Source organism: Coenobita brevimanus, chromosome 95 (assembly GCF_032717465.1).
Source record: "Coenobita brevimanus isolate Jiangsu-jjx chromosome 95, ASM3271746v2, whole genome shotgun sequence".
NCBI lineage: Eukaryota > Metazoa > Arthropoda > Malacostraca > Decapoda > Coenobitidae > Coenobita > Coenobita brevimanus.
The window spans coordinates 28,677,768-28,745,906 of record NC_137048.1 but is presented as its reverse complement, the minus strand read 5'-3'; the positions used below and the strand labels follow the sequence as shown (position 1 = coordinate 28,745,906).

At 42.8% G+C, this 68,139-nt stretch overlaps 3 protein-coding genes and 1 non-coding gene across 4 annotated transcripts in view; 1 reads left to right on the top strand and 3 right to left on the bottom strand.

The window, feature by feature from the left end:
* Window positions 1-12,763: 12,763 nt before the first annotated feature.
* Window positions 12,764-21,478, top strand: LOC145413270 (G-protein coupled receptor moody-like). The gene is made up of 6 exons (XM_080282999.1): window positions 12,764-12,896; window positions 16,542-16,696; window positions 17,626-17,729; window positions 18,838-18,958; window positions 20,405-20,557; window positions 20,825-21,478. The coding sequence occupies exons 1-6, from the start codon at window positions 12,764-12,766 to the stop codon at window positions 21,275-21,277; spliced, it is 1,119 nt and encodes a 372-aa protein (XP_080139125.1). The 3' UTR covers window positions 21,278-21,478.
* LOC145413306 (5S ribosomal RNA) lies at window positions 16,343-16,461 on the bottom strand. Its single transcript, XR_013899705.1, has one exon. It is a non-coding gene; the product is annotated as a 5S ribosomal RNA (ribosomal RNA).
* A 29,284-nt stretch (window positions 21,479-50,762) lies between the features above and the next one.
* On the bottom strand, window positions 50,763-63,668 carry LOC145413269 (uncharacterized). The gene is made up of 3 exons (XM_080282998.1): window positions 63,601-63,668; window positions 57,562-59,047; window positions 50,763-50,996 (listed from the first exon to the last, which is right to left on the bottom strand). The coding sequence occupies exons 1-3, from the start codon at window positions 63,666-63,668 to the stop codon at window positions 50,763-50,765; spliced, it is 1,788 nt and encodes a 595-aa protein (XP_080139124.1).
* A 3,917-nt stretch (window positions 63,669-67,585) lies between these two features.
* The window catches only part of LOC145413268 (uncharacterized), a 9,802-nt gene continuing 9,248 nt past the window's right edge, over window positions 67,586-68,139 (bottom strand). The window contains exon 11 of the mRNA XM_080282997.1: window positions 67,586-67,771. Within this exon, the coding sequence (XP_080139123.1) occupies window positions 67,586-67,771 (186 nt within the window). The remainder of the gene's footprint in view (window positions 67,772-68,139) is intronic.

Here is a 68,139-nt window from a genome sequence, read left to right as displayed (position 1 = left end):
CCTCTTCTCTGCTTCCTTCTTATTCCAGATTTCTCCTGTTGCTCTCTTTTCTCTTCCCCCTTCCTTTCCTTTTCTCTTTTCTTCTTTCTTTCTCTTCCCTTTTCCTGTCGTCTTTTCTTCCCTACCCCTTTCCTCTTTTTTCGACTTTCCTTTCTTTCTCTTTCATTTTCTTCCCCTCTTCTGTTTTTTCCCATTCCATTCAGCTCTTTCTCTCCCTCCCCTGCTCTTCTCACTCCTTCCTGCCCTCCTCTCCACCCCTTTCCCCTCACCCTTTCCATCCCTTCACCTCTTTCCCTCCCTTTCCCCTTCCCCCTCCTTTCCTTCTCCTCCTTCCCTCCATACCTCTCTCCAGTTCTCCCTCTTTTGCCTTTGCCTATCACTCATCCTCTCTTTCCTCCCCCCTGTCCTTCACTTCCTACCCCTCGTCTCCCTTTCCCTCTCTTCTCCCTTCTCACTCCCTTTTCTTTCCTCGGTCCTTCCATTCATCTTCTTACGTTATCTCTTCCTCACCGTTTTCCATTTTTCTCTCCCTCTTACCCTTCCTCTCTTTTCATTTGCCCCTCCCTCTCTTCTCCCCATCTTTTTCTCTTCTCCATCCTCATCCCTTTTCCCCCTCTTCTTCTCACCCTATTCCTTACTCTTCTTCACTTTCCCTCTCATTCTTACTCTTCCTTTTCATCCCATTTTATTCACCTCTCTTCCTTTCTCTCCTTCCCCCAACGTCTCTCATTTTTCTTTCTACCTCCCTCCTCTCCCTCTCTCTTTCCCTCCTCCTTCTTCTCTCCTTTCCCTCCCTCTCCCCGCATCTCCTCCTCCTCCTCCCATAACTTCTCTCATTTTCCTTTCTACCTCCCATCTCTCCCTCTCTCTTTCCCTCCTTCTCCTTCTCTCCCTTTCCTCCCTCTCCCTCCTTTTTCTCTCCCTCCCCCCTATCTCCATCACTCACACCTATCTCTCCCCCACACACACCCTTCACCCTCTTAGTGATGGGGAAGAAGCGTGTCGGGGAAAGGATATTGAAGATTTTTTTTCCCTCTGTGTTATCTACTCCTTATCGTCTGCTTATTTTCTCTCTCTCTCTCTCTCTCTCTCTCTCTCTCTCTCTCTCTCTCTCTCACTTCCTACTCATATTTTCTCATTCTCGATTTTTCTTCTCTCACTTCCTTTCTTCCTCTCTCATTTTCTTTCCCTCTCTCGTTTTCCTCCCTCTTCTATTTTTTCTCCCTTTTGCATTTTTCCCCGTCTTTCACTTTCTCTCCTTCTTCCACTTTCTCTCTCTCTCTCTCTCTCTCTCATTTTTTCTCCCTTTCTCTCAGTCTCTCACTTTTTCTCAAATACTCATTCCCTCTTCCACTTTCTTCCTTTCTCATTTTCCCTCCTTCTCCTCCCTCTCCCACTCTCTCTCATTTTCCCTCTTTCACTCTCTCCCTCTTTCTCCCCCTCTCTCACTTTCTCTCCCTCTCTCACTTTCTCTCCCCTCCGTTTTACCGATAATTGGCACCCAGAGTATCCCGTTACTACTCCTCCTCCTCCTCCTCTTCTTCTTCTCTTCCTCTTCTTCCTCCTCCTCTCTTCTTCCTGCCTCATTCGTCTCTCTTTTCTCCCTCTCCCTCTTCTACGTTCCTCTTCCTCTGTTTTCCCTCTTCTCCTCTTCCTCTTCGTCCTCTTCTTCTTCAATAACTCCTCTTCTCTTCTCCCTGCCACCCCACTTTGCTTCTTTGTCTCCCTTCCCTCCATCTTCCTCTTCTTTCTTCCCTGCTGCCGTCTCTCCATTCTCTTCCACTTCTTTCCTCTCCTTCCCTCTTCTACTTCACTCTGTCTTCCTCTCCACAGCCCTGCCTCTTATCCATCTTCTTTCTTCCCTTTCTTCTCTTCCTCTTCTTCTCTCTGTCCCTGTTTCCTCCCTCCTCTTCTCTCTTCCTTTCCTCCGTCTTTTCTTCCTCACTGTTTCTCCAAGTAACTGTTACAATCCATGTACTGATAAATTTATGGAACATTTCCTCTTCTTCCTCCTCCTCCTTCTCCTCCTCCTCCTCCTTTTTTCTTCTCTTCCTTCTCCTCTGCTTCTTTTTCCATCTCTTCCTTCTCCTTTCCTCTCTCCCTTTCTCTTAACTCATCCTCTCCATCTTTCCTTTTTCCAAGCCCCGCCTCTCTCTCTCTCTCTCTCTCCCTCTCTCTCTCTCTCTCTCTCTCTCTCTCTCTCTCTCTCTCTCTCTCTCTCTCTCTCTCTCTCTCTCTCTCTCTCTCATTGGAGCTAATTAGAGGGAGAGAAGTGGAAGTAGAGAGAGATTAGAGACCAAGGAGGGTTTTAGGCGAACACATATCAACCCTTAGATTCTTTAAGTCAACTGCATTACCCTCTCTCTCATCTGTGACTGGCCAATTAGGAAGAGGAGGCTTGAAGGGAGGGAGGGAGTGAAGGAGAGATGGAGAGACAAAGAGAAAAGGAAACCAAGATTCAGAGAGACAGAAATATGGATAGGTAGATAAACATATAAACGGATGGAGAGAGAGAGAGAGAGAGAGAGAGAGAGAGAGAGACAGAGAGACAGACAGACAGACAGACAAACAGACAGACAGACAGACAGACAGACAAAGACAGAGAGAGAGTTTTCTTATGACCCTTTGGAATTTTTTATGAGGACTGTGCATGCAATATTATACGAATATATCTGGATATTATAGGAAGTATAATCATTATAAAAGATCTTTTATTTAAGATTAAATGTACAGTATATACGTATTTCTAGACGGCGCATATGTTTTACTATTATTTCTCCCTCGCACACTCATTTTCTCCTTTCCTTTCATCTCCTCAGAGCTCTGCCGCACAAAGGCGTCTGTTCCTGTTCTTTAGTCCACACTGGCGTTACTTAAACAAAGAAAAAATAATAATATAAAGAAAACGGGACGGAAAAGAAGCGAAAAACAAACTAGCCCAAGAGATAATGGTCATGATGAGAGGAGAGGTTTGGATGAGCGCGTATCAACTACACGAGGATTATAATTAATTTTCGTCAGGCTCAATCTTCGAATTAACTACACATAACCATTGTGGTCCATACATACATACGTATATATATATATATATATATATATATATATAGATAGATAGATAGATAGATAGATAGAGAGAGAGAGAGAGAGAGAGAGATAACTACAAAGCGTATCTGTCAATATGGAGATACAAGTAGTGGTACAGCAGTGTCCACATACCAGGAGCTGATTAGCGTAATAACACACATCAGTGGGACTCACACTGCCATTACGCTCCCCCTTTTCTACACTCATTTGACAGCAATGAGCCATATATGGAAATTCGCCCCGCTGTGTGGGATTACCGGGAGCAAAATTGCACGATACAAAACTCTAAAAACATATAAGTAGTGAGCGTTATTCCTCTGTAATTACTGGCCCAGTGTGCAGGGTTAGTATTTCTTCATATAATTCATAATAGTATTTTGTTTTGTTTTTCTTATTCTGTAGTACTTGACACTCTTTCTTAACCTAGTGCACAATTAATTAATGTTGAATATTTAACTCCTTAGTGAAATAAAATAATCGACCCGTAGAAGCAGCAAAAGAAAAGCAAAAACACATCATTGTTTGTTTCCATTGTGGAGAACTGGGCCATTCCTACAGGCTGAATAATAAGCCACGGTGCCATGAAATTCGATGAACTTCTGATTTGAGGTAAGAAAGAGTTTCCTTGGACACAAATCAAATTTAACCTTCAGTACGACTACAATTGGCCGTCAGCTGAGTGTTAGGGACTTTTGTCAAATTAAAAAAAAAAATAAGAATATTGTAAAGATATTAATTTCTTCAGTCCCCGTTATTTATTTGTTCCCTCCAGACGATTACATTCAGCTTAAAACGAATTTCCTACAGTTCTTTCACCTTAACTTGGTCCAGATTTTCATCCTTTTGCAAGCTTACTTCATGGAGTTCAATGGCAAAAAAAGACAGTTGTACATCCTTTCCACAGCACTTCTTCGTGACTAGCATCATATTCTAGTGCTAATCTACTGTCACAACGCAGTATTCAAGATGGGGAGAGCAATTTTAGGCCAAGTCAGAGTAAACAGGGGATAGTAATGAGAAGGTTAATGAAGGCTATCTAACCCATCCTGTCTGTAACGCCTCTCCTCAGCTGAATAAAATCGTCTGTCGGTTCAAGAATAACATAACAGAGACGTCGTAGAAGCAAAAGGGTTGTAGGAGTGATGGAATTTAAGACATGCAGGGAATAAGTGGTTACATGTATTCTTTCTGCCACATCACAAGGAAGCCGAAGTAAAAGAAAGAAAGAAAAGATGGAAAGAAGTTAGAACGAAAGAAAGGAGGGAAGGACGATAGATGAAAATAAGCAATGGAGGGAAGGAAGGAAGACAGATCGAAAGAAAGGAGGGAAGGAAGGAAGGAAGTTAGGTAGATAGAAAGGAAGGAAGGAAGGAAAGAAGGAGGGAAGGAAGGAAGGAAGAAAGAAAGATAGATAGACAGATAGATAGATAGATAGAAAGAAAGAAAGGAAGGAAGGAAGATAGATCGAAAAAAAAGGAAGGAGAGAAGGGAGATAGAAATATAGCAAAGAAGGAAGGAAGATAGAAAGTTAAGAAGAAAGAAAATGAAAAATAAAAAAGACAGAGAAAGAAAACTGAAAGGAAGAAAGAAGAAAGAGAGAGAGGGAAAGAGGGAAGAAAAGAAAAGCGAAATAACTTTAAAGAACGGATGAAACGGAATAGGATATGTGCCCCTAATATAACCTAATTTTCATGACTACGATTACACATATTTATATCATATTCTTGCAACATCAAAGCCATTATATTCAATTTAAGAAAGCCCTCTCATACTGAAGGGGTTAAGGAATGATATATCTAATCTCTTCAGCTCGAAAAATCCTCCCATGATATTAAAAAAAATTTGTATATATTAAAAAAATATATATATTAAAAGTAAAAAAATCGGAGTGAAATAGTTGATGTACGTTTGTCTTGAATGGAAAGAGGAAGACAAGAATATATGGGGGAACTCTCTCTCTCTCTCTCGCTCTCTCTCTCTCTCTCATTTTTCCCTCCTTTCTTCCTCTCGCTTCATTTTTCCTCCCGACTCCCGTGCCCTGCCCTGGGGTGAAGGATAACTAGGTGTTGTTGTCAAAATATTCTCTCCATTTTCTCCTTCCCTCCCTCTCGCTCTCTTTTCTCTCCCCTTTCTTTCTTTCCTCTCTCTCTTTTCTCTCCTCTTTCTCTCCTTCCTGTTTTCTCTGTTTTCTCCCTCCTTCTTCCTTTTTTCCTCTCCCCGTTTGTTCCTTCCTTCCTTCCTTTTCATCTTTTTTTCCTGTTTTTGTCGAAGTGCTCTATTCATTACCCACCTCCCCCCTTCTCTCTCTCTCTCTCTCTCCCTCTCTCTCTCTCTCTGATCTCCCCTATTCCCTCTCTCTCTTTTATTCCTACCTTCCTCTCCTCGTCCTGCCTCCCCTCCTCTCTTTTTTCTCTCTCTTTCCTCTTTTCCAACCTTCTGCTTCAACCCTATCCCCCATTGCTAATCTCTTTTCAATACCCTTTCTACCTTTTATCCTAATTTACTCAATCTGTATTATTAATCTGATATCCACAGAGAAACAGATAGATAAAGAGATAGATAGGTTTTCATATTCTTAATCTGATATCTACAGAGTGAGAGAGAGAGAGAGAGAGAGAGAAGAGAAGGGAAGACAAATGAAGGGCACCGAAAAGAGAGAAAGTGAGAAAAAGAGAGAGAAAGGGAGGTGTACACTCATCAATCCAACACCACATCCTCTAATGCTGCTCTTTTCAACAACCTCATTTTACGCTTTGTTTAACTACTTCCAAGGCTAAGTTGATTTGAACGTCTACTGGGCTGGGGAGGTAGATGAGAGAGAGAGAGAGAGAGAGAGAGAGAGAGAGAGAGAGAGAGAGTGTGTGTGATTTGAACGTCTACTAGGCTGGGGAGGTAGATGAGAGAGAGAGAGAGATTTGAACGTCTACTAGGCTGGGGAGGTAGATGAGAGAGAGAGAGAGAGAGAGAGAGAGAGAGGTTCAAAATTTACCACACACCTATTTCATATAAGCAAAATCTACTATATTATCATCTCTCTCTCTCTCTCTCTCTCTCTCTCTCTCTCTCTCTCACTTTCCTCGCCCGTTACCTCCTGATTGTAAAATAGATTAGTATGATTCGAGGAGCAATTTCCGATCATCAAATAGTGCTGAGGAAAACGGATCTCTCTCTGTCTCTGTCGGTCTGTCTGTCTCTGTCTCTGTCTCTCTGTCTGTCTGTCTGTCTGTCTGTCTGTCTCTCTCTCTCTCTCTCTCTCTCTCTCTCTCTCTCTCTCGTCGCGTGCACAAGCCAGCAAAGGAAAACCCTCGTGAACAGATTGACGATGTGTTGTGCTATCGACTACGAGCTTTTGGCGTGAGGACGATTGGCGGACGAAAGAGTACGAGACAGACCGATGGACGAACGGAGAGGCCTTGTGTGTGTGCAGCTTGATTTATGAGAGAGAGAGAGAGAGAGAGAGAGAGAGAGAGAGAGAGAGAGAGAGGATATTGGTTCACTGGAAGATGAAGTGAAGGCAACGTGTGTGTGTGTGTGTGTGTGTGTGTGTGTGTGTGTGTGTGTGTGTGTGTGTGTCGGGGAAGGGGGGATGGTGAGTGTGGTGTGTGTTCCTGTAACTTAGTGTGTGCAGTAGAGGGTGTGAGTGGTAGGAAGTTCTTGCAATATGGCGCCACCACCTGCCAGTGCCACAGCCAGCCTAACACAGCCAATCCACAAACTTCACACCCACACACCCACACCCGCACACACACACACACACACACACACACACACACACACACACACACACACGCACGCACACACACTCCGTATCTGTATATATATCCCTATCCAAACAGCAATTCTCACCTCCACTCTCCATTCTGTATCCTCACAGAAACTCTCCTTGTCATCCACTCTCCACTCCTTATTCTCATCCATATAGCCATTCTCAACACACACACTCTCCCTCCCGTATCCTAAGTAGCTCTCCCCACTATCCACTCTCCATTCCACATTCCCATCCGTGTACTAACTCTCATTGCATCCACTCATCCACTCCATACCTCTATCCATATAATCTCTCATCCACACAGTTCCTGGATATTCTTTTCCTGATATTCTCACTCGCGGATGTCGATAAGGAATTCGATACCTTCTTCCTCTGTCGATTAGCTGGGTTGGATCCACACATGCTTTATTTTTCTACTTTATTTAATTTAATTTAACACATCTGATCCTGTAACTTGTTATCATTATTTTTCAGGTATTATTTGTTATGTTAATTTAATAACATCTCATCCTGTTATGTAATTTTGTTTTGTTCTCTCTCTCTCTCTCTTCTCTCTCTCTCTGTGTTTCAATCCCTTTAATCCTCTTCCATCTTACGTCTCCCTCAGCTCCCTGTCTGCTTCTTCCTCCTCCTCTTCCTCCTCCTCCTCCTCCTCCTGCTCCTGCTCCTGCTCCTGCTCCTGCTCCACCTCCTCCTCCTCCTCCTCCTCCTCCTCCTCCCTTTGGTACTTCCCTATTCTCCTCCTCCAGTTCATTTTCCTATTTGTTCTAAACATTTTCTTTCTCTTAGTTGCATGCAACTTGACTCTCTCTCTCTCTCTCTCTCTCTCTCTCCTTACCTGACCCTTCACATCCCAGATCTGGTAGAACAATTGGACCAAGCCTTTGACGCAACCTACGCACGCACACACACACACACACACACACACACACACACACACACACACACACACACACACACACACATACACACATACACACACACACGCACACACTAACGATCCTTGTGTAGTTAACGATGGATCAGTCCTTGAACGAGATATCAAAGGTTGTTATCGTAGACCAACTGATGTGGGGGAGAGGCCGTGCTCTGAGGATGGCTGTGGGGGTGGAGATAGATGGATAGATAGATAATAGACAGATATATAGACAGAGAAAGAGAGAGATAAAGAGAAAGAAAGAAAGATAAGAGGAAAGACAATTAGACATATACACATCTATCTATCTATATACCTAGGCTGCTTCCCCCAAGGAAAGGGAGGTAGCCGAGACAGGACGACACACTCCCCATTTACTCATCCACTCAAATACATTCATTCGCATCTTAGCCCCAAAGGGGCTGTTGAGAGGTTAGTATATAGATATGGACAGATAGATAGATAGATAGATAGACAGACAAAGAGATAAGTAGGTAGATAAGTAAACTGATATTAAGAGAAACAGGGACACAGAAAGAGACACAGGCAGGCAGTTAGGCAGGTAAATCCCATACTCAAATAGACAGGAGGTAGGTAGGTAGGTAGACAGGGAGGTAGGTAGGGAGGTAGTAGGTAGGCAAGTAGGTAGGTAGGTAGGTTGGTAGGTATGGAGGAAGGGAGGGAGGGAGATAGGTGCATGGGAAGGTAAGTAGGTAGGGAGGGAGGGAGGTAAAGAGTAGGTAGATTAGAGAAAAAGGCAGGTTGGAAGCTGGTAATGGAGTGGACAGAGCTGTGGACTGGTATCTGTGTGGTCGCGAGTTCGATCCTAGCTACTTCAAGGCACTGTTGGTGGAATAAGAGACTTACTGTTTTCACTGCTCTTCCATTAACCCCACCAATACACCCTAAAATAAATAAATAAATAAATAAAACCACAACACCAACCCAGAATGCAACACCCCTAACGTAATACAGGTGGTGGATATAAAGGCTCAAATTTCAGGTGATGTGTGAGGCTGCAGGTAACTAGCCATCAGTTGGTGTGTCGTAGGTGAATTAATGGACCTCAGGAAAGGGCTACCTATCCTATGACCAAAATTGGATGCCAGAAGAAAGAGGAACAGACTGATAGAATGAGCTAGATAGAAGAAAGAGACAGATAGGATATGGTATAATCTTTTCATTTTAACTTGGTCCAAAATTGCGACCTCTCTATCTTGAATGCTGAGCTGTGGCAAGAGATGAACCCTAGAGTACGATGCTAGTCACGAAAAAGTGCTATGGAAAGGAGGCAGAGCCCTAGCGTTATCCCATTCTGCCATTCAGCCACGTGAAATAAGACATAAAAGGACATGAGTCTTGGCCAGGTTAAGGTGAAAGTACCATAGAAGAGAGAGAGAGAGAGAGAGAGAGAGAGAGAGAGAGAGAGAGAGAGAGAGTGGACGAGATAGATAGCGTGGGGGATTTTTCTTCTCCCCCTGGTTACAACATTTCTTATCTCTTTCTGATTCAGAGGTTCATAACGTTCTGCTTTATTAACTCAATTTTTCTCGTGTATCGCTGTTTGTAATATGTCTGTGCGTGCTATCGATCTGTCTATTTGTTGATCTGTCTGTCTGTCTGTTTCTTTGTCTCTGTCTGTCTACCTGTCTATCTACCTGCCTACCTGTCTGTCAATCTGTCTATCTTCCTGTGGATCACGCTGTCTATGTCTGTCTGTCTGTTTCTTTGTCTCTGTCTGTCTACCTGTCTATCTACCTACCTACCTGTCTGTCAATCTGTCTATCTTCCTGTGGATCACGCTGTCTATGTCTGTCTGTCTGTCTGTCTTGCAATCTTTCTCCTAATCATCTCTATCTGGCTTCCTGTCTGGGTGTTGTTTTCTCAAAATTATCAGCCCTCATAGTATCTTCATCACAACATCATCATCACCACAGCATCATCACAGCATCAGCATCAACATCAGTATCATCAACATATCATCACCACATCATCATCAACACAGCATCATCAGCATATCATCATCAACACAGCATCATCAGCACAGTATCATCACCACATCATCATCAGCACAGCATCATCAATACACCATCATTAGCACAGCAGTAACACAGCACCCAACACAACATATTATAATCATCAGCAGCATCCACTTCTTTCCAAGCATCTCTTTCTCATCATCTCCACTCCCTCTCCCCCTCCCATTCCTCCATCCCTACCTGTCCCTTTCCTCCCCCCCCACCACACACCCTCTCTCACTCTCTCTCCCCCACTATATTCTGACACAGGATGGAAGGCGTCACTGCTCCTACAGGGGGGGAGGGGGATATGGAGGCCCAGTACGTGCCCCTTCCACTACCACTGCTTCTATTAGTTTGCCAGAGACGCACTACCGCAAGGACGCAAGTGCAGCTCGACTCAAGGACGCGGTTTTTAAAGAGGTGGGAGATGAAGGGGTAAAGTAAGGGATGAACGTGGTGTAGGTGGTGTAAATGAAGCTGGTGTATGATAAGGGTGCGGTGTATGATAAGGGTGTGGTGTATGATAAGGGTGTAGGGTATAATAAGGATGGTGTTGATGATATGACGTAGATGATATAGATAAAGGTAGTGCAAGTGGCGCAAGTGGTACAAATGCAGCTGATGTAAGTGGTGCAAAGGCCTGGTACTACATAACAAGTCAGTCCAGCCCCTTAGCAATGAAAGGGCCCAGAAGTGAATGGAGGAGGGAAGGATCAAAGTCACTCCCCTGGCCCCAGAATTAACAGAGTCCCCCGAATAGAAGGATTATCTCTGAGTGTTGTAATGGCCTCCTCGCTGTCCGTTTGATTGTTAGTGGGAGTTGCTGTGGGGGTGTGCATCACTTGAAGAAAAAAATGGGGGCACTGAATTTCGATGAGAGAGAGAGAGAGAGAGAGAGAGAGAGAGAGAGAGAAGAAATCACCACAAATTTATCTAAAACTCATCTTAACAATTTTCAGACGATTTTTCAACTATTTGGAAAGGACTTGAAAATGTAGGAATTGCCTGTAACTTCAATAATAACTTCGGACTCTGCAACTTACAATAATATCGTAAATATGACTAGACAGCCCGCATCATCTATCGTAACCTGGATCGGGATACACAAACGTGCTTACGATCAATCCTCTGTCGTAAGTCTGGGATGGAGAGCGAGAGGCTAAAGAGAAGAATGTGTGTGAGCTAGGTGGAGGGGGGGTTGAGGGAGGGGGAGACTGAGGATGAGATGGAGAGATGGAATGGAGAGGTATATGAGACAAGGGGGTGTAAGGGGGGAGGGCAGCGAAATAGAGGGGGACAGGGCGACACGGGGGCGATTTGTTTTCGGCCACCCCATACGGGATTTAGGTGTCTGGCTGTTGATAGATAGAAGTCTGATGCTGATTTGCAGGAAAGATAAGGTGGCTGTCGAATCTTCCCCTTCTTCTAGCCTCATATACAGATCTTACTTATGAGAGGAATATTACTGCAAGTTACGACTGTTTTCTGCAGGAGGATCAGGAGTGCAGAATCTTCCCTTGTCTAGTTCTTCCTGTTAAGAAACATCTAAAATTACGAAAGGGAATCGATCTTAAATATACTTGAGAATTCCATTCCTGTGTAATATCGTCTTTAAGTAGCAAGAAAAAGCAATAATGATAATAATGATGATAATAATAATAATAATAATAATAATAATAATAATAATAATGACAAAACTACAATTCTGAAATTGCTGAAGCAATATTCAAAAACTCCACATTCCAGATGAAAATGTTTTTATCACTGTAGACCTGATATTAAGGGACTTTTGGTACGACTAAAAATTTTTACGGATTTTGACCGGTGACTTTGAGATCCAAGTCAAGGTCATTCATACTATGTAAATCATTTTTACTCATGAACCACTACGTTTCCACCGAGTTTGGTCAAAATCGGCCACATGCTTTCCGATTTAGCACTTTCAGGCATGAGGCGGCCATTTTCATTTTCCTCAATATCTCAAAATGTATTTCTGGATCTCAGTGTTAATACCCAGGTGCACATGTTGACGACTACATTCTGGAACATTTGCAAAGCAATTGATTCAGTAGTTTTTGCTGTGCAGGAGAACTAAAATGGAAAAAATAACATAGAGGGCGCCAGTGAGGCGCTAGTACTAGGAAAAATTTATTTGTGCAGAAAGAAGACAGAAAGCTAGATACATCACCCCTGAAAATTTCGTCTCTATATCTAACGGTCTTGGAATGTCAGCCAGATCTTCCTCCCCCCACCCCAAAGAAAAAATAATGATAATACCTACAACATTCAATAAGAACTCCATAGAATATCGAGTTCTTAATAATAATAATAATAATAATAATAATAACAATAACAAACAGCACAGAATCATTGAAGAAACCAACCCCTTAAATCCGAACACTTGTTAGTCGTTTTATTTGGTTTCCTGCGGACGATTTTATTTAACCAAGGATGGATTGTTAGTAATCGAGGAGTTAATGCAGGCTAGATCTAACCCCTCGAAAAATCGACCCTAAGCTTAATTAAATCGTCTGGGGGCAACAAAAAAGAAAGGAAAAAAAAAGGGGAGAGAGAGAGAGAGAGAGAGATAATAAGCGAAAGAAAAAATAAGTCACAAATTTCAGGGCAAATACATATAACGAATTTATCCGATAGTCCTTAATCTTATGCGAGGGAAATCCGGAATGGCACGATAGCGCTTATCAAACAGAATTCAGTTTGAAAACACTGCGCCATAGGGATTCGTATTCTCGTCTGTTAAGGAAGCTCCCTATCGCCTCTTCCTTAGCGATTTATTTTTGGCTATGGTTGGTTAATATCCTTGTGTGTGTTATTTATGCAGAATATAACCATGTGGGAAGGATGATTTTATTCAGCTGAGAGAGAGAGAGAGAGAGAGAGAGAGAGAGAGATTTACCCATTTTGTACTCTCTCCCTATCACAGGCCACAGGACTTCCCAACACAGGGTAAAGATGACGGTCCCTCCAGCTTCTACACCAACATCACCATCACTATCACCATCACCACCAGGGACCCCGTACAGCTCTGAACACCTGGGTTTTACCGCGGCTGCTGTGTTCATGATCGCCATTGTGGGAACATTCGGTAAGCATAGTGTTCAGTCCGATGGCGTAGTTTATTATATATATATATATATATATATATATATATATATATATATATATATATATATATATATATGAGAGCGGGGGTATAAGTTGAGGGTGAGGGCATCGAAATGGCAGGGTACAGGGCGACATAGAGGCGATTTGTTTGTAGCCATCCCTTACTAGCTTAAGGCGCCTGGTTGTAGATAGATAGATTTTTTCTCTGTTTATTATTTCGTTACTACCAAATGATTGTGATTTTTTTTTTTTTTTTTTTTACAGAAGATGACCAGAGGAACGAAAAATATATTAAATAAAGAAAAAATTCTATACACCATATTACAGATCGAAGATGTCTAGTAGTGAAAGGGTTGATGAAGGCTACATCTAACACCCTCAGTTCCAAATGTCTAAAATTGAATTCTGTAAAAAGCATCTGGAAAATCATCTGTCGGTGGCCATAATAAAATATAAAACACGTCATCAAGTGAACCAGTTAACTACAAGAAGGTCCAAATCAAGCTGAAGGCAGTATATCTTCCCAGTAAACATAGAACATAAAAATAAACACATACTATTAAATATATATATAATAATGGATCGTTGTCTATCCAAATGAGGGTTTATCCAGTTACTCCTCCTAGACACATGGACTGATTTGGATTAAACTTTGCAGGAACACTCCCTTGGGGCCCCAGATTTTGCATAAAGTTTGTGGTTTCAAAGTTACGAAAAAATACTTTATTTGCGAAATTAATATCGTTACTCCTCAATATTTTGTTTTCTGTAACGGAGCCAACGGAGCCAAAACCATTTTCAGAGAGCATTACCACTAATAGTTTATTCATACATATTTAGTTTATTTAGTTTATCATACATAGTTAGTTTATTCATACATATTTAGTTTATTTCAAAGTTCCGAAAAATAAACAAAAGGCGAAGGACCAAACGAGCCAAGGCGACCCTTTCACGAATCTGTGTAAAGAAGCTATCTATCTATTTATCTGTCAAACTATCGGTCAAGCAGTCAGTCTATCTGTCCATATATTTGTCTGTCTGTCTATCAGTCTATCTAACTATCTGTCTGTCCGTCTCTATAAAAAAAAAAAATAGATGCGTTAATCCCGTAAGAGGTGGGCCACAAACGAACAGCCTCCATGCCACCCTGTCCTTTACCATCTAATAATAATAATAATAATAATAATAATGCAATAATAATCAACTCCCGTGTACCTTCTTATCGTAAAAAAAAAAAAAATGTTGAAAATCTTTATAAACACTTCTCCAGAGTCCAGCCTCATGAAAAATCCTAATTCTTACAATCACGATTCTCTATATCAGTCAAAAAATCTCTATCAATTAAGCCTCGCCAGGAGTAATTTTCCTTGTAATTTTCAAGCTGTTTTTCACTCTGGCTTGATTTTGAAGTGTTTGGAACTTTTATTTGAAGCATTATAAGATGTTCTCAGCAACTTCTTCTTAATGATTTAGCCTCCATAATACACCTTTCTCTTTTACCTTATGTGAATATTTTTAGTACTGAAAACAAATGAGAAAATCAAAAGTTATAATCTGCAGAATAAATCGCTGTGGAAGAGGTGTTACGGATCCCGAAAGTCACTTAGATGATCCTAAAATAAATATTAAACAAAGGGTCATAGGGTTAACTCAAGGTCAAGATGTTTTGTAAATATGGCCTAGTTATGCAACCCTTGGGCAGGATGTGTTTTAAATGTAATGCGTCGTAGAGATGGAAGGCAGATGTAGAGGAAGATAGATAGATAGATAGACAGAAACATACATACATACATATATACATACTGTACATAAATAGATAAACAGATAGACAGACACATACATACATACATACATACATACATACATACACACATAGGTAGTTATAAAGGTTGATACATAGATAAATAGATTGATATATAGATAGACAAACAGACAGACAGATAGTAAGATAGACAGATAGATACAGGCAGACAGATAGACAGAGATAAATGAGTACATAGATAGATAGACAGACAGACATACAGAGAGACGGGGAGAAGGGAGGGAGGGAGGGACAGACGCGGGCACACACAAAAACAGTAACACAGACAAAGAAAGAGTTAGTAAGCCAGAGAGATAAGTTATGCTTCTAGGTAAGTCCCACTCGGATGTGCGTCAAAGATAAGAGTTACATGTAAGGTGCGACCCTCTTGAACTTCACAAACAATGGCTCATCTCACCAGGGGTGGAGGAGGGGTTGGAATGAAGCTAGCCTAACCTTTGTCACTAAAAAAAAATATATATATAAAAAATGAAAAAAAAATTACCCTTTACTTTCATATTACCTGCTATAGTTGGTTTACTTTCACTTGGCGAAACTGGATCATTTCTACATCTTGCGTGCTCTCTCTCTCTCTCTCTCTCTCTCTCTCTCTCTCTCTTTTGCCTATTACACTTGCATATTTTCTCGTTTGTTATTTATACTCAGTGTCGCTCCAACGTCAACAGATAGATAGATAGATAGACAGATAGACCGATGAATAAACAGACAGATAAACAGACAGACAGACTGACTGATGAACAGATACTGACAGATAGATAGACTGATGAATAGATAAACAGACAGATAAATAGATAGATAGATCCATACAGACAGAGGGGGAGGCAGGGAGGGACAGAGACGCAGACGACTCACAAACAACTGGGAGTGAGTTACAGGAGGCCGAGTGTGTCAATACTGGTACCACGAACCCCCTAATGCTTGTGACAGCTCTATTACTCCTTTCCAGCTAAAGACAGACGATTTCATTAAGCTGAAAGTGAGGCATAGGAGGCTGAGTGTAAGAGGTTGCCTGAGAGACGCAGAAAGGAAATCGCAGGACAGGAAATTAAGTTAGAGATTAGTTTAGAGATAATGTTAGAGATAATTTTTGCTTCTCACTAACAACCAAGGAGAATACGACCCAAGGTCTGTTTTTGTTTCCATGTTAAGCTAATTCCTTTTTTTTTTTTTCGTCTCAGTTTTTATGTTATTTCCACTATAAACAAGTGCCTTTCTTCGATTCACAATTTTTATCTCACCACTTTCACGATAAACAAATTCCTTTTTTCATCCCAGAAGCTATTTTTTTTTTTTCGGTTTTCATTTCCATGGCCTACGAGTCCTTCTCTTCGTTCCAGAGGTAAACTTAAAAATAGAAACTGCACCATTGTTTTTCATTTTTGAGTTGTGCCAATTTCTTTCAACGTCCTAGAAGCTTTTTTTTTTTTTTCCCCTCCATTTCCACTTTTTCCAAATTTCTCTCACCATTATATGATCCAATTTATTTTCATTTCCATCCATTGCCAGACGCCATGTATCCCAAACGGGGTGGTCAAGCGCTTAGAGTTAATTGTTTTACAGGGAGGGGCACTAATCCTCCACCAACCCCACTTGACACGTAGGGATGCCAACAGCATCTGGTGTTCCCAGGCGGTCACCCATCCAAGTACTAACCAGACCCAACGTTGCTTAACTTCGCTGATCGGACGGGAAGTGGTGTACTCAACGTGGCATGGCCGTTGGCACTTATTTCTCTCATCGTCCATTATTCTTTATCGATTTTCATTTCCTCCTTCTACACGTTCCTTTCTTCGTCTCTCACAGGCAACCTCCTCGCAGTCGTTGCCCTTCGTCTGAGCAAAAAGCTCCGCGAGAGTCCCTCCACCGCCTTCATGGTCAACCTTCTGGCCTGTCTGCTGCCCGTGTGTGCCATAGGACTCCCCATGTACGCTATAGGATGCATCAAACTTCAGTATCAGGTAAAATGAACTTCAGCATCGGGTAAAATGAACTTCAGCATCGGGTAAAATGAACTTCAGTATCGGGTAAAATGAACTTCAGTATCGGGTAAAATGAACTTCAGTATCGGGTAAAATGAACTTCAGTACTGGGTAAAATGAACTTCAGCAGCGGGTAAAATGAACTTCAGTATCGGGTAAAATGAACTTCAGTACTGGGTAAAATGAACTTCAGTATCGGGTAAAATGAACTTCAGTATCGGGGAAAATGAACTTCAGTATTGGGTAAAATGAACTTCAGTATCGGGTAAAATGAACTTCAATATCGGGTAAAATGAACTTCAGTATCAGGTAAAATGAACTTCAGTATCGGGTAAAATGAACTTCAGTATAAGGTAAAATGAACTTCAGTATCGGGTAAAATGAACTTCAGTATCGGGTAAAATGAACTCCAGTATCAGGTAAAATGAAGTTCAGTATCAGGTAAAATGAACTTCAGTATCGTGTAAAAATGAACTTCAGTATCGGGTTCAATCTCAGTATCGGGTAAAATGAACTTCAGTATCGGGTAAAATGAACTTCAGTATCGGGTAAAATGAACTTCAGTATCAGGTAAAATGAACTTCAGTATCGGGTAAAATGAACTTCAGTATCAGGTAAAAATGAACTTCAGCATTGGGTAAAATGAACTAATTGTCTGTTAAGAACTAGAGTAAAATAGAGAACCTTTCCCTTGGTTATGTATTATGCCAATTACACCTTCATCCATTAGGACCGATTAGGTATTAGGTTTTAAACCTGTATTCCTGACGATATTATTCCACCTGAGTGAATAAGTAAGTGAAAAAAATACACTAAGGGATGTATCAAGGCTTAGTATGATAAATTTTAGTGATCTTAAGGGTGAAGTATGAGTGAAGTTACTTAAATCTATACTTATACACTCTCAGGGCTACATCATGTATTCGGAAGGTGTGCGTGTGGCTGCCTTCACCATGGGGCTCATACTCAGCCAGGTCCACATCCACACCATCTGCGCCTTGGCCTTCAACAGGTACTTACAATTACTTAAAATCTATCCTAGCACCTATCATGACTCATCTCCACTCCTTTCAAGCGCCACTCCTTTAGGTATACTCATCTTCTTTACCTTTCAGCATTTTTTCATCTCACTTCTACTGTGCTTTTCGGTACCTTTTTTATCTTCTTTACTTCTCCGCATTTTTTTTTCTTCTCTCTTCTTCACCTTTCTGTATCGTTTTTATCTTCTTTCCTTTACCAAATCTTTACTGATCTCCTCCACGTGCACATTAACATCACCTTTCAATCTTTCTGCGACAGCCCTCAACATGTAACTAAGCTGTCCATTGTCACCTCGATAGCCAGTCATCTTCACTCCCTCCTTCTTCAGCGCTCCTCACTCCTCCATTTCATTTTCCCTTGTCTTTCTCAGCCTTCCCCTCTCCATCCACTCAATTCACGTCTAAATCTTCAACAGGTAGCACAAATTTCTCCAAGAACCTAGCACTGCCATTATTTCTTTTCTATCACTTTTGACCATCTGTTTGCTGGCCATGTGCTACAGAATTTGGACATCTGTAATATCTTTTCGATCATTTTTAACTCTTTTGTTTGCTATGTCGTCTTATTTTAGTAGGTTCTCGCTGCTTTAAGACAACTGTATTCATCTTAAGAAGGACCCCAAGACTGGATGGGGTTAATGAAGGCTAACTCTAATATCTCTAAATCGAAAAATGTGTTCTAAATACAAATGTCTGATGGTACAAAATGCAAAATAAAGGAGAGGTCACCTTACTGAAGGGGGTAATGATAGTAAAGACTGGCGGTGGCAGAGGACAAAATAAAGAAAAGGTGACTGTACTAAAAGACTCAACAAAGACTGTTATGTGACAAGAAAGAATATAATAAAGAAAGGGTAACCATACTGAAGGACTCAGTAAGGACTGTTAGGTGGCAAGAAGGAATATAATAAAGAGGTAACTGTACTGAAGGACTCAATAAGGACTGTTAGGTGGCAATGAAGTCCACAGTACAGACTAAATGACATTGCTGAAGGACTCAATAAAGACTGTCAGATGGCAACAAAACCCACAATAAAGAAGCTGTCACGGTACTGAAGGAAGGTTTTACTGATCACACAGACTGCTGGCGGTGGTGAGGCCAGCAGAGTACAAGAGGGTGATGCAGAGGCACTGGGTGAGGCTCTATCTACTGGTGCTGTGGCTCTATTCGATTCTACTCTGGCTCCCTCTAGCGCTCGGGGTAAGTCGATTGAGCTCTCCTATAATCGTGTAGCTAAGATCATCCGAATTCTACGTAGGTGAGAGTGAGTCGAACTGGTCTAAAGAGTGATGTGAAGAAAATATGTTACTGAAGTCCTGTCGTTGAAGATACTGTACATAAACACAGTGATCGTACCGTGTGTGTGTGTGTGTGTGTGTGTGTGTGTGTGTGTGTGTGTGTGTGTGTGTGTGCAAAACTCACTGACCAAAATCACAGCACCCTAAGTAATACAAACACGCTAAAATCTAACACATCGATGGAACTTACAAAAAAAAAAAGAACTCATAAACGGAACCACGTAAAACATCAATCAATCAATCAATCAATCAATCAATAAATAACAACTAAAGAATCCAAATATACCGTACGCAAAATAATTCCGTTTGAGAAAAATAACGCAATATTGTTAACCTCTTAAATCTTGTGACATCAATTTTATTTTTTTATTTTTGCTACACCTGGCGATTTTATTCACCTTACGATAGACATTTTCAAACAGAAGGAGATAGATACAAACCCTTATCAACCTCTTCACTACGAGAGGTAATTCCGAAGTCGATTACAAATATATTGTAAAGTACGTCACGAGATTCCGGATGCTATTAAAGAAATGCAAAAATCTCACACATAAAATAAGCACACAATAATTTTCTTGCTGTTAGAAAGATGTTACAAATGTCCCTCCCCTCTTTAAAAAGTGAAATAAAAGAAATAACGCTAAAAAGAAAGTAGAAAAAATCAGTGAAGGTCCCTCCTCAAACAAATGATTTTCTTGTTATAAAAAAAATGCGACAAATCCTTCTCTCAAAAAGAAAAATATACATATGCTACAGAGAAAGTAAAAAAAAAAAAAAACTTACGATCCATCATCAAATAAATATTTTTCTTGCAATAAAAAATGCTACAAATCCCCCCCTCAAAAAAAAAAAAAAATGCTACAAAGACAGTAACAAAAAAAATCTTACCATCATCAGCATCCAATCCTTTCTCGCCCTCTCAGGGGCGTAGGGTCCCAAGGCTAGTTTTCTCCGTCAAACATTTCAGCTCTATGTCCCAACCAGGCCTCGGACTTAAACCCTTATCGTTCATATTCGGTTGGAGCGCCGTAACCCACTAAATCACTTGGCGTCTGTATCTGAAAATAATAATAATAATAAAATCAAGAACACGTCATCGGATAGTAAATATTAACTATATATTAAAAACTACCCATATACTGAATACTATATCATGCAGAGTAGATAGGTAGATAGACAGAGAGATAGGTATATAGGTAGATCAGTAGAGATAAAGAGTTAATAGATAGACTGATAGATTTAATAAGCAAAGAAATACATACTCATATAGAAGAGGTTAAGAATAGGTGACAAATCCAATCGTCCCTCGTGGTAGCGTCCTAACTAACCCCTAACTACCGTGCTGCAGTTACTGGGTCGTCTGGAATTCGACGAGAGAGAGTTGTTGGTGTCAATGAGAGATGAGTCCAACAACAAGCTGAGAAAGGCAGTCCATCTCTTCTTCACCTTCATCTTACCCATCATCTTTACCAGCGTGTGTTATGCCGTAATGTACTGGAAGGTGAGGAACTAGCTATTTATCTATTTATCATTTTATCCATCTGTCTATCTACCAGCTTATCTATCTGTTTGTTTGTCTGCCTATCTGTTTATTTTCAGTTTCTTCTTCTTTACTGATCCTCCTCCTTATCATCATCAGTGTTGTCTTTGTATACTGCAAGGCGAATCTTTCTCTTCCCCCTCCCTCCCTCCCTCTCTCTCTCTCTCTCTCTCTCTCTCTCTCTCTCTCTCTCTCTCTCTCTCCTCAAAATTCCTCTCCCACCCACAGGTTCGCCTCTCCAAGCAAAGCCGAGAAGTCAGACGCAGACGTAAAAGCGTGACTGAGGAAGCGACGTTGAAACAGTGGGACGAGCAGGTGACGAGGGCCATCTTCATCATCTTCGCCGTCCTGGTGTCATGCAGCGTGCCTCACATGGTCATACACATCATGCACCTGAGCGAGCAGTACCCCTTCACCTGGCTTTTCTTACACGTCATTTTCTGGCTGCAGTTCTGCCTGGATCCCATCATCTACCTAACTACGAGTCAGCAGTACAGGGCAGCCGTGAAAGAATTGCTGACGCGGTTTTTGACTTCGTACTGTGCACTTCGGGACTCCACTTCTGACTCCTCGTTCATACCTATACACACACCTGCCCCGACACCACTCAGCCCACGCAAAGGTCCCAAGCCGACAGTACACTTCAATACCGAGGACGATGATAACTCACTGAAGGTGTGATAAAGGGAAGATGAATTAAGTTTATTACCCTAAAAAAAAAAAAAAAGTGTAGAAAACGAGTCGATTCAGGTTTCAGAGTCTGATATGGATGGAGATAGAGGACCCCAGTGAATAGAAATAAGCCTGAAATGGACATAATGTGACCTGAATTGGTTACACAGAAACATGTAATAAGTGGGCACAAGAAAAAATGGGCAGAGGTCTGAGAAAAGCAAACAACTTCGAGACATAAATTGAAGGAGTTATTGCCTGAAATCAGTAAAGGAGTTAATGAAGCCTTTATTTAGCCTCACAAGACCGACAACTCTAAAATCAACAAAATCACCCGGGGACAGGGAAATAAATCTAATAATTATTTCATAGGATTCAAGACGCTAAAATACCATGGGAAGGACGTACAGCCATGAATCACCAACACTATTCTCAGGCTGTGGCAATGGAAAGTGTTGCATTAGCTTTTTTTTTTTTTTTCTGGGGGGGGGTGTCTGATAGCAATAAGAGGTACACACGAACGAGTAAGAGAAAGAGGGATACTCTGTGCCATAAGGGGAGAAATAGGGAATGTATGAGATAAAATTGGCAGAAGACTTTTAGTGAACTTTTGGCCAGGGATGTGCAGAAGGGGGTGGGGGGATAAAGGCCAACCCCTTCAAAACCCAATAACGTATTTTATTATTTACTCTCGTGATCTCCAACCAATGTATTCTCGTCAGTAAAGCTCCCTCGCACCCCTTCTAGAAACATCAGCTTAGAAACACAGACGTACAGGATTTATTTATTTATTTATTTATTTATTTTTTACCAGAAATGTTGATGGAAACTGGACTTCCTTTAATGCAACTTAATTCCTGACAATATCAATAAAAGCTCAATCATCTTCCTTGCTCAATGCGGTTGGTACAAATTGGAGGGAGTTCATCAGTGTATTGTATTTACTGTGTGTGTGTGTGTGTGTGTGTGTGTGTGTGTGGTGTTCATTAGTGTATTATATTTTGTGTGTGTGTGAGTGTGTGTGTGTGTGTGTGGTGTTCATTAGTGTATTATATCTTGTGTGTGTGTGTGTGTGTGTGTGTGTGTGTGTGTGTGTGTGTGTGTGTGTGTGTGTGTGTGTGTGTGTGTGTGTGTAAATATCAGACGCTTGACAAATACAAACCTATATGCTCAAAACATGACCTTTGTATCATAATTCCCATGATCTGATAATGTACTGTATAATAATAATAATAATAATAATAATAATAATAATAATAATAATAACACCTCGTATCAGTTCTACCACAGCATATTTTTATCGATTTAACTACTTGACTTGGTTGCCTGTGTTTCTATCCATCCTTTCTTTCTTTTTCTTTTCATAATCTAACTCTACTTACATTTTAATTTTTTTTATCATTTTTTACCTCCATATACATAGATTCTGCATTAATATATATAACTTCTGTATCAATATCTAGATCCCAGTTTTATGACTCACTATAAGACCCAAGCACTATTGGAAAGGTAACGGTAAAGGTAAGGGCAAGTAAGTCTCTGAGGAAGCTTATACAGAACCACGGTGCTCATCTGCATCTTAGACCTTCGAGCCTGGTAAATACAAAGAAAAATAACTACTGCTGACACAGTAGGGTAATAGACAAAATGGTGCACTCATCTGACACCGGATAAGAGTTAAAACTAGTGTTTAAGTGGAGTAAGTGAGTGAACGAAATCCAAGTGCCAGTTAGCAAAGATTATATGGCACTGTGATGATTTGAAGGTATAGTAAGGAGAAGGGAGGACACCGCAGAGGATAATCAGAAAGAAAAGGGGGGATTTTAGATTAAACGAAGTAAATGGAATACCATTCAGAAGTCGTTAAACTATTCATGTCATGAAACCAAATGTCTAACCTGATAGGAGTAGAAGGAAAATAAAGGTAAGAAGAAACGCGGAAATATCAAGAAGAGCTGTCGGGCAGGAAAAAAAGAGGAGGACAGTGTAGAGAGATGACAAAAAAGCCCCTGTTAGTCGCCTCTTACGACAAGCAGAGATACTGGAGAAGTATTACTTTTTTTTCTCCCCTCTCCAGAGGCTATGCTTAAGTGGAGTTATGGGCAAAAGAGACTGGGAGAGAGTGAGAGTATTCCCCCTTCCTAAACATCGGTACGAGAGCTGGATAAATTACACACCTTAGAAAACAGCAAACTTCAGACTTCAGTGTCACCTACACGTGATTACTATAGCCACTCCTACCAACTTCTTAACTGCAATGATAGAAAACTATGATTTCAGGGAGTAACATTTATAGATTACGATGGCTGGGATTTTCAGGAGTCCTTTTCACATCCTCTCCCCTAGCTCAGCCCCTCCCCTCCCGTACCACATCCTCTCCCCTACCTCATTCCCTACCCTAGCTGCCCGCTGCAACTCCATAATTTTTTCATTGACTACCTATTCCCCTGCGTGTTGGAGGCGGTGTCACATACATCAAGTTCGTGGCTGCGCAAAGCACCTTATGCAGTAAGTATCTTGAAAGCTACTACATCCCTGGTTTAGTTGTATATATCCCTTAATAGATGTTTATTAATGTATGATTTCCTATGAGAGAGAGAGAGAGAGAGAGAGAGAGGTTTATTTCTGAACACAAACTGCCACTATCAAAAAATGTGGAATATGATACTAGTCACGAAGAAGCGCCGTGGAATGGATGCAGACCCAGAGTGTTGTGTTGTTCAGCCACTCATCTAAGTGAAATAAGCTGCAAAAGAACGAAAATCTGGGCCAAGTGAAACGACTATAGAATTATCCCTGGCATGAGAGGGTTAAGAGTACAAGTATTAACACTTATGCTCCTATGACCCCCTCCCACCCTCCGTCTCAGCTGCATAAAATCGTCAGTCGTTAGCTGGAATAAAGAACACTAGAGTAGACATGATACTTTATTCTCACTTGTGGAACGAAATAAATAAAGGAAGGTGCAGAGATGGTGACTTTTTTCACACTTCCTGCCTCCAGACGATTTTATTTGACACAGGATTTATTTCTTAGCAGTGGAAGGGTTAATAAAGGCTGCATTAGGGAGGCTGCCGGAGATCAAGCAGCGTGGAAAGCCGACGCATCTAACCCCTCCAGTTCGAAAATATCAAAAGAGCTAAATAAAATCGTCTAAAGGTATCAATAATAAAATGCAAAAAAATTTTCATTGGATGAAAAGGGCTAATTTCTTCACTTCGATTTTTTTTTTTCTTGACACTTTAGGAGAGATTTTTCGAATTGGGGGGAAAATTAAATCCTTCACCAAACCCCTGCGTACGAAAGGCGTCTCCTAGATTATGAAAAACCGTCTGGGATTAGCAAGAACAAGGTAAAAAATAATGAAATAAAAGTTCGATTTTCAAAGGATTTTCAGCAAGGTGGAGGTCGGCCATAGCAAGGATTAGTGGTGGTGGTGGTGGCGAGGGGGGTTGTGGTGGTAATCGTAGCCGTAGTAGTCGTCACTGTGGTGACCGATGATGGGGTAGTTTGGAGAGGGGTAGTCCTGGTGGCTGTGGACGTGGTGGCTGTGTAGGGGTGTGATGGTGCCTTGCAGAAAGGAGCCAAGTGGATCTGTAAACCATTCGTAGCCCCATTAACACTCTCACGTTCCTAACTCACTCTCAGTTGAATAATACCCTCAGCTTAATATTAGCCTCATTCTTAATATAGGCTCAGTTTAACAATAACCTCAGCTTAATAATGGCCTCAGCTTAACAATATCCCCAGCTTACTAATTTCCTCAGCTCACTAATATCCTCAGATGTTACTAGAATGGGATACTAGTGTTTTCCCGACCATGAGAATAAGCAAAGAAACTGTGAAAGCTCTTTACAATACACTACATTCACTGTGACTGAGAATTAAATGTGGGTATGAAAGAGACTGTGGGAGCTAATCCTCACCAAGAATGTCTCAGTGTGGGAAAGGACATCATACTCACTCAAGGGTATGGAGGGAAGGGGGAGTAGATTCGTAGGGAGGGCAGACCTTCCATTCCTCCTCCTCCCCAGACCACCTGGCACCTTCTCTTGGCTTTCTTCAGGTGTGGAGATGATTTGAGGGGCATCGTGAGGTGAGGAGATGATTTGAGGAGCATCTTGAGATATGGAGATGATTTGAGGAGCATCTTGAGGTGCGGAGATGATTTCGGGAGCATCCCCAGGTTTGGAGATGATTTGAGGAGCATCTTCAGGAATGGAGATGATTTGAGGCGCATCTTGAAGTGCAGAGAGGATTTCGGGAGCATCTTGAGGGTCGGAGACGATTTCGGGAGCATCTTGTGGTGCGAAAATGATTTGAGGAGCATCTTGAGGTGTAGAAATGATTTCGAGAGCATCTTGAGGTGTGGAGATCATTTGAAGAATATCTTGACGTGTGGAGATTATTTGAGGGGCATCTTGAGGTGTGGAGACGATTTGCGGAGCATCTGGGGGTGTGGAGACGATTTGAGAAGCATCTTGAGGTGTCGATATGATCTGAGGAGCATCCTGGGGTGTGGGGATGATCTGAGGAACATCTTGACGTATGTACATTATTTGAGGATCATCCTGAGATGCAGAGATGATTTCGTGAGCATCTTGAGGTGATGAAATGATTTGAGGGGCATCTTGGGGTGTGGAACTGATCAGAGAAACTCCACCTGCTGTGGCTGAGGGAGGTTTTCCAGGCCTGGTACTGATCAACGGGCCATTAGGTGGGGAACTGATCAAGTTATATTCTCCAAACAGGATACTGATTGACGGAGATTCAGATGTGGATTTGGTCAGGGGAACTTCTTCAGGTGTGGACCTAAGTAAAGGAGCATCTTCAGGTGTGAAATCGATCAGGAGAGCTTCTTCAGGTAAGGAACTACTCAAAGGAGCCTCTTCAGGTGTGGAACTGATCAGGGGAATATCTTCAGATGCGGAGTTCGAATCATGGACTTCAGAAACGGCTCCAGGTGTGTGGATGACTTCAGGAACGACTTCAGGATTGTGGAAGACCGGAGGAACCCCTGTGGGTGTGCTTTCAGGTGTGTCGAGGACTTCAGGAATGACTTCGGATATATATTCAGGTATGTAGAAAGCTGCAGGAATTTCAGGTGAATATTCAGGTGCTTGGAAAACCCCTGGGACGACTTCAGGTGAGTAGAAGACTTCAGGAGCGACTACAGATGGATATTTAAGTCTAGGGTATTTTGGTCTGTAAAGGACTTGATGTACAATTCCAGTTGTGTGGAAGGCTTCAGGAACGTCGTCAGCTGTGTAGATGACTTCAGGAAGGACTTCGGTAATGATTTCAGGTGTGGAACTCAACTGGTGAAGGACTCCTTGTGAGGAAATGATGTACTGGAGGAAAGGAGCCTGATCCTGAAGTTCATCGTCAGCAAGGATGGCCACTTCAGGTTGACTGTCTACCCGGGGAGCGGCAGCACGTAAATCTCCAGTTTCAGGAAGATTAGTTTCAAGTAGAGTTTCGACTTCAGGTAGATCTTCAGCTCCAGGCGGGACCACATCTTCAACTTCAGGTAGATCTTCAGCTCCAGGCGGGACCACATCTTGAACTTCAGCTAGATCTTCAGCTCCAGGCGGGACCACATCTTGAACTTCAGGTAGATCTTCAGCTCCAGGCGGGACCACATCTTGAACTTCAGGTAGATCTTCAGCTCCAGGCAGGACCACATCTTGAACTTCAGGTAGATCTTCAGCTCCAGGCGGGACCACATCTTGAACTTCGGGTAGATCTTCAGCTCCAGGCGGGACCACATCTTGAACTTCAGGCAGATCTTCAGCTCCAGGCGGGACTAAATCTTGAACTTCAGGTAGATCTTCAGCTCCAGGCGGGACCACATCTTGAACTTCAGGTAGATCTTCAGCTCCAGGCGGGATCACATCTTGAACTTCAGGTAGATCTTCAGCTCCAGGCGGGACCACATCTTGAACTTCAGGTAGATCTTCAAGCAAATCACCTTCCTTTCGAAGTTCTTGGGGACTGTCGTTCTTTTCCTGCTGAGGTTCTGAAGAGTTGTTGTTCTTTACCTGGTGAAGTTCTGAAGGATTATTGTTCTTTTCCTGCTGAAGTTCCGAGAGATTGTTTCTCTTCTCCTGCTGAAGTTCTGAGGGACTGTTGTTCTTTTCCTGGTGAAGTTCTGAGGGATTGTTGTTCTTTTCCTGGTGAAGTTCTGAGGGATTGTTGTTTTTTTCCCGAAGTTGTGAGGAACTGTTATTATTTTCCTGGTGATATTCTGGGGGATTGTTCAACTCTTCCTTCATCCCCTCGCTATAATCACTCTCACCGGTGCCTGAGTTTGCCGCATCGTGGGAGTCACTGGGGAAGTTTGGGACTGTCTTGTGCACCGTCTTGCCAAGTGATGTTCGTGAAGTGGGTGGAGGTGCAGGAGAAACCAAGGGCACGGCCACCAGCACCGCCAGGAGGGCTAGGGGCGCCATCCAGAGAGTTCCTACCCTGATCATGGCTGAAGGTGGAGTGAGGGGACCGACTGCTCCTCCTCTTTTTATATATGATCATCTGTGCCTTATCTTGCGCTAGGGTCGAGTGGGACGATTTTAGATAGAGAGGTGGGCGGTTCTCCACAAGGATGCGTGTTCGATTCCAGGCTTGGGTAGGGAACGGTTTGATCGTTTAAATTTTGTTAAGACAGACACTGATTTTTCCACATGATCCACCGAAATGTCATTAAAAAAGAAAAACAAAACACACACACACACACACACGTCTGTTGACACCATTACACCAGTCTTGAATGAGGCACCCCTAGCTTGTGTTCAATATGGACGGAGGATATAAACCCCGAAGTGATGACATATGAAGGTATGTGCAAGAAAGAGGACTGCTGAACCTTGAGGAATTAATTGTAAAGTAAATACCCAGTCGAACACAAAATAATAATTGTGGGTCCAGATAAAATTTTCAGTAATTGTTCAAACGTGTGAAGCGAAGGGAAATATCACACTGCAGCCGATATTTGGTGTGGGAAATTGTAGCCCCACAAGCCTTGTAAATAATTCCGTACCTGAGATCCAGACTTTGTTATTTTCCCAACTACTAAATAATCCCTGGCGAGTTAAATCATTTTGAAATTATTGTGAGTGTTGCCTTTCAGTGGTACCAGGCTTTTCCCCCAAATCTGTCAAAATAGCCCCCCCCAAAAAAAAATAAATAAATAAATAAATAAAGAAATAAATAAATAAATGAAATACAAAATTACAACTTTCCCCGCTCAGACACATTAATCAAATGTGATGTAGATGCCCTTTTTTTTTTTTTTCTAGTACTACCTGGTGTCTACTTAATGTTGAGAGTACTAATAAACAGCCACTTAGAACGTACCTTCGGCTGAACAATATCTTCCGGCGTTAACTGAAAAAGAGTACTGTACCATGGGTGTCGCTACCATGAATTAACAAAACGATACTATGACTAACATTTAACTATCAAGTTCAAGAAGGAGGATATATAATAAAGGTTACAGGAAAGTTCTTAACCTTTTCCATGTGGTTGGTACGTATGGGCATTGGAGCATTTCAGTCAAGCTACTAACATCAATAGATATTGTTAAAAAAAAAAAAAAAAGTCAACATATAAAAACGGAACATTCAAAGTTCGACCCGCGCGCGCGCGCGCGCGCGCGCGTGCGTGTGTGTGTGTGTGTGTGTGTGTGTGTGTGTGTGTGTGTGTGTGTGTGTGTGTGTTTAGATGGACCTTATCAACCCTCTCAGTGCGAGAGGTCCCTCCTAAGATGAATAAAATCTAGAGGTAGCAAAAATAAAGTAGGAAATACGTGGTCAAGCATACGGCCGTTACACACACACACACACACACACACACACACACACACACACACACACATACAATAAAATAAGACTGCGAGGGAAGGACTCACAACTATAAATAGAGTGATACGGGATCGCATTCCTCATCAGCCAAGGAGAATGACAGAGTCAGATTCCAAATTCCGCTCACCTCTCCCCACTCTCCTGGATCACCGGATTTATAAATGTTTAAATGTGACGTAAAGGATTCAATCGCTTTATCACCATTTATCTATGGGGGGAAAATGCATCTTTATCCACTAGTTTCCTTCAAAGGTCTATGGAACTATACTTTCCTTTTTTTTATGCAAGGAAGAAGCAAACAAAACCCAGAAGCTAACAGGATTGTTCCCTCCAAGAAAAAATAAAAACAAAACAGAGAGTCAAAGTCTTCCTTAATTTGGCCTAAAATTACCATCTCTCCCTCTTGACTGCTGAGTTGTATCAAGAGATTTGAACTAGAATGAAATGCTAGTCATGAAGAAGTGAAATAAGTTGCGAAAACGACGAAAATCTAGGCCAAGTTACGGTAAAGGGAAGATAAAAATGAGAAAAAGGCAGGGAATGGTAACAGACTTTAGTGTTTGACTGTACTTATTCTTCGCCTGTTTATTTTCTCCTGTATATATGCTATTTATCCAATTTATTTCGTTACTGAGATGATAAATAGGATAAAGGAAAATAATGACGCGTACTCTTCATGATTAATCGCTAAGGAAGAGGAGCTAATCTCAATGGGCTATAAATAAATAAGGGTGAAAGCCAGGCCCATCAGTCATCTAGGTGTCTCTGTCTCTCACAGAATCTCTCTCCAGCAAAACACCCATATCTTAACCCCTTCAGTACGAGGGCAATTTACTTTCTTATTCCAGCCTTCACAAACCAGTTTCATTGATTTATTTGCTCAAGTTCCTCCTCACTACTTAACCACCAAGAAAACGGAAAACAGGGGTTGCATTCCACCCTTTTTCTAATTTTATCTTCCTCAGTTTTTTTTTTTTTTCTTTCTTTCTTTCACCTGACGATTTTTCTAGCTTAGGGGAGATCTTTCGAAGCGGAGGGGCTAGATATGTCCTTCCATTAGTACGAGGTCTTTCCTAAGCTGAATAAAATCGTCTGAAAGTGGGAGTAAAGGATTTAACTTGGTATTAAAATGGCGTCTCCATCCTGAATGTTAAGCTGTTCCAAGAGACTTACCCAGGAACCTAGCGCTAGTGGGTGACGAGGGCCATCTTCATCATCTTCGTCGTCCTTGTGTCATGCAGCGTGCCTCACATGGTCATACACATCATGCACCTGAGCGAGCAGTACCCCTTCACCTGGCTTTTCCTACACGTCATTTTCTGGCTGCAGTTCTGTCTCGATCCCATCATCTACCTAACTACGAGTCAGCAGTACAGGGCAGCCGTGAAAAAATTGCTGACGCGGTTTTTGACTTCGTACTGCGCACTTCGGGACTCCACTTCTGACTCCTCTTTCATACCTGTACACACACCTGCCCCGACACCTCTCAGCTCCCGCAAAGGTCCCAAGCCGACAGTACACTTCAATACCGAGGACGATGATAACTCACTGAAGGTGTGATAATGGGAAGATGAATTAAGTTTACCCCCCCCCCCAAAAAAAAAAAAAGGTGTAGAAAACGAGTCGATTCAGGTTTCAGAGTCTGATATGGATGGAGATAGAGGGCCCCAGTGAATAGCCATAAGCCTGAAATGGACATAATGTGACCTGAATTGGTTACACAGAAACATGTAATAAGTGGGCACAAGAAAAAATGGGCAGAGGTCTGAGAAAAGCAAACAACTTCGAGACATAAATAGAAAGAGTTATTGCCTGAAATCAGTAAAGGAGTTAATGAAGCCTTTATTTAGCCTCACAAGACCGACAACTCTAAAATCAACAAAATCACCCGGGGACAGGGAAATAAATCTAATAATTATTTCATAGGATTCAAGACGCTAAAATACCATTGGAAGGACGTACAGCCATGAATCACCAACACTATTCTCAGGCTGTGGCAATGGAAAGTGTTGCATTAGCTTTTTTTCCTTTTTTTTTTTTTTTTTTTGGGGGGGGCGGGGGTTGTCTGATAGCAATAAGAGGTACACACGAACGAGTAAGAGAAAGAGGGATACTCTGTGCCATAAGGGGAGAAACAGGGAATGGATGAGATAAAATTGGCAGAAGACTTTTAGTGAACTTTTGGCCAGGGATGTGCAGAAGGGATAAGAGGCCAACCCCCTCAACCCAATGAAGTATTTTATTATTTATTCTCGTTATCTCCAACCAATGTATTCTCGTCGGCAAAGCTCCTTCGCACCCCTTCAAAGAACATCAGCTTGGAAACACAGACGTACAGGATTTATTTATTTATGTATTTATTACCAGAAATGTTGATGGAAACTGGACTTCCTTTAATGCAACTTAATTCTTGACAGTATCAGATGAAACTCAGTCATCTTCCTTGCTCAATGCGGTTGGTACAAATTGGAGGGAGAGAGTTTATCAGTGTACTGTATTTACTGTGTGTGTGTGTGTGTGTGTGTGTGTGTGTGTGTGTGTGTGTGTGTGTGTGTGTGTGTGTGTGTGGAGTACATTAGTGTATTATATTTTGTGTGTGTGTGTGTGTGTGTGTGTGTGTAAATATCAGACGCTTGACAAATATAAACCCATATGCTCAAAACATGACCTTTGTATCATAATTCCCATGATCTGATAATGTACTGTATAATAATAATAATAATAATAATAATAATAATAATAATAATAATAACACCTCGTATCAGTTCTACCACAGCATATTTTTATCAATTTAACTACTTGACTTGGTTGCCTGTGTTTCTATCCATCCTTTCTTTCTTTTTCTTTTCATAATCTAACTCTACTTACATTTTAATTTTTTTTATCATTTTTTACCTCCATATACATAGATTCTGCATTAATATATATAACTTCTGTATCAATATCTAGATCCCAGTTTTATGACTCACTATAAGACCCAAGCACTATTGGAAAGGTAACGGTAAGGGTAAGGGCAAGTAAGTCTCAGAGGGAGCTTATACAGAACCACGGTGCTCATCTGCATCTTAGACCTTCGAGCCTGGTAAATACAAAGAAAAATAACTACTGCTGACACAGTAGGGTAATAGACAAAATGGTGCACTCATCTGACACCAGATGAGAGTTAAAACTAGTGTTTAAGTGGAGTAAGTGAGTGAACGAAATCCAAGTGCCAGGTAGCAAAGATTATATGGCACTGTGATGATTTGAAGGTATAGTAAGGAGAAGGGAGGACACCGCAGAGGATAATCAGAAAAAAAAGGGGGGATTTTAGATTAGGTGAAGTACATAGAACACCATTCAGAAGTCGTTAAACTATTTATGTCATGAAACCAAATGTCTAACCTGATAGGAGTAGAAGGAAAATAAAGGTAAGAAGAAACGCGGAAATATCAAGAAGAGCTGTCGGGCAGAAGAAAAGAAGAGGACAGTGTAGAGAGATGACAAAAAAGCCCCTGTTAGTCGCCTCTTAACGACAAGCAGGGATACTGGGGAAGTATTACGTTTTTTTCCTCTCCTCTCCAGGGGCTATGCTTACGTGGAGTCATAGGCATAAGAGACTGGGAGAGAGTGAGAGTATTCCCCCTTCCTAAACATCGGTACGAGAGCTGGATAAATTACACACCTTAGAAAACAGCAAACTTCAGACTTCAGTGTCACCTACACATGATTACTATAGCCACTCCTACCAACTTCTTGACTGCAATGATAGAAAACTATGATTTCAGGGAGTAACATTTATAGATTACGATGGCTGGGATTTTCAGGAGTCCTTTTCTCATCCTCTCCCCTAGCACAGCCCCTCCCCTAGCACCTGCCCTCCCGTTCCACATCCCCTCCCCTACCTCATTCCCTACCCTAGCTGCCCGCTGCAACTCCATAATTTTTTCATTGACTACCTATTCCCCTGCGTGTTGGAGGCGGTGTCACATACATCAAGTTCGTGGCTGCGCAAAGCACCTTATGCAGTAAGTATCCTGAAAGCTACTACATCCCTGGTTTAGTTGTATAGCCTATATCCCTTAATAGCTGTTTATTAATGTGTGATTTCCTATGAGAGAGAGAGAGAGAGAGAGAGAGAGAGAGAGAGATTTATTTCTGAACACAAATTGCCACTATCAAAAAAGGTGGAATATGATACTAGTCACGAAGAAGCGCCGTGGAATGGATGCAGACCCAGAGTGTTGTGTTGTTCAGCCACTCATCTAAGTGATATAAGCTGCAAAAGAACGAAAATCTGGGCCAAGTGAAACGACTATAGAATTGTCCCTGGCATGAGAGGGTTAAGACTACAAGTATTAACACTTATGCTCCTATGACCCCCTCCCACCCTCCGTCTCAGCAGCATAAAATCATCAGTCTTTAGCTGGAATAAAGAACACTAGAGTAGACATGATACTTTATTCTCTCGTGGAACGAAATAAATAAAGGAAGGTGCAGAGATGGTGGTGACTTTTTTCACACTTGCTGCCTCCAGACGATTTTATTTGACCCAAGAATTATCTCTACCAGTGGAGGGGTTAATAAAGGCTGCACTAGGGAGGCTGCCGGAGATCAAGCAGTGTGGAAAGCCGACGCATCTAACCCCTCCAGTTCGAAAATATCAAAAGAGCTACATAAAATCGTCCGAAGGTATCAATAATAAAATGCAAAAAAATCTTCACTGGATAAAAAGGGCTAATTTCTTCACTTCGACGATTTTTTTTTTTTTCCTTGATAGTTTTAGAGGGTTTCATTCAGTTTAGGAGAGATTTTTCGAACTGGGGAGATAAATTAAACTCTTCACTAAACCCCCTGCGTAAGAAAGGCGTTTCCTTGATTAAGAAAAACCGTCTGGGATTAGCAAGAATAAGGTAAAAAATAATGAAATAAAAGTTCGATTTTCAAGGGATTTTCAGCAAGGTGGAGGTCGGCTATAGCAAGGATTAGTGGTCGTAGTGGTCGTGGTGGTAATCGTATTCGTCGTAGCCGTAGTAGTCGTCGTCGCCGTAGTAGTCGTCATTGTGGTGGCCGATGATGGGGTAGTTTGGAGAGGGGTAGTCCTGGTGGATGTGGACGTGGCGGCTGTGTAGGGGTGTGATGGTGCCTTGCAGAAGGGAGCCAAGTGGATCTGTAACCCATTCGTAGCCCCATTAACACTCTCACGTTCCTAACTCACTCTCAGCTGAATAATACCCTCAGCTTAATATTAGCCTCACCTTAATATAGCCTCAGTTTAACAATAAACTCAGCTTAACAATATCCCCAGCTTACTAATTTCCTCAGCTCACTAATATCCTCAGATGTTACTAGAATAGGATACTAGTGTTTTCCCGACCATGGGAATAAGCAAAGAAACTGTGAAAGCTCTTTACAATACTGTACACTATATTCACTGTGACTGAGAATTAAATGTGGGTATGAAAGAGACTGTGGGAGCTAATTCCTCACCAAGAATGTCTCAGTGTGGGAGAAGATATCATACTCACTCAAGGGTATGGAGGGACGGGGGAGTAGATTCGTAGGGAGGGCAGACCTTCCATTCCTCCTCCTCCCCAGACCACCTGGCACCTTCTCTTGGCTTCCTTCAGGTGTGGAGATGATCTGAGGGGCATCATGAGATGAGGAGATGATTTGAGGAGCATCTTGAGATATGGAGATGATTTGAGGAGCATCTTGAGGTGCGGAGATGATTTCGGGAGCATCTTGAGGTGCGGAGATGATTTGAGGAGCATCTTGAGATATGGAGATGATTTGAGGAGCATCTTGAGGAGCGGAGATGATTTGAGGAGCATCTTGAGATATGGAGATGATTTGAGGAGCATCTTGAGGTGCGGAGATGATTTGAGGAGCATCTTGAGGTGCGGAAATTATTTCGGGAGCATCTTGAGGTGCGGAGATGATTTCAGGAGCATCTTGAGGTGCGGAGATGATTTCGGGAGCAACTTGTGGTGCAGAGATGATTTCGGGAGCACCCTGTGGTGCGGAGATGATTTGAGGAGCATCTTCAGGAGTGGAGATTATTTGAGGCGCATCTTGAAGTGCAGAGATAATTTCGGGAGCATCTTGAGGGTCAGAGATGATTTCGGGAGCATCTTGTTGTGCGGAGATGATTTGAGGAGCATCTTGGGGTGTGGAACTGATCAGAGAAACTTCACCTGCTGCGGCTGAGGGAGGTTTTTCAGTCCTGGTACTGATCAAGGGGGCATCAGGTGAGGAACTGATCAAGATATATTCTTCAAACAGGATACTGACTGACGGAGCTTCTTCAGGTGTGGATTTGTTCAGGGGAACTTCTTCAGGAGGTGTACTGATCGAGGGAATTTCTTCAGATGTGGAACTGGTCGAGGGAACATCTCCAACTCTTGAGCGGACTACGGGAACCTCTTCAGGTGTGGCACTGGCAGCATCTTCCTCAGGTGTGGAAATGACGAGAACTTCGTCAGGTACGGTAAAGATCAGGGGAACTTCAGGTGTGGAATCGATCTGGGGAACTTCTTCAGGCGTGAACCTAATTAAAGGAGCATTTTCAGGTGTGGAACTGATCAGAGGAAATTCTTCAGGTAAGGAACTAATCAAAGGAGCCTCTACAGGTGTGGAACTGATCAGAATTTCTTCAGATGTGGAGTTCGAATCATAGACTTCAGAAACGGCTCCAGGTGTGTCGAGGACTTCAGGAATGACTTCGGATTTATATTCAGGTATGTAGAAAGCTTCAGGAATTTCAGGTGAATATTCAGGTGCCTGGAAAACCTCTGCGACGACTTCAGGTGAGTAGAAGACTTCAGGAACGACTTCAGGTGGATATTCAAGTCTAGGATATTCTGGTCTGTAAAGGACTTGATGTACAATTTCAGTTGTGTGGAAGGTTTCAGGAACGTCGTCAGCTGTGTAGATGACTTCAGGATGGACTTCGGCAATGATTTCAGGTGTGGAACTCAACTGGTGAAGGACTTCTTGTGAGGAAATGATGTACTGGAGGAAAGGAGCCTGATCCTGAAATTCATCGTCAGCAAGGATGGCCACTTCAGGTTGACTGTCTACCCGGGGAGCGGCAGCACGTAAATCTCCAGTTTCAGGAAGATTAGTTTCAAGTAGAGTTTCGACTTCAGGTAGATCTTCAGCTCCAGGCGGGACCACATCTTGAACTTCGGCTAGATCTTCAGCTCCAGGCGGGACCACATCTTGAACATCAGGTAGATCTTCAGCTCCAGGCGGGACCACATCTTGAACTTCAGGTAGATCTTCAGCTCCAAGCGAGACCACATCTTGAACTTCAGGTAGATCTTCAGCTCCAGGCGGGACCACATCTTGAACTTCGGCTAGATCTTCAGCTCCAGGCGGGACCACATCTTGAACTTCAGGTAGATCTTCAGCTCCAGGCGGGACCACATCTTGAACTTCAGGTAGATCTTCAGCTCCAGGCGGGACCACATCTTGAACTTCGGCTAGATCTTCAGCTCCAGGCGGGACCACATCTTGAACTTCAGGTAGATCTTCAGCTCCAGGCGGGACCACATCTTGAACTTCAGGTAGATCTTCAGCTCCAGGCGGGACCACATCTTGAACTTCAGGTAGATCTTCAGCTCCAGGCGGGACCACATCTTGAACTTCAGGTAGATCTTCAGCTCCAGGCGGGACCACATCTTGAACTTCAAGTAGATCTTCAAGCAAATCACCTTCCTTTCGAAGTTCTTGGGGACTGTTGTTCTTTTCCTGCTGAGGTTCTGAAGAGTTGTTCTTCTTTACCTGGTGAAGTTCTGAAGGATTATTGTTCTTTTCCTGCTGAAGTTCCGAGAGATTGTTTCTCTTCTCCTGCTGAAGTTCTGAGGGACTGTTGTTCTTTTCCTGGTGAAGTTCTGAGGGATTGTTGTTCTTTTCCTGGTGAAGTTCTGAGGGATTGTTGTTTTTTTCCCTAAGTTGTGAGGAACTGTTATTATTTTCCTGGTGATATTCTGGGGGATTGTTCAACTCTTCCTTCATCCCCTCGTTATAATCACTCTCACCGGTGCCTGAGTTTGCCGCATCGTGGGAGTCACTGGGGAAGTTTGGGACTGTCTTGTGCACCGTCTTGCCAAGTGATGTTCGTGAAGTGGGTGGAGGTGCAGGAGAAACCAAAGGCACGGCCACCAGCACCGCCAGGAGGGCTAGGAGCGCCATCCAGAGAGTTCCTACCCTGATCATGGCTGAAGGTGGAGTGAGGGGAACGACTGCTCCTCCTCTTTTTATATATGATCATCTGTGCCTTATCTTGCGCTAGGGTCGAGTGGGACGATTTTAGATAGAAAGGTGGGTAGTTCTCCACAAGGATGCGTGTTCGATTCCAGGCTTGGGTAGGAAACGGTTTGATCGTTTAAATTTTGTTAAGACAGACACTGATTTTTCCACATGATCCACCGAAATGTCATTAAAAAAGAAAAACAAAAAACACACGCGTCTGTTGACACCATTAAACCAGTCTTGAATGAGGCAGCCCTAGCTTGTGTTCAATATGGACGGAGGATATAAACCCCGAAGTGATGACATATGAAGGTATGTGCAAGAAAGAGGACTGCTGAACCTTGAGGAATTAATTGTAAAGTAAATACCCAGTCGAACACAAAATAATAATTGTGGGTCCAGATAAAATTTTCAGTAATTGTTCAAACATGTGAAGCGAAGGGAAATATCACACTGCAGCCGATATTTGGTGTGGGAAATTGTAGCCCCACAAGCCTTGTAAATAATTCCGTACCTGAGATCCAGACTTTGTTATTTTCCCAACTACTAAATAATCCTTGGCGAGTTAAATCATTTTGAAATTATTGTGAGTGTTGCCTTTCAGTGGTACCAGGCTTTTCCCCAAAATCTGTCAAAATAGGCCCCCTCCCCCCAAAAAAAATAAATAAATAAATAAATAAATGAATGAAATACAAAATTACAACTTTCCCCGCTCAGACACATTAATCACGTGTGATGTAGATGCCCTTTTTTTTTTTTTTCTAGTACTACCTGGTGTCTACTTAATGTTGAGAGTACTAATAAACAGCCACTTAGAACGTACCTTCGGCTGAACAATATCTTCCGGCGTTAACTGAAAAAGAGTACTGTACCAGGGGTGTCGCTACCATGAATTAACAAAACGATACTATGACTAACATTTAACTATCAAGTTGAAGAAGGAGGATATATAATAAAGGTTACAGGAAAGTTTTTAACCTTTTCCATGTGGTTGGTACGTATGGGCATTGGAGCATTTCAGTCAAACTACTAACATCAATAGATATTGTTTAAAAAAAAAAAAAAGTCAACATATAAAAACGGAACATTTAAAGTTCGACCTGCGTGTGTGTGTGTGTGTGTGTGTGTGTGTGTGTGTGTGTGTGTGTGTGTGTGTGTGTGTGTGTGTGTGTGTTTAGATGGACCTTATCAACCCTCTCAGTGCGAGAGGTCCATCCTAAGATGAATAAAATCTAGTGGTAGCAAGAATAAAGTAGGAAATACGTGGTCAAGCATACGGCAGTTACACACACACACACACACACACACACACACACACACACACACACACACACACACACACAATAAAATAAAACTGCGAGGGAAGGACTCACAACTATAAATAGAGTGATACGGGATCGCATTCCTCGTCGGCCAGGGAGAATGACAAATAGAGTCAGATTGCAAATTCCGCTCACCTCTCCCCACTCTCCTGGATCACCGGATTTATAAATGTTTAAATGTGACGTAAAGGATTCAATCGCTTTATCACCATTTATCTATGGGGGGAAAATGCATCTTAATCCATTAGTTTCATTCAAGAGTCTATGAAACTATACTTTCCTTTTTTTATGCAAGGAAGAAGGAAACAAAACTCAGAAGCTAACAGGATTGTTCCCTCCATGAAAAAATAAAAACAAAACAGAGAGTCAAAGTCTTCCTTAATTTGGCCTAAAATTACCATCTCTCCCTCTTGACTGCTGAGTTTTATCAAGTGATTTACACTAGAAGGTAATGCTAATCACGAAGAAGAGAAATAAGCTGCAAAAGGGACGATAATTTGGCCCAAGTTAAGGTAAAGGGAAGACAAAAATGAGAAAGAGGCAGGGAAGGGAAACAGACTTTAGTGTTTGTGCTTATTTTCTGCCTGTTTATTTCCTCCTGTATTTATGTTATTTATCCAATTTATTTCGCTACAAATATGATAAATAGGGTATAGAAAATAACGAAGCGTACTAGTCAAGATTAATCGCTAAGAAAGAGGAGCTAAAAATCCCACTGGGCAAAAATAACTAACTAAATAAATAAGGGTGAAAGCCAGGCCCATCTGTCATCCAGGTGTCTCTATCTTTCACAGAATCTCTCCCCAGCAAAACACCCATATCTTAACCCCTTCAGTACGAGGGCAATTTACTTTCTTATTATTCCAGCCTCCACCAACCAGTTTCATTGAATTATTTACCCAAGATCCTCCTCACTACTTAATCACAACGAAAACGGAAAACAGGGGTTGCATTTCACTCATTTTCCAATTTAATCTTCCTCAGTCTTTTTTTTTTTTTTTTTTTTTTTTTTTTTGCTTCACCAGACGATTTTTCTAGCTTAGGGGAGATCTTTCGAAGTGGAGGGGTTAGATATGTCCTTCCATTAGTACGAGGTCTTTCCTAAGCTGGGTAAAATCGTCTGAAATGGGAGTGAAGGATTTAACTTGGTATCAAAATGGCGTCCCCATCATGAATGCCTAGCTGTACTGAGAGATTTACCCAGGAACCTAGTGCTAGTCACGAAGAAGTGCAATGGAAATGATGTGCTGTAGTACTGTATTTCTTTAGATACGGGAAATAAGCTGCAGGAGGAAATATATCGCCAAGTTAATATGAAAGAACTGTAACCTCTACTTCACACGAAAGACACTTGATTGATTGATTGGTGTACATGCGTGTGCGTTGATTAAGAAGTACACAAAGAATTGGTGTCATCACTGAGGCAACATATAGGATCTGAGAGAGAGAGAGAGAGAGAGAGAGAGAGAGAGAGAGAAACATCTGACAGGGTGGGTGCGACGATGACCAACATTTACCGTTCAACTCGCAATGTTTAGAGACGTCTGTAATATTCTTATAAAATTAAATCAAGTGCTGGAGAGGGCCGTATTGACGTGAGGGTACCGATAAAATCAGACGGTTCCGCTACCCGGCTCTACAAACATCCCTCAACTTCCTCCTTATCTCCCCAAAGTAGGTCGGTGGTAGACTAAAAGTAGGGTGGTGGTAGTAAGCAAAATCGAAACTTCAGCCTGCAGTCCAAGGTGTTCACGTCCAAATGAGCCTGCAGAACCACAACAATTACAAAACTATATCAGAATCGGACTGTATAAAGCTAGATGTTAGTTGAAATAGATTTACGACGAAAACGGCAAAAAATGTCACAGAAAATCGACGTATGGCACCATGATGCGAACAAAACAACACACACGTCCCCAGACCTATCGCCCATGGTTTCGTATTCTCTCTCTCTCTCTCTCTCTCTCTCTCTCTCTCTCTCTCTCTCTCTCTCGTATAATGGCGGACAGTAATATCGCTACGTTTTTTTAAGACGAATTCTTACAAGACTCTTACAGGGTCGTCCAGGGGCGTACCTAGAGATTGGGGGCCCGGGGGCCTAGGTTCTTTGCGGGGGTCCCCCACCAACATCTAGTGAGATTTGACGAAAAAGATTTGCAGTTAACAAACATGCTCCACCACTTAGTTGATAAAAAAGCGCAAAGCTGACCCACTAGATTAAGAATCAGCATTCAGCTCTATGCATAACTGAGTTGAGATATAAGCAGATCGGGTTACATTAACAATGTTTTAATTAGGGAGGTGTGTGCAATTATTATTCAAGTTGCCAGATATCTCATCCTCAAAACTTATCTAATATCTCAGCCGGGATTGTCGTCATGATATATATATATATATATATATATATATAAGCTTATAAATTTTTAAGGCTTTTGGGGACCCGGGGGCAGTTTCAAGCAGCCCCCCTGCCCCCCCCCCTCAGGTACGTCACTGGGGTCGTCTTCTAAGTGACTGGCGATATCCTAAAACCTTTCCTTAGCGATTTATTCTGCAACCCACTCTTTAATTTCCTCTTTATGTGTTACTGATGCAAACTATGTAAATACTGAAGCGATATCTATAAAACATAAGGTACGATCAGATTTTAAAGTATATTATGCAAACTGGATCGCTACAGAGGAGGTGCTGTACTCTTTTTAACTTAAATTTGGCCTAAAATTTTCATATCTTCACCTTGAATGCTGAGATATAAAAATTGATTAACAGTGGCATATGGTTTTAAAAGGTGCTGTGGAATGGATACAGAGGCAAAGTATATATTGTCTTTCCTTTCTTCTTCTTTTTTTCTTCTTCATCTCCTTTTTTTTCTTTAATCAAGAAGCTTCATGAAATAAGGTACAAGAGGATGAAAATATTAAGACCTATACAACGCCTCCCATGGCAACTAAAACACCACACACACACACACACACACACACACACACACACACACACACACACACACAAACTTGCTAGGCTCTGAAAATTGCAATAATGGGTTCCCTAAGTCGTTTTTCATTGTCTCGTTATATAATGATGGTGTATAGAAATTTGTGTCCGTAACTGCACTTTCTTCTGTGTAAGCGAACAAGAAGGGCAAGCATCGATCATCACAGATTTCTCAAGCACTAACTGTTAAGGAAGTGACAGTCGGTTAGTAGAAACTTTTTATTATTATTATTATTATTTTTATTATTATTCTCCATCCTTCTTTCCTTCCATCTTCTTCTATCTTTCTATCCTTCATTCTTTCCTCGCCCTTCTGCCTACGGGTGACTTTACACTTCCTCTTCTGTCTTTCATTCCTTCATTCTTTTCTCTTCCTTCTGCCTATAGGTGACTCTACACTGAGTGACAAGCCAAATGGTTTCCTGTACACCAGGAAATCATTTACTACGCTGAGTGGTAACCATATAACCAAATTTTGGCGCCTGGTTGTTTAGTGGGTAATTATTGTGCTCCAATCGGATTGAGCCGGTGAAGGTTTATATCCAAGGGGTGGCTGGGGTTTATTGCTCACGTAATGCCACTCAGGGATGAGTGAGGTTGGTCACTCTCATCTTAAATGTCAGGACCAACTCCCTAGTCCCGGGCTCCTACGCTCCTCATGGGGCAACGTAGGATTGGATGATGGATGGATTATTATTATTATTATTATTACTGACTAATATAGATGTCAGATGTAAACATTATTTTCCTCAGGTAAAGCTGTGATGTATGCTGTTAAAGCCACAACTCCATAAAGTGAAGTATATCCAGACTGATAATGTAAACTAAGCAGATTTTGAATACAGGTATGTCTGCTAATTACACCTTCTTGTTAACCTTATCCCGTATAATAAACAAATAAATAAAAATAAAAGAAGCTGTATGCGGCCTGAGATGAGAATGGGAGTGCGTTAGTGGACATCTGTGCTGGGAGGGGGTTGGTAATAGCCAATACCCTCTTCAGGCATAAAATGATCCACAGGTATACATGGCGAGTGATGAGAAGGGTGGGTGGTGAACTGAATGAAAGGAAGGCAATGATTGATTATGTGTGTGTGGATGAAAGGATGCGAAGATGTATATTGGATGCAAGAGTTTATAGAGGTTGGGGGAGTGGCCTTTCTGACCACTACTTGGTGGTGGCCAGAATTAGGATGCAAGTAAGATGGAGGAATAGAAGAAGGGAAAGACGAGAGGAAGGAGTAGTTGCAAGGAGAGTGGAAAGGTTACAAGAGGATGAGAAAAAGGCAGAGTATAAGAGAGAAGTGGAGGAACGATTGGGCAAATATGAATTGGAGCAGATGGGAGACGTGGAAGGTGTGTGTAAGATATTTACAGAAGAAATATGTGCAGCATGTGATGTGGTGTGTGGAAGGAAGAGAAGACGGAGGGATGCAAGGAACAGCGTGGTGGACTGAAGAGGTGAAACAGGCTGTGGCACAAAAGAAGAAAGCATACAATGAATGGATGAGAAATAGGGGCGTGGAAGAAGTTGAGAGGCAGAAGAGAGAGTTATATGTGGAAAGGAAGAGAGAGGTGAAAAGATTAGTAAGAGAGAGTAAGAAGAGAGTGGATCAGGAATTTGGAAGGAATTTGAGTGTAAAGTGGAGGGACTGTAAGAAAATGTTCTGGAGAGAAGTGAAAAGAGTAAGACAGGGTGGAAGTGAAGTTAGCAGGGGAGTGAAAGATAAACATGGTAGATTACTAGTGGAGAAGGGAGAAAAAGTGAGCAGATGGAGAGAACACTTTAAGGAATTGTTGAACGTAGAGGATGGAAGTAATGCGAGTATAAGTGGCTGGGGAATGGCTGGGAGAAGGAGGGAGGTGAGAAGACAGGTAGAAATCAGTAGGATAGAGGTTGTGGAAGCAATGAAGAAAGTTAAATCGGGGAAAGCCCCAGGAATTGATGGAGTGTGTGGTGAGATGCTGAAGCATGGGGGAGAGATAGTAGTAGAATGGATGTGGAAGATGTGCAGATTGGCCTGGGAGGAAGGTAGAGTCCCGGAGGATTGGAAGTCAGGTATAACTATTCCCTTGTACAAAGGAAAAGGGGAAAAAGAAGTGTGTGGTAATCATAGGGGCATTTGTCTTCTTAGTATAATAGGAAAAGTGTATGGTAGGATACTTATAGACAGAGTTAGAGAAAGAACAGAGAAATTAGTTGGAGAAGAACAGGGAGGCTTTAGGAAGGGAAGAGGTTGTGTAGATCAGATATTCATTCTTAGATCTTTAGTGGAAAAGTTTCTAGAGAAGGGAAAGAAGTTGTATGCGGCTTTCATGGATTTGGAGAAAGCATATGACAGGGTGGATAGACAAGGATTGTGGAAAGTGTTAAGAATATATGGAGTAGATGGGAAGTTGTTGAATGCTGTGAAGAGTATGTATGATGGTGCTAAGGCTGCAGTGCGTGTGGATGGTGAACTAAGTGAATTTTTCTCTTTGAAAGTTGGTTTGAAACAGGGATGTGTCATGTCTCCATGGTTGTTCAATCTGTACATGGATGGGGTAATAAAAGAGGTACAAGGTAGGGTAGTGGATGTTGGAGTGGCCCTGGTGAGAGAGGATAGTGTTTGGAAACTCCCTGTACTGTTGTTTGCAGATGATACTGTGTTGTTGAGTGAAGATGAAGGGGAGCTGCAAGGCTTGGTGGATGAGTTTGAGAGAGTGTGTAAGAAACGGAACCTAAAGGTGAATGTAGGGAAGAGTAAAGTGATGGTCTTTGAGAGAGGTGAAGTCAGTGAATGTATAGCGAGGTTGGATGGTGAGGAATTGGAAAATGTGAGTACGTTTAAGTATTTGGGTAGTGTGATGAGTAAGGATGGAGGTTTGGAGGGTGAAGTGCTTGAAAGGGTACAGCAGGGAAGAAAGGTTGCTGGTTCCTTGAAAGCAGTGATAAGAAACAGGGAAGTGAGCATGGAAGTAAAAAAGTTACTACATGACAGTATTGTGATACCAACTCTAACGTACGGAAGTGAAGCTTGGACGTTGTTGGAAGGACACAAGTCAAGAGTGAGAGCAGTGGAAATGAGTTATTTAAGAGGAGCTTGTGGAGTCACGTGGAGAGACAGGCTGACGAATGAGGATATAAAGGAGCGTTGTGGTGTTGATGTGGATGTGATAGGGAGCGTTGTGAGGAACACACTGAGGTGGTTTGGCCATGTGGAGAGGATGGAGGGTGAAAGACTGACGAAGAGAGTGTATGTGAGTGAGGTGGAGGGTGGAAGAGGGAGGGGGAGACCGAGGATGAGATGGAGGGATGGGGTGGAGAGGTATATGAGAGAGGGGGGTGTGAGTTGGGAGCAGGGTGGTGAAATGGCGGGGGACAGGGCGACTTGGAGGCGATTTGTTTGTGGCCACCCCAAACGGGATTGAGGCGTCTGGCAATAGATAGATAGAGATATGACAGGGTGGATAGACAACGATTGTGGAAAGTATTAAGAATATAATTATGGAGTAGATGAGAAGCTGTTGAATGCTGTGAAGAGTATGTATGATGGTGCTAAGGCTGCAGTGCGTGTGGATGGTGAACTGAGTGAATTTTTCTCTTTGAAGGTTGGGTTGAAACAGGGATGTGTCATGTCTCCATGGTTGTTCCATCTGTACATGGATGGGGTAATAAAAGAGATACAAGGTAGGACAGTGGATGTTGGAGTGGCCCTAGGGAGAGAGGGTAGTGTAAGGAAACTCCCTGTACTGTTGTTTGCTGATGATACTGTGTTGTTACGTGAAGACGAAGGGGAGCTGCAGGGTTTGGTGGATGAGTTTGGGAGAGAGTGTAAGAAACGGAATCTGAAGGTGAATGTAGGGAAGAGTAAAGTGATGGTCTTTGAGAGAGGTGAAGTCAATGAATGTACAGTGAGGTTGGATAGTGAGGAAATGGCAAATGTGAGTACGTTTAAGTACTTGGGTGGTGTGATGAGTAAAGATGGAAGTTTGGAGGGTGAAGTGCTTGAAAGGGTACAACAGGGAAGAAAGGCTGCTGGTTCCTTGACAACAGTGATAGGAAACGGGGAAGTGAGCATGGAAGTGAAAAAGTTACTACATGACAGTATTGTGATACCAACTCTAACGTATGGAAGTGAAGCTTGGACGTTGTTGGAAGGACACAAGCCAAGAGTGAGAGTAGTGGAAACGAGTTATTTAAGAGGAGCCTGTGGACTTACATGGAGAGACAGGCTGACAAATGAGGATATAAAGCAGCGTTGTGGTGTGGATGTGGATGTGATAGGAAGCGTTAGGAGGAACACACTGAGGTGGCTTGGCCATGTGGAAAGGATGGAGGGTGAGAGACTGACGAGGAGAGTATGTGAGTGGGGTGGAGTGGGGGAGGGGGAGGGGAAGGCCGAGGATGAGATGGAGGGATGGAGTGGAGAGGTATATGAGAGAGGGGGATGTGAGTTGGGGGCAGGGCAGTGAAATGGCGGGGAACAGGGCGACGTGGAAGCTATTTGTTTGTGGCCGCCCCGTACGGGATTAAGGCGTCTGGCATGATAGATAGATAGATAGAAAAATACGCCTTTAAGACTAAATTGTTGTATCTTTGGTTGGATTCATACGCTGCTGGAACGTGAATTTCTTGTAACCCTAAACTAATACTGTATATACAAGCATGTTAGAGTCTTTATATACGATACGAAATATATTAAGCAGAATAAGGTGTCAGCTAAGTGAAATCACATTGAAAAATTATATGCTTCCAATTTTCTAAGCATTTTGGCGTCCTCCCCCCCCACCCAAGAAATCTCGTATTTATTATAGTTTCCTACAAAATCCGTTTTCGTTCTTCAACGCTAACTATGACAGAAAACATTCCTAAAAGTGTGTGGTACACTTTACTATTTGTGTCTACCAGGCTGTTTATTTCGTTAAGATGAAAAAGGAGGAGGAGGAGGGGGGAGAAGAAGAGGATGAGGAGGAGAAGAAGAGGATGAGGAGGAGAAGCAGGAGGAGGAGGAGGAGGAGCAGGAGCAGGAGAAGAAGAAGAAGAAGAAGAAGGAAAAGGAGGGGGAGAAGAACTGACAGCCCAACTCTGGCACTCACAAACTGGTCTAAGGACTGAATATTTAACTTCGCCCTGTGACCTTGACTTTCAGTCGATTGTTCTCGAAATCGAAAAGCCTCGTCCTTATTTGACCCTTAACCCTTCCAACAAGTTTGGTCCAAATCGGACCAAAACTGTTCGAGTTGGCCTTGCCCTTTGGGCTTGACGTTTGGCCTTTCCCTGTGAACTTGACTTTTGCCAGATCATTCGCAGATCACTACAGTTTGATGTAAATCAAACTTACTGCTCTAAAAAACAAGAGGTGTTCTCACATTTCCACCAAATTTATAAAAATTTGGAAAAAAAAAAAACTGGTCGTAATTCTGTTTACACACACACACACACACACAAATGCCATTCAAAGCACAACACTCTTGCGAGCGTGTGTGCAGTAACACAACACTACCAATAACAACATCCAGCTGCAACTAATAATAATACTTGTGAATTAATGCTACTGTGGGAACCAAACTATGATAAAAACTGGTTAAAGTTCCCCATGATTACTTTCCATGATTCCTATCCATCTCCAGACGAGGTAGAGGCTGGATATATGCATGGAATGACGGGATGGGGGCGAGGGTAGGGAGTAGTGGAGAGTGAGGGGGTAGAGGAAGAGGAGGGGGTACGGGGAGAGGTTCGGTAGGTAGCGGTAGGGGTGGGGGATGGTGGTGGAAGTGGAGGGATTGGGTAGGTAGGAAAGGAGGGGGTTAGGGGATGTTAATGGGGGTGGAGGTAGGGGGGTAGGGGTGGATGAGGGGGATAGGGAGGAGAGATGAGGAAGTGAGGACGGGGGGTACGGAGGAGGGGTAGGGGTAGCGCGTAGTGGGGCATGGGGGTGGGGGGGTGGGGGTGAGGGTACTGGGAGAGGGAGAGGAGGAGGGGGTGACGGGAGAACAATTTTTCGTTGACTGAGGAATCATATTTTATCAATTTTCTCAATGTGTAAAATGGAGTAAATTACGAACTTTGCCTTATATATCAGTTTACATTAACCATAAGATATACGACACATGAACTACAGGAAACATCTCTATAGGTTTTGCTTTACGAACGACGTAGGTTAAACTGATTTTATTACTTAACTACCCCTTCCTCCCACCGCCTGAAACGATCTGAGCGAAACCAAGTGAAAAGATGACCGACAAAATCACAGGCGTTGAATTTTACCGTCAGTATTAGTTATCATTAATAAAGGTATTCTCAGCTTCACAATCTAAGTTACTTCTGCGCTACCTGTCTACAATATATACCTGAAGACTGGGAGATGTGAACACAATAAGGACAACACGCCTCCACGTGACCACACACACACACACACAGACACACACACACACACACACACAGTTTTCCTACTTTTCCCCAAAAATTCTCCTTTCTCTTCCCTCCACCTTCTTTTCCCTCACTATCTCCATCATTCTCCTCCCCAGTCTGTTTCTCTCCCCTGATCCTTCCCTCTCCACCTCCCTTTCCCACCACTGCACCCGCCTTGGCGCCTTCCAGTCGCCCTCCATCATCCTCATCTTTCTCCCCGTCTTCTACCCATCTAACACCCTTGAACCTTCCCCCCAATATTATTAACTCAACCTTCTCAAGCACCTTTTCCTAAAGCGATGTATTATAAGGCCATCACCACCATCTCATCATATTTACGACTATTACAAGATCATCATCATCATCCAGTAGTATCAAAAGGCCACAACGTAATACTAACGAAAACACTATAACGTCACGCGGCCTGAGGGGCCCACAGAATCCCGAAAACATGGCGGCCCGAACAACGAAATTTCCACCTTACCCTTCATTATTTCAACCAACCCTCACTCAGACAAAAAATAAAACTAGGCTCGTGGGAGCTACAAATGCAAAAATTTGTGGGCAGGACATAAATGATACTGGCCAGATTCAGAAGATATAAAAGGATATATAAGGAAATAACCTCTTAGGCCGATGACCAATTGCGTACCTCACCTCGGAATGAAGTTCAGTCTACTCGTCCATCTCACTAGTCCCACACACTTCCAGGGGTATTTTTCGTCACTCACAGAAGCCTTATTCACCCAGTTTTCCCGCGCCAACCGACGACAGAACGTCAAAAGCCGCCGCAAAATATCACAAAGCCAAAGAAACTACTTGGTCACGTGCTCGCCCTCCGTCTGCGTCTCCAGGTGTGAGGTGGTAGTGGAGGAGGCGGTGGGCGGGGCTTGTTATGTCACGTGGCTCACAGCGTCGTCTCTAGGGACAACCACTGATATAAATTAATCTCGTTTCCTTTATTCTACTTACTGATACCTGCGGTACTCGGTTAAAGATGATAAAAAGCTTCTTGCTTCAACATGACGTTCCTTATCGAGGGTATTTTCAATTGCAGATTAATAAAGAAACGAAGGAAATTGAGATCGGACTCTGCTGGCTCTCTTAGGTCTCACCCTCTCCCTGCCCCTCCGCCTCGACTCGGCTTTTTTTGACGTCTTGCAGTGCCCAAAAATTGACTTGCCTCTTTGGAAAAACCTATATTTTATAAAATTGTTGACGTGTAAGAAGTAAGTCGTACATGCATACCTAAAAGTCTAAAACACACACACACTCACTTCCTCCACATTACCTGCCCCACTGTCCTTCCACCACTCTCGTCCCCAGCCTGTTTCCATCCCCCTCCTCCTCCTCCCCCTCCTCCTTCCTGTCCCTCCACTGCCCCTGTGTGTTTCCTCCACTTTTCCCTTCTCCTTTCTCTTCATTATTGTCTTTTCCTCTCTTCCTCTCTCTTATTTTTCCCCCTCCTCTCCCTCTTACAATTACATTACTCTTGGCAATGAATCAGGTGTATGTTAAGCATGAGGGTAAGCCGAAGCATCCCCATCCCTTCTCTAGCCTTCCTGTTCTGCCTTTCTTTTATTTACAGTCTATATTAGTGGCAAGTGGGGGCGCTCTTCATCTACGTACCTGATGCAGTGCTACCTTTAAATGACATTAGACCACACACTTCTCATCATCGCAGCACACAGACACGCTCAAACACTCAAACACACACAGACATCTCTACCATCGAACCACATCACCTAAGACTCAGATTTCATCGTTATCATCCCCGCACTCACTCACACCACAAATTATGCAACCCTTATATTATCACCATCATCATAATTATCATCCTTCTTCTCTTCCTCCTCCTTTTCATTATCATCATCATCATCATCATCATCACCCAGATTTTTTTCCCCACCTGTGGATGGGTTCAGTTCAGAAAAAAAAAAAGAAAGAAAGAAAAGGAGGAAGACAAAACACATCAGGTGAAAATATATAACTTAAAAAATCTATATATTTCTTTTAACCAATAAAGACAATGTTATAAAAATTTGCTAATCTACCCTTACATATATTACTGCGTTAATTACACATGGGTTACATTCAATCCTATGTGAAAATAAATTAAAATTATGTACACAAACACAAAAAACATAAAACAAGATGAAGGAAAGAATATGCATATGGATGACAGACTATTATATTTAGAAAGATAATAAGCTCTACTGCAATGATTTCAAAGACGAGAGAGAGAGAGAGAGAGAGAGAGAGAGAGAGAGAGAGAGAGAGAGAGAGAGAGGAGGGGGGGAAGGGGCAAATAGAGATATAATGTCACTTGAAGGGAGTTTGCAGTCAGATGTTAGCCAGAATCAGTTTTAAGAAATATAATCAAAGTAGGCCTACTGAGAATTAAGGACAGGTTGTTGTAATAGCAGTAGTAGCAGTTGCAACCATAGGCCCATCTAAACCCGAACCCGTGGACTGCAAGCGAACCTATCCTTCTCCTCCACTTCACGATCCTCCTTTCGTGAAGATAAGGAGGGAACTGAAGGACCTCTGTATAATCTGGCAGGGGAGGCACTTTATCACATCAGTGCCACCACGTGAAGGCGTCCCGCTTCCTAGATACATAAGACGTTTGTATAACCAGGCAGGGGAGTATCCCGCTCATATTGGTGCCACCACACGAAGGCTTCCCTCTCCTAAAGACAAGTGAAGAGGATCAACTGAGACGCAGCCACGGTGTCCGCTGCCCTCGCCTCGCACTCGTAAGTCCCGCAGTCCTTGGGCCGAAAGTCCTTGATGGCCAGGTTGTAGTGGGTCGGCCCTCCACCTAAAGAGAGCCGGGGGTCCTCCACCTTCACCACGTTGCCCTCGGACATCACCACCTCCTCCAGGCGACCCTCCAGGAACGACTTCTTCTTCCACGTCAGCGTCTGTGTTGGGAGGGAGAGTTGATGGGTTCATTTGCGCCGTCAATTGGTTAGGATAGATCTAGCGTTTTATTCCGGGATACATTGGGCTGTTTTATTTTGCTGAGAGAGTGGGTGTTAATACTGTCACCAATAACCCTCTCATGACAGAGACAGCTCTAGCAATGTATTCCAGCTAACACTAAACTATTTTTTTTTTTTTTTTTTAGCTAAGTGAGTCCTAAGAGCCGGCGATTGTTGACAGTGTCCCCTTAATGACTGTCACTATCTTCCTTTCACCTTAACTTGGCCCAGATTTTCTTCCATTTGCAGCTAATTTTATATATACTGTATCTTATCAGTGGCAGAAAAAGATAATACAACGGCCCAATATCCTTTCCATTGCATTCTTTCCTGACTAGCACCGTAATTTAGTATTAATCTACTCAGTCTCTCCTTCGCTGAATAAAATCGTCTGAGGTTAGCAAACATAAAACTTTAAAAACTGCTCGGACTGAAGGGGCTAATCTACTGTGTGTGTGTGTGTGTGTGTGTGTGTGTGTGTGTGTGTGTGTGTGTGTGTGTGTGTGCGTGTGTGTGTGTGTGGTTAGTGACAGTAGTAGTGGTGGTAATGATGTGCACTTACAGCCAATCCACACTCATTTCACTCATTCACAAGCGCTCATTATCCACTCATTTACATTTTCACAAACATTCACCCTTTCACTCATTAACATTTTCACAAACACCCATTTTTTGTTCACTCATCGTCCCACCCAGTCACATTTTCACAACCAGTCATAATTCACTCAGTCACTAACCCAGAGCCAATAGTAGTTCACTACCAAAGCTACCCATACACTTATATTTATTCGCTCACAAGCACACACCCACACACACACACACACACACACACACACACACACACACACACACACACACACACACACACACACACACACACACACACACACACACACACACACACTAGTCACTCTCTTGCATCCACTGTTGCCCCACTCATCTCTTGCCTCACCCATAACCTGACCCCACCCACCCAGAGCTAATGGCACTCATGCACACACACACACACTCTCTCTCTCTCTCTCTCTCTCTCACACACACACACACACACACACACACACACATACACAACACGGAGATGACGTAAAGGGTGTGACCTCTTCACTTTCTCTCACGACCCTGGTATTGTCTCTCTCTCTCTCTCTCTCTCTCTCTCTCTCTCTCTCTCTTTTTCTCTCTCTCTCTCTCTCTCTCTCTCTCTCTCTAATTTCCACAGATTTCTTTTACCATCATTACTAATAGAACTTGGAACTTTTCACTTCTTACCCCCTTCTATCAAGTGACTTATGCTGTTGGTTTTTTCACCCTTCCTTCAGACGATTTATCTTTGGACAGGATTTAAGAGTGAAGGGTTTAGTGAAAGCTACATCTAACCCATTGTATATAGGAAAGTCTCTTCTATGCTGAATAAAATCGTCTGGAGGTAAGAAGCAGGAGCATAACTTCTAAACACGTGTCTTCTATGTGTCTTTTCTAACCCCTTTCCCTTTCTCCTCAGCCTAGTTGTAATCGTCTATTGTGACTCTCTTTATGGACCTTTCTTTAGTCCACCACCACCATCAACACCACTTCCACTACTACTCCCGTCTTGAGCTACTAAAACTACTACCATTTCTATTACTACTGTTGCTACCACCTCCTCTCTTTTTCCATCATCATCTTACTTTCTCTCATGCTTTTTTCCTCTTTCTACTTGAAGTTCATTGCCTCCCTCCCTATCTTCAATCTTTTTTTTCTACTTCCTCCCTCCCTTCCACTCTCTTCCCTCACATCCATCAGCGTTTATCTTATTTGTCCTTCTCTCATTTCGTTTCCTCTAGTTCTTCTTCATTTCTTTCCATCCTTTCCATAATTTCTTATCTCTTTCCTTCCTTCCTTCTTTTCTTCTACCCCTTCCATACTTCCCCTTCCTTCATATATTCTTTCCTTTCATCTTCATCTTTTTTGTCCTTCCCTCCTTCCTCTCTACTCTTTCTCTTCTTCATTTCTTCCATCCTTTTCAAGAATCCTTTTCCCACTTCCTTCCTCGCTCTCTCTTATCTCCTTTCCTTCCTTCTCCCCTCTTCACACTCTGATTCCTTTCTCCCTCCTTGCCATCTACATCTTTCCTTCCTCTATTTCATTCCTTTTTTTTTCTCCTTCCATCCTTCCATCCTTCCATCCATCCTGTGTCTCTTCCCCCTCCCGCCCTCCACCTCCCCTCACTTTCTCCTTCATTGGACCCTCACGCCGGGACGGGATGACAGTACCTACCTCTCCAAAATAAAAAAAAAAAAAAAAAAAAAAAAAATCATCTTCGTTTCCATCATCCTCACTTCCTCCAATCCTCACTTCCTATCCTCCCATCCTCCCACAGCAATTAATTATATATGCACTGCCACTCACAGTTAGGTAACACTATTTTTACACTACTTCTTAACCCTTTCATCTCGAGGACATCATTTTCTTATATCTTATTCACGCAATCTACAAAGAACGGTTTTCATTTTCGTGAAGATTTCTTATGATGAACGGTAACCTAAGACCTCCACTGGATAACTCTGGCTATTATCACTCTAAAGAAGATCCGGTGCTGCTGTGGATTCAGGACTATAATAACTACAGTCACAGTTACCTACACATTAAAAAATACATTTCTGTTGATTGTTAAATTTGTCGCAAGTGATAGATAGCATTCGACAAGTGATAGATAGCATTCGACAAGTGATAGATAGCATTCGACAAGTGATAGATAGCATTCGACAAGTGGTAGATAGCATTCGACAAGTGATAGATAGCATTCGACAAGTGATAGATAGCATTCGACAAGTGATAGATAGCATTCGACAAGTGGTAGATAGCATTCGACAAGTGACAGATACCATTCAGCAAGGGATAGATAGCACTGACTCCCGATTTAATTTACAGACGTCATCTTCCTTTATTGTTATCATGAAGAACCAAATCCTCGTCTTACTCTAGCTTGGCCCAGGTTTTCGTTCTTCTGCAGCTTACTACACATAGCTCATTGGCAGAAACAGACAATGCAGCAACTCTTCAGTCTATCCACAGCACTTCGTGACTGGTATTGCATTCTAGTGTTGCTCTCTTGTAACAACTTAGAATTCAAGATAGAGAGATGATAATTTTGGACCAAGTTAGAGTAAAACGAGTATAGTACCATCACAATTACCACCACTTTGCTGTCACTGTACTAATGCTATTCAATCACTACATGAACCAAACGCCCATCATATTGCACCACCACACCCTCACTACGGTACACAAACACACACACACACACACACACACACACACACACACACACACACACACACACACACACACACACACACACACACACACACACACACACACACACACACACACACACACACACACACTTCTACCTGGCTTCCTGTTTTGGGTGCATGTCTGACGGGCTTGTACCTGAGGGCCTCCATTACACCTCACTTTTACCTCCCCACCATATGCTCACGGGGTTCCAGCAAGCACCACTCTATCCTCACTCAGAAAACACTAACCCCTTCAATTCGGGAAGGCCTCTCGTGTTCGTGCTATCTCCAGACGATTTTTTACTCTTTAGCTCATGGGAAGATTTTGGAAGAGGGGGATTTGCTATAACCTATACTGTTACTGGGTTGCTCTTCTGATCACATAAAATCGTCTTGTAGTAGTAACCTTAAAATTACACTTCATATTCTCATCTAAAGCTCTTCTGTCTCTAATCAATTCCCCCTCCCCCAAAAAAAAGGAAGCATGCAAAATTTGTACCTTCCATAGACATCTAATCAAAAGAAGGCCAAAAATTACCATCCTCTCATACCAAGCTACATGGGTACATTGCGCTTAAAAAAAATGGAGGTCGTAGGCAAAGCGATATGTAGGTTGATTATAACAGTTGTGGAGTTGGACAGCCGACATAAAGGAAGGAATCAGAGTATTGGTTAACTCTTACATTAGGGAGCTGCACAGAAAATAATGTGTGTGTGTGTGTGTGTGTGTGTGTGTGTGTGTGTGTGTGTGTTTTTATCCGTCCACGTGTTGTATGTCCGCCGCACCTGGCTAACAAAAAGCCACCTAAAATTTCCTATCAGTTAAAGTACTGTAATTATTGACCAAAACACAGTCCTTCTCTCTCTCTCTCTCTCTCTCTCTCTCTCTCTCTCTCTCTCTAACTCCTCCAGTTTGAAAAGTCTCTCCTAAGCTGAATAAAATCGTTTGGTGATCATAAGAATAAATACAACGTCCTTGGCCTGAAGGGATTAAGAATAGCATGTGTGTGTGTGTGTGAGAGAGAGAGAGAGAGAGAGAGAGAGAGAGAGAGAGAGAGAGAGAGAGAGAGAGAGAGATTAGAGTAAGTAGAGACAGAAGAGTCCTACACCCCAAATCACATAGCAATAACCCTCAGCACAACCACACCTGAGAGAAATCACCTGTTCACATGATTATAGGTATTAGCCACCTCGAATTATACTCTGCTCAGCTTAACATGGTCTAAAATTGCATTCTCTCCATCCAAGACTGCTGAACTATAACAAAATATTAATAATAGTAGTAGTAAAAGTAGCAGTAGTAGTAGTAGTAGAAGTAGCAGTAGTAGCAGTAGTAGTAGTAGTAGAAGTAGCAGTAGTAGCAGTTGTAGTAGTAGGCTAGTAGTTACAACCCCAGGCTGAAGTTGAGATGCCATTACGTGAAAGCGTCCCCCTCCAACACCAGAGCAAGATATTAAAACTAGAATATTATGCCACTGTGTGTTTGGTATAACCTGACAAAGATCCTTGTCTCATGTCAGTTCAGTTGCTGGCCAAATGTTGCCAGATTGAGGGTTGATTTGACTCGTAACTAGGGAGACTTAATCCTGCTTCAAAGGCAAAGCTGATCAAATTTCATGCCATCACGAGCTTAGTAATCAAGGTGTGGGAGTGGATCAGTTCAGTCGGGTGAAAACAGATCTACTAGTCATGAGGAAGTGCTGTAGAAAGCATGCAGAGTCAAGGTATTATCTAATTCTGATATCGAATTATGAAATATAAGGTTTCAAAAGAAGAGCCCCCGCCCAGTTAACACTCTCATTATCGGGAGAACTCTATATTCAGGCTAGAGTGAGTCACAGGAGCCTGAGAGTGGAAGATTTAGAGTTACATTATGTCAACTCGTCTCAATTGGACATAGTTCTTCTTCACCTCAGCCTCTTCACACCTAGGACGAAAATAGGGACCTGGGTTGTACAGAGACGACGATGTCGCTTCTTACTCTGGGGGAATCCTTGACTGCTATCCTTGTCAGTCACGTCACAGTCCATTTTTCCTCAGCCTTTCTACAACTAAACTCCCTCCACCTCCACCTCTCTGTCTGTCTGTCTGTCTCTGTCTGTCTGTCTGTCTGTCTGTCTGTCTCTCTCTCTCCCTCTCTCTCTCTCTCTCTCTCTGTCTCTCTCACGCACACACACACACACACACACACACACACACACAGATAGACAGAAAGACAGACAAGGAGACAGACAGCGATGGACGGACACAAAAAACAGAAAGGCACAGAGAAAAGAAACTACCCATTCCAACCAATCAAACGTCATACAGTATTAGGCTCAAATATTTCTCCCCAGAGCATTGTGAAAGTGACTCTGGTGTGTGTCTCTGTTTGGCTCCGGTATTATTATTTTCTTCTTTGACTGCCCATATATCCGGCCTTGGGTGTGACGTGTGTGTGTGTGTGTGTGTGTGTGTGTGTGTGTGTGTGTGTGTGAGAGAGAGAGAGAGAGAGAGAGAGAGAGAGAGAGAGAGAGAGAGAGAGAAAGGGACGGGGAGGTGGACAGTATGTGGCCAACCACTTAATGGTGCCTTTTTACTCTACAATTACCTTAGATATTTAGTTTTCTCTCTCTCTCTCTCTCTCTCTCTCTCTCTCTCTCTCTCTCTCTCTCTCTCTCTCTCTCTCTCTCCCTCGCTCTCTCTTTCTCTCTTTCTCTCAACACTACTCCCTACTCGTGCCTCTCCCTTCCCCTCCAGTAACTCCACATGCAAGGAATCCACGAGCATGACCCACAGGCGACATTTCCCTTTCACTAAGTAAGCAGTAACTCCCTCCTCACTAGACAAGGAAGAGGCAGACCATTAAGTACGTAAGTAATTAAGTAGGTAAGTAAGTAAGTAAGTAACTGAATGTGTTTTTCTTTAATCTTGGAAATTATTATGTAAGGGAAAGGCAGGTAGAATGAAGCATGCACTAAATGTCAAGATGATCATAAAGAAGAGGTAAGCCTATAACTACTGTATATATGTGTAAGTGTTCGACATGTAAAAATGTTTATATGTTATCTATCATGTATGTAAGTGTTTGATAAGTGAGTACAGACTTGCAGTAGGTGTCAAATCTTACTGTGGCTGAGTTGACAAAGGAAGAGGTAAGTATACAGGCTTTATAAATTAAGAATATTATCTGTAATATTTAGTAGATATATTTGCGTAGGAATGGGCATACACTAAGCGTCAAATCTTACCATGGCAGAGTTGATAGCAGCATCGAGGTGAACCTCGCACTTAAGCTCCACTTTCCCGTAGAGCTTTGGACACCCGGACACCCAGGCACTCACATTTAAGCTCTGGACCCCGTGTTTGAGAGCTGCGGGAGAAGGAGCACTGGTGGGTAACTCTCTCGCGTCATGTGTCACCTCCCCTACCTCACCGACGGACACCACACTCGGTCCCTTCGTCGGTGCCTTGGTCGAGATGTCAACACTGGAGGCTGTGCTGGCCGTCAGAGCTCGTAGTGATGTCGTAAATACCCCACCATGGTCTTTGAGGTCAGGTGTGGTGGCCCTCTTAGCTGGGGTTACTGAAGATGGGACCCTCGCCCCTTCCTTATGTCGCCAGGCTCCTGTTGTCTTTCCTTCAGCTTGTCCTCCGAACCAGAATGATTTCCCTTCCGTCGATTCCGCTGCCTTGTTCGACTTGTTCTTGTCGGCCGAGTTGAGTGACTTTAAGAGCGTTAAGAAATCTTGGTTAAAATTCAAGGTTTTCCTCGGTAATGATGGAGGTGTTGGTGGTGGTGGTCTTTCTGTCTCAGCTTCCCCACTTGAACTTGCGTCATCATCGTCATCATCTCTCAATTTCACAATTTTTGGTACTGGAGTTTCGCTCAGATGTATGTCGTCCTGTGATTCTTGAGCGACGGTAGTGGTGCCATCTTCTTCGTAGTCGAATTTTTCCGGCTGCAAGGTAAAGAGATTGAAGTCTGACTCGATATGGTGGAGAGGATCGGTTTGAAGAAGGGATGTGATAAGTGGGGCCTTTGTTTCTATTAGTGTGACTGAGTTTGGAGGTTTTGCAGTCGGCTGTTGGAAGAAAGGAAATGTCAGCGATGGCTTAAAATTATCATCCACCTTTCCAATCACAGGGAAAGATGATGGTTCGCCTAAGCTTCGTCCAGTGACACCAGTAACATCATCAGTCGCAGAGGGGGACAAAGTAGTTTCGTCATTTTCAGTGGATGTCAGGAGAAACAGATGAGGCTGCTCGTGGATGATGGACGAGGAAAAGATATTGTCCTCACTCTCATCTCTTTGGTCTCCACCCCTGTCAGACTCTTTCAGGAAGGTAAAGGCATCGTTCGATAATTTGGTATTTCGTTTTGGAGCAAAGAACTGTGGATCCAGGAACTTAGGGACGTCATCGAGAGTGAATTTGATAGTCGTCGGTGAGGATATGAAAGGTGAAGATGTGGCTACTTCATTTCTTGGTGATACTGTCGCTTGTATTTGGCGTCCAGTTAACACATCGTCATCCCTGAAGATAATCCTGGGATGCTGGATGGATTCAGATGTCCGCTGAAACTGAAGCGGTGTTTCTATAACCTGGGGAGAAGGGCTGAACGGAGGCTGGGTTTCCGGTGGGGATACTTGGTCCAGACGGAAGAGAGAGCGAGGTGGGTCGAGTCGGTGTGTGGTGCGAGGGGGTGGTGGCGGTGGAGGCTGAAGAAACACCGGACTGGAGGGGGTGAAAGAGGAACGTAATCTGGGCGCCAAAAGTGATGACAGTAACGGGAGACGCAACTGTCCAGCTCCCAGACAAGCCCATGTTAGTAAAAAAAGCAAACGCATTATAAGTGTTCTGCTAGAACTGAAACAGTGACCTGAAATTCTAAGCTGATGGTTCCGTGTCGTGGTCTGGGAGAATGTTTGCTTGTTGCTTTCCTCGCCAAACACACTATCTTATAAATCAGTTTTTAAGACATACTTCCCAGTAGTGCGTCATCACATTAGATCCGACTGACCAACGAGCATCACTTAATAGTTTAAAAGTGTTCTTCATGCAGGGAGATTTTTGATAAGACAGGACTGCATAAGTGAGCTCTGATGATGAACACAGGATTACACAAGGGAGCTCTGATGACGAACACAAAATTGCACAAGAGAGCTCTGATGATGAAAGCGGTTTCTTGTGTGTTGGCGTGCGAGTACAGGGAGGGAGGAGGAGTGGGTGAGTGTGTCTTGCGTGAGTTCTTCGTGACGACTGGAGCAGCCATCCGCCCGGCGCCACGACCGACAGTGAAAGTGAGAGAGGACACGGCAGAGGAAAACATTTTAGCATTGACTGTGGCGTTGACGAACCTCATAAACCTTCTTTTTGTGTGTTGTTTAGCATGCATCTCATCCCAGAAAAGGTCCATGGTAGGCGCCGCAAAAACGCCTCGAATGATCTTTTCCCTGATGTTGGAAAGATGTAAGTTGAGTCCTATGTCGGGGTAGAAACAGCCCGAGTACCTGAACTAAGACTTTACTGATCCTCCAAAACACCTACCGACATATCATAAAATCATCTCCTCTAAAACCATTACACCCTGGCGTGTATTCAGTACGGACTGTGAACATTAGTGCTGAAGTGGTGACATGTGAAGATATATGGCACGTAAGAGGTATGCTGAACTTCAGGGAACGGACTATAGAGTCTGTGCTAAGAATCGAATCCATAGAAAAATGTAGTCCAGCAATCTTTTTTTTTTGGTTCTCTTATCAGCTTCAGCTTTATACCCCTACATTAAACTCCAGTCGTGCAGCAATAAACCCACGGGACGAGTACTCCTGCTGATTTTTTTTTTATTATTAACTCATTTGGAGGAGCACCTATGCCGATCCTCAAATATATATGGCAAAAATCAGAGTGGTGCTAGAAAGGTACACTCGAAAGCAATAATTAGTAACCCCCCAGAAAGCCAAAGCCCTTCGGTCTTTAATGCGTGATCGAACATACCAGTCAAATATGGGTATTTCAGAGGGAACCAACTACAATTTCCTCTCACCGCTAAGAGATGGCTCTGTCGGATACACATCAGTTAATGGTGCTGTGAAGCCACCCTCATGTGTGTAAAAGAAGAAGAAGAAAGAAAAAGAGATAAAATAACTTTCGTATGCTTACCAATTTCAAGCCTTCAACTCCGACAACATAATATGCATTTTATCCTTTATACTTCTGGACTAGCATTGCCGCCATTAGCCCCTTCAGTACTAGAGGGTTCTCAAAATCCAAATAAAATAGTATGAGGGCAACAAAAATGAAATACAGATGACATTTTCGGACGACCCCCAATTTTTTACGTTTATCTCTGAAGGACGTGCGGGAAAAGAGCACGTGTCTGGCTTATTTCTATTGTTGCTGTTTGCACTCTGTAATGTGGGATACAGGCTGATCACATTTAACAATTACAGGTGTACATATGTTCTGTTATTGACCGTCAGTAATTAAGGGCTAGCTCACACCTTCGAGTCCTCTGTTTTATTGATGATGCTTCTTGGGTCATTCTGCTTCTCGCTCGTAAGGGTAACTCAGGCAGTTCTCCTTGACGGTTACGTCAGTGTCACCGCGTGAAGGCGTCTCCCTCCAACACCCACTCGTAATTATAATTCATAATTGAACTGAATGTGAAAATTGAATCGATTTTAATTTGCATCATCTCACGTCCTATGAAGAAATCTATGGTTACTCCGACAGTCGAATGTGTGTTTGTCTCTCTACGTAGCTACACACACACACACACACACACACACACACACACACGATGGCTCAGTGGTAACGTTCTCGCATGCCATCTGGTAGACGGGAGTTCGCGCGTCGCTCAGGATGTGAAAAGTTTCACTGACGAAGTGGGTGGTTACTGTCCCCCTTGAGCAAGGGGACGGGTGTGTGCGTGTGTGAAGGTTACAGCCTTGCCCTTAGATCGGACTATATGAGCTCTCAGCTCCCTTCCGGGAGGGTAAAAGCTGACGATCACGACCATCAAGTGATCCTGACCGACCCGGTGAATTACACACGCCTCCCAGGTCACCCATAGTAGCTCAAAAAGTGAAAATTGGGTCGTTTTTTAATTAGCACCATCTCACGCCCTGCTTAGGCCCTCTATGGTTACTCTCTAGTGTGGAATGTGTGTCAGGCTGTGGTCATTGTTTTCACCGCGGACGAGAGGGGGGACTAATTCAGTGGTCGAAACGCAAACCTCTCCCACCTCAAGGTACACACAGGTAAAACCACTTAAAACCACTTTCCTCCTTCGCGGAAACTTAGTTGGGTCTGATATAGTGTTGGGGGTTGCACTACAAGGTCCCCAGAACGTTATAAGGCTCGTGAAATTATGCTAGAAAACTATCATCATCATCATAATCATCTTCATCAACATCATCATCATCATTAACTTGTCTAGAAGTGGGGATGGTCGTTTGCATTAATAACACACAGAATAATACTGGTGTGTAATGAGAAGAATAAATCGCTAGGAAAGAGGCGCTACGGAATCTCTAGGCTATTTAGAATGTGACCGTAAGTACTAAACAGAGCAGTAAAAATAAAATGGCCGAAAGGGAGTGCAAGGGAAAGTGACAACAAGAGCAGGGAATAACTACAGGAAATCAACAACAACAACAACAACAACAACTACGAGGTTAAGGTGAGAGAAAGGGAAGGTGGCAGGAAACCGTGTGTTGAGTTTCTTCAGTGATTGTAATTAATGGAATAATTATCTTGGTCTTTTTAACACCTTAATTGCCATCAGGGAGAGAAAGGAAGGAGGGAGGTCGGAACAAAGAAAGGAAGGGAGGAAAGGAGAGAAAGAATGGAGGAAGGGAAAAACAAAGAGAGGAAGGTAGAGAGAGAGGAAGAGAAAAAAAAGGAAGGGAGAGAAAGAAAGAAAGGAGGGGGAGAAGGTGAGAAATGGAAAGAGAGGAAGGAGGAAGGGAGAGAGTGAGATAGGGAGGAAGGAAAAAAGTAAGGAAGGGAGGGAGAGGAAGATAAGAGGAAGAGACAGAGGAAGGGAGAAAAGAAGACAAGAAGAAAGAAAGAGAAGAGGGAAGGAACGAAAGGAAAGAGGGAGAGACGACAAGAAGGAAAGAATGATGGTTAGAATGATTAGTACAGGAGTAAATGCCACGCCATCATCTTCCCACTTTGTCTTTCCTCTTCATCGTTTTCCTTGTTGCTACTTTCATTTCTTTATTTCCATGGTACGATTTTTATTCAGTTCTGGGGATATCTAGTTCTTCTCTCCCTCCTCCTTTACTTACTCATCATCAGCATCACTACCATCATCATCATCATAATTCTTTTTCTCCTCCTCTTCTTTCATTTTCTTCCTTCTCCTCCTTTCCATTGCTTCTACTTTTCCTCCTCCTCCTCCTCTTTCTCCCTGTCTCCCCTTCTTATCTCCCTCCTCCTCCTCTTCCTCCTCGGAAACAAACAATTACCATCACAATGGACTTCCTCCCGTGGACACGGAGACGGAGGCAGTGTTTTTGGTCCAAGGAGGCAACACACACACACACACACACACACACACACACACACACACACACACACACACACACACACACACACACACACACACAGTAAAAACCGTCCCATGCACGCATAATATTTCACACACACATACATACATACACACATACATATACCTAGGCTGCTTTCCCCAAGGCAAGGGAGGTAGCACACACACACGCACGCAAAAACATGACTCCCCTGCAACTATGACATAACCGGGACGAAAAACTGTAATCGTACTCTTGGCACCTTATGAGATTTCGTTAGCACCTGTCCCTTAGCGATTCATTCTGTGTATTATCTCTTAACCCCTTGAATCTTTTTTTTTTTTTTTTCTAGTTTTCATATTCTTACTTCCAGATGATTTTACTGAGCTTAGGGGCAACTTATGGAACTGCAGGTGTTAGATGCAGCCTTGGTACACCCCTTCCCTGATAGACACCCTCACTAAATAGAATAAAATCGTCTGGTGGTAACTTGAATAAAATAAATGTATTTTCATCAGACTAAAGGGCTATTACTCTCTCTCTCTCTCTCTCTCTCTCTCTCTCGTTATGACATCGGCATAGATTGCATCACTATCATGCAACAGGACGTTGAAGTATAATATACTGAATAAATCACTAAGGAAGAAGTGTTAAGTAAGCTCCCAGGATACTCATCATGTGACCCAAATCTATAACAGCGTTAGCACTGAATGATGGTAATTTAAGGCGAATTTATCTTACTATGTGCACCTGGATCTTTCTCGGTTGCTAATACACCCCCCATACTCAAGTACCCGCATGTGTACACACGCCCACATTTTGTTTATATACATACATATGCACCTGTATACTTTTTATTTTTTTTTTTACTCTGTGTCCCCTTTTTTCGATAAGGACTAATGCGTTGTCCCTGGGTAGAGGACCATGGTTTTGGTGCGTTTAGCACTTTATGACTGGATGCCCTTCCGGCTGTCTACCAATGATCCTTGGGTGGACTAGAACCTCCGACCCTTCGGTCAGAGCACTCTAACCCACTGAGTCACGGCTGCTACGAGCATGAGAGCGCTACCTCTCCCGGCAGGGCAGCTTACCTGTATTCTGCGCGAACTCACAACTCTTTAGGCCCCGTCCACACGAGCGGGCAGTGCCCGACGGACACAGCCCGCCGAGTGGATATCCTTCGCTTTTTTAGCAGTGTTTCCAGATCGCGCAGTCCCCGGTGACCATTGGCTACAACCGGGCACACCTGTGTTGTTGTTTACACGGCAGACCGAGCTGTGGTGAGGTAGTGATTGTCCAGTCGACGTATGGCAGGGGCATTTCGATGGTTTGCCCGTGGTTTCCCTGCTTAAGACGTCATCAACTCTCATGCTCGCCACCCACCCTCCAAACGTGTGAATTGGAACGTGATTTGGTGACAATGTTTGCCCGTCGGGCACTGCCCGCTCGTGTGGACGGGGCTGAAAATTCGATCTCGAGTCAGGCGCTCTACCACTGAGCCGCCATGCACCTGTTTAAATATATACACACACACACACACACACACACACACACACACACACACACACAATATATATATATATATATATATATATATATATATATATAGTCTCACCAAACTTCCTGTGTGCTTGATCGAGTAAAAAAAAAAAAAAAAAAAAAAAAATTCCTGACTCAGCGCCTGTCCTTCGTTCAGTGCCTTTGAACCTCACCACACACTTCCATCCCCATCGTCATCCTGCCTCCCCATTTCCTGTCGCAACTACACACCATCCCAAAAGTCTTTGTGTCGTGGATGACGGCACTGCTTTGTTCTTTCTCTCTCCCTCAACCACATTGTTTAAGCCTCCTCAATTTGCTCTCTCTGTGCATCACTTTCAGCTGAATAAAATCTTTGGCGTCAGTTTGAAAGCATACTAGAGTTATTCCGACCATGAGAGTAGTTAGAACAAAGTTAAAAAGGACGTCATGTGGATTCGTGTGGTTAAGGCAGACATGTAGTAGAAGCAGTAGCAGTAGTAGTAGTAGCAATAGTAGAAGCAGTAGTAGTAGTAGCAATAGTAGAAGTAGTAATCGTAGTAGCTGCAACCTCAGGCTCATCAGAACGTGAACCCGGTGAACTGCAGACTGAAATTTCCCTTCTTCCGCAGCGCACCATCCTCCTTTCGGGGAAACTAGGGAAGAGACTGTGAGACACGTATAACCGGGTAGCTCCACTGCCCCGTCATATAAAAGCTACCGCATGAAGGCGTCTTTATAGCATCGACCTCCTGAAGTGTAAATAGTTAACCTCAGCATCAGTCTAGACAATTTTCCCCTCTCATTTAGCTGTTTGGGGTGGGGGTGAGGGGTGGGGTCTAGGGTGAGGGTGGGGATGAGGGGTGGGGTCTAGGGTGAGGGTGGGGATGAGGGGTGGGGATGAGGGGTGGGGGTGGGGTATGGGTGAAGGTGGGGTGAGGGTCGGAGTGAGGATGGGGTCGGGGGTGGGGTGAAAGTGACAAGGAGTGAAAGTGACACAGTGGGAGCAAGGGTCAGGCACTGATCTCCAGCTTCTCTCTCTCTCTCTCTCTCTCTCTCTCTCTCCCTAAGTTCTTCAACCCGAGGACATAATTTTTCAAGTTAGATATAAATTTCATTAACCCCTTCGTGTCAGTTGGTCCCATGAACTGAATCATACCATCTGTTATCAGTCAATTGAAAAGAAAAAAATACTGTGAATCATCATCATCATCATCATCATCACCTTTTTGCCACCTGGTGATGGGGTGTGGTAGGACTGAGAAAACAAGGACACAGAAAGCATGAGAGAGGGAGAACTATCAAAGGCATGGCCAGTGATGTAAACCAAACACTGAGTCACACACTATTCAAGCCTCCGGAATCCTGGCTCCACTTCACAAGGCTAACCATCCATACATATTTTTTTCTGCGAATATTTCTTCACAGATGCACTGCACAATGCCTGTTACATAAATCCGTCGACCATTAGATAAAAAAAGGGGGGAACCAAAATCATCTCCATATTTTTTGTCTTTATTGGTGTATTTAGCTTTGCACTCACTAGCCACAAAGGGTAGAAAATCCAGACATAAAGGGCAGCTTGGAGATTTATTTCGTATTGAAAGGGAGGCTAAATGTTACAGTGCTTGGTGACGGCTACCAAACACGTGCTGGGGCAAGCTAATACCTGGCAGTTCAGCTACGAGTTTAGTTTCTGTGTCCACCATGAAGTCCATACAGTAGATTGTTTTAAGCTTCTTGGCGAAGATGATCCACCCACCTTGCACCTGACTAGTTAGTACTATTGCAGGAAGGGTAATTCTATTGTTACTGTCAACACCAGCACGACCCAGCTTCCAACCTGAAGGCGTGGCTTAATTTTGCCAAGTTGAAATAATAAGTATACTCCCACACCACAGATGTGGGCACGTATCAGAGCCGGCAAAGGTGTAGTTTTGGCCTTTTTCGGTTGCATTTGACTTTTTTGGAAAGTGGCTGGTACTGCTGGAAGGCATTTTTCATGACAGTTTCAAAAAAGGAAAGACATCCCATCACTTGCCGGACTGCTAAGAAAAAAATAATAAAGTTTTGCTATGCTGTACTTTACTAGTGCAAATATTTTTGGTTTTATTTGGCTCTTTTTGGAGAAAAAGGGAAAAAGATGTCTGGTACCACTGGAAGACGATTTTCATGACAAGTTCTCATCTGTATGCTATGACTTGGTTAGTTCAAGAGCTGAGATGAATGCAAAGTTTGGTGCTCTTCAAGTACTAAAAGTTTTACAAACCATATGGAACAAGAATTTTACACACAAATATTCGGCTGAAAAACAGTGTTCTCATTCGACTTCCCTCGCTCGAACAGTAACAGGACTTGCTAACGGAAGGACCCATTGCGTGCTCTGCCTTGTCCTAGTGACTCCTTTAAAATGTGGAGTTAATGGTTGGTAAAAAAAAAAAAAAAATACAAGCTTGGTAAAAAAAAAAAAAAAAATACATAGAAACATATGATGAACCTGATTAAAAATGTAAGAGAACACCTGATGAGCTTGTTCCAGTGAAGCCACCAGTTCAAGGAGTTTAGCAGCTGGGAAGAATAATTATAAAACATCACTTGATTTTGGGAGGAGGGGAGGGCTTTGTAGGACCTAAAAACACACGATGAATACGTGGTTTTACAGGAGTTATGAAAACACTCGATGGACCTTGTATTTTTGAAGGACCTAAAAAAACAGGACATTTGATAGACTTGTGGTTTATAGGAAGCTGGAAAGAACAGCTGATAATCTCCATGGTTTTTATGGATCTACGGGCTTGTGGTTTTGAGAATGGGTTTGCGATTTTTAAAGAACCTAAAAAAAAAAGTAAGAAAGAAAGAAAACACCTGATGGACTTGTGTGTTTTTTTAGGGATCTAGAAGGAACAACTGGTGACTTCGTGTTTTTCCAGGAGCTGTTGCGTTGGACGAGTGTTTTTGGGAGGATCTAGAAGGAACAACTGATGGCTTGGTGTTTTTCCAGGAGCTATTGCGATGGACGTGTGTTTTGGGGGGGATCTAGAAGGAACAACTAAGGGTTCTGTGTTTTTCCAGGAGCTATTGCGATGGACGAATGTTTTTGGGAGGATCTAGAAGGAACAACTGATGGCTTGGTGTTTTTCCAGGAGCTATTGCGATGGACGTGTGTTTTGGGGGGGATCTAGAAGGAATAACTAAGGGTTCTGTGTTTTTCCAGGATCTATTGCGTGCAGTATCTCGTTCCAGTCACGGTATCGATCCATGTCTTATAATAGTTGATGGCCGGAGCGATATACATGTTGCCAAAACTTCCCAAGGGACACGCCGTCGCTCCTATAAGATTGGTGGTGGCGATGGCATAGTATTTGGAGCCACTCGCGGCGAAGATGGCGCCCCCCGTGTCACCCTTGAGGATAGAGTGAGTTCAGAGTGCGTTAGTGTGATGGAAGAGTGAGTGGGTTAGTATGATGATAGAGTGAGTGGGTTAGTGTGATGGTGGAGTGTATGGGTTGGTGCGATGATGAGTGAGTGGATTAGTGTAATAGCATTTGGCGCCTCCAGTGTCACCCTTGAGAATAGAGTGAGTTCAGAGTACTTTAGTGTGATGATAGAGTGAGTGCGTTAGTTTGATGGTACAGTGAGTAGGTTAGTGTGATGATGGAGTGAGTGGGTTAGTGTAATGGTAGCATAGGTACGGAGCATGTTTGTACGGAACGTGTTAGACAGACAGACAGACAGACAGACATAAAGGGAGATATACAAAGACTGATAGAC

Coding starts and splice junctions, on each gene's coding strand:
- LOC145413270 (XM_080282999.1), top strand. CDS start 12,764: ATGACGGTCCCTCCAGCTTCTACACCAACATCACCATCACTATCACCA. Junction 18,959..20,404: donor GGCTCCCTCTAGCGCTCGGG/GTAAGTCGATTG, acceptor ACCGTGCTGCAG/TTACTGGGTCGTCTGGAATT. Junction 20,558..20,824: donor ATGCCGTAATGTACTGGAAG/GTGAGGAACTAG, acceptor TCCCACCCACAG/GTTCGCCTCTCCAAGCAAAG.
- LOC145413269 (XM_080282998.1), bottom strand. CDS start 63,668: ATGTGGGCGTGTGTACACATGCGGGTACTTGAGTATGGGGGGTGTATT. Junction 59,048..63,600: donor AGCAACCGAGAAAGATCCAG/GTGCACATAGTA, acceptor CACCCCCTCCAG/TCCGGTGTTTCTTCAGCCTC. Junction 50,997..57,561: donor CTGCTATCAACTCTGCCATG/GTAAGATTTGAC, acceptor CTCCCAACACAG/ACGCTGACGTGGAAGAAGAA.